We start from the raw sequence: 72089 nt of genomic DNA, 5'->3' as shown, positions 1-72089 counted from the left end.
CAAGAGAAGGGGAGAGGTTGGCATGAAGGAGCAGGAAGATTGAGTCAGGGAAAGAAGAGAGGAGAACAAGAAAACAGATACCATAATAGAGGGAGCCATTATAGGTTTAAAGAGAAATCGGGCACAAGGAAAATGTCCAGAGATCTACAATGATGACCCCCACCTAACATTCTAAGCAATAATGGAGAGGCTGCCTTAAATGCCCTTCCCTACAATGAGATTGATGACTACCTTATATGCCATCATAGAGCCTTCATCCAATAGCTGATGGAAGCAGAAGCAGAGATCCTCAGCTAAGCACTGAGCCAGACTCCTAGAATCCAGTTGCAGACAGGGAGGAGTGATGAGCAAAATGGTCAAGACCATGCTGGAGAAACCCACATAAACAGCTGACCTGAACAATGTGGAGCTCATGAACTCCATTCTGATATCTGGGAAACCAACATAGGACCAACCTAGAACCCCTGAATGTGTTGTTAGTTGGAAGGATCAGGGCCTCTAGCAGTGGATCATTATTAATCCTAGTATACGAATGGATTTTGAGAGCCCATCTCACATAGAGGGATACTCTCTCAGCCTAGACACATGGGGGAGGGCCTGGGCCCTGTTCCAAATGATGTGACAGACTTTGAAGACTGCTAATGAAAGGTTTCACCCTCCCTGGGGAGCAGAAGGGGATGTGATCAGGGTTGGTGTGTGTGGGGGGGGGGGACGACAAGGGAGGACACAACAGTGTGGAGTAGGATTGATATGTTTCAATGTTGCTTGTTTCAAACTTAGATAAAAATATATAAAATTTAAAAAATGGCTCAGTTCATAAAAGGAATGGGTTCATGAGTGAAGACATAAAGCTTATATTTCATCAAGTTGGCTGTTACCTATACAGAGAGAGAGAGAGAGAGAAAGAGAGAGAGAGAGAGAGAGAGAGAGAGAGAGAGAGAGAGCCAGAGAGAGAGAGAGAGAGAGAGAGAGAGAGAGAGAGAGGTCACCTACCTGCTCCTGAAACAGCTTGGCTTTTCAATGCCAGAGTACAGTTATCTCCCAGCAAAGTCCAAATGCCACAGATTACAAACCTCTGCCTGATGGAAAAATCACAGAACTCTGCTGTTCTCACAGGAGATGGTATAAACAACACTGAATTCCCTGAATAATCATTTGTTAGTATTTGTTAGTTTCTATTTATGAATTTTTGTCCATTTTTTTACTTCCTATAACATTCAAACATTATTTTGAAACCATGGAGATTGAAGCCAAGATAACTTTTAAAGAGATATCAGTTGGGTTGCAAGCCAAGGGGCTTAATCTAAGACCTTACACTAATATCACATGCAGTATTCCTAGTATGTATTACATAATTTCTGGTATATCATATGTACCTATTTATACTCAATGAATATTATATATTTGAACCTTGTGGGAAACTTGAATTTACATATGTGCTTCCAGTGGCTGGTTCAGTATTTATCTGTTGACTTTTCCAACATCTTTGTGTTCTCCAAACACAAAATACAAATTATATAAAGCCATTATGCTGATCTTGTTTTTTTTTTTCTCTGAACAATTATCATTTTCTTCGTAACTTCAATATTTCTGTAATGCAAAACTCTTTTATCTGCAACTAAATTTAAATAAGTATACTCCAGCAGGGTCATTTGTAATATGAACATTTAAACAAGTTGAAATGATAATAGCACATCTAATTGTATGCCAATAGTTTTATAAAAGATGTATTTTATATTTCTTTTATGTTGAAAACTCCTTTCAAGAAATTAGGATATGTAGATGAACAAACATAAACACTTCTCATACTTGAGGAATTTGTTGTTCCCTTGTCTTAGTTAATATGGTTTATTCCACTCATATCATTGCCAAATTATATCATTTTATTTTCACATATATTTCCTCAGATAGTGATTTTCTTAAAAACGAAGAAGGTATTTTTGTGTATAACACTGTTCTCTACTTAATGCATATTTACTGACCTTGTACATCATTTTCTAATTAATTAATCTAGTGACTCCTTTCCTTCTATTTTCCTCTCTCTACCACCCTAATATATTTTCTTAACAACATAAAATAATCAGCCCGAATTGTGAGTTTATCTTTCAAAGTTTCATTCTCCGTTTTTTCTCTTATGTCCTTTAACATCCATATTTTCTTTTGCTTATGATATCTTCTTCTTATTATTACAAAGAAACCTGTCTGTTTTCTAATGAGACAGAAAAGGAGTGGATCTGGTTGGGGGGGGGGGGAGGTGGGCGTGAAACTGGGTGAAAAATCGTAGTCGGGGTATGTCATGTGAGTAAAAAAATTTTCAATAAGGGAAATTCTCGAAGCAATAATAAAAGTAATATTTAAGACAAACAAACAAATGAAAATAACAATTGATCTTGATTGAGAAGTCCCTGGGCGCAACCCAAGAAAGACAACCCAGTCAAGTTTCTTAGTCTTGGGGATGAGATGGGTTCCTCTTAAATATAAAGCTTTCCCCCAACTACGAAAAAGAAAGACACTAGGTCAACTAGGTCAAAGAGAAAAAAGCAGTTGTATGCCTAATTTCCAGAGAGTGCTTAGTAAATCATTGTTTGATAAATAAATATTAGTTATTATGTTTACAAACATAAACATATAAATACGAATTATGAATTAATTGGTTTTTATTTAAATTTGAAACTAGCCTATTTTATATGTCAATCCCAGTTCTCATACCCTCCCATCCTCCCCTCCCCTGTTCCCCACACCAGCCCCTTTCCCATCCTTTCTGCTCTCCAGATAGGGTGAGGCCTTCCATGGGGGACATTCAAAGTCTGTCATATCATTTGGAGCAGGGCCTATGCCCTTCCCCATGTGTCTGGGCTGAGAGAGTATTCCTCTATGTGGAATGGGCTCCCAAAATTCATTCATATACTAGGGAAAAATACTGATCCATTACTAGAGGCCGCCCCCATGGACTGCCCAGTCCTCCTATCTAACACCCACATTCAGAGAGTCTGAGTCAGTTACATTTTTAAATTTCATTTTGTAAATCAAAATAAAACATAATGTATTGGAATTAAAGTGCAGTACTTTGTAATCAATGAGTAATGATTATGAAAACTCAGTACTTGGCTATGATTTGAAATATATATAAGATCATATTCTGAGGAGCAAAAATGATATTTGGTCCCTCTTTTACATCCTACTCTTAGCCTGATTTAACACCTATCATATGGGAAATTTAAAAAAAAATACTTTAGTACATAATTTCTTTGAAATTTGTTTATGTGGGCAAATTTATATCCTCATGGACAATAGCTCAATATCCCCTAATATTAAGATAGATAATAAAAATTGCAATTTCCTATCTACTGTTTCATATTTTGAGTAGCATCTCCTGTAACAGTGGAGTTTTGTGTTTCAGTTCTGGGCTACCAGCCACTTGGAAATTCATCAGGTAAATGGGAGATGCAGTGACATGAAAAGAATTAGTTGGACTTAATTTCTGAGGTTGCTCACAGCCAAGTTTCTCAATGGGTACTTCCTTCGCTTGTACTGGAAGTGTACTTGTTTGCCACAGTGGCATAACAAGAAATACTCTATTATTATTGTTGTTGTTGGTTTTTCAAGACAGGGTTTCTCTATATTGCTTTGGAGCCTGTCCTGGAACTTTCTCTGTAGACCAGCCTGGCCTTGAACTCACAGAGATTCCCCCTGCCTCTGCCTCCTGAGTGCTGGGATTAAAGGCATGAGTCAATATCATCCAGAAAATACTCTTAAATAATGATCTTAACAGGTCATTATTTGACAGGTATTTCAGGGAAAAAGTTAGAAGGATGATCAAGTTTCCAGGCTGTAGTGACATCATGCTCATACAAATAAAGCTTGCCTGAAGATCAGAGGGCAGAGCTAGCCACTAGTTAACCATAGAGGTCTGCGCAGACAGGAAGGTGGAGAGAGGAAATGAATAGGCAGAAGGGGACAGGAGTTCAGTCTCTTTTGTGGGAAGTTAAGTAGGTAAGATGTCTGTGGTTTTGCTTCTTAGTCTCTTCTGGTCTACAGGCAAGCTTTACTGTTAAAGCATAAACAGCATAAACAAGATATCAAGATATCAGTACACCACAGTACACCAGGCATTTTTTTTCTTGCTCCTTTTTTTCTACTAAGACTACTGAAGCCTACAAACTGCAAAAGTAGTGTAATTGAATTGGTTTAACTTCAGCTGGATCTTAGAACTTTTTAGACCTAAACTGTCTTAACCACTTATGGGCCCCATACAAATCCTACAGCATACACCTCAGGCCATATCCCATAATTGAATGATTAGCCAAGGGTGTAAGTGGATATAGTAACCCAACTAAAACCCTTTGGGGACAGAAATCCTTACATGAATTGTTGATACTGATAGTCTCTGAATGTGTATAAATTGAACACAGAAGGCCAAAGTGTGCTTGAGGTTTGAGCCATTAGCCACATCCCAGTAGTCTGGACACTGAATACTTTTCTAAGCATATATTTGTGGTTGTTATACTTAGTATAGAAGATTCTTTTAAGTACAGGACAACACTTTCAATCACTTGTTCTAGTACTGCTGGGGAGAAAGTTCGGACTCTTAAGAGGAAATGAGATTTGGAAGGTACTAGAGGAAGCAAGAAATGTGAAGAATTAATACTGTAGCCAAATAAGAGCAGTACCTGTTGATGAGAGTTCCATTGAGAAATAAAAAACAAATAAAAAAAACCCACATCTGTTCTAGGACTAACAATATATTGGACTATGGAGAAAAGCAGTCTGTCCACTATGGTTTCAGGATTCACTAACAAATTTCACCACTTGAGACACATGCTCTTATTTTGGCTGATTGAGAAATCGATCTCACTGTCTTGCTATTCAAAATGCCATCATTGCAGGAATGTAACTGTTATTTTATCCCTTGGCAGAGGAAGAAATTGAGGGGTCATATAAAAACACCCTTAGTGTCCCTGAGGACATTCTTGTCATTAGAAACAGTGGCCCAGTAAATTGTCAGATTTGAATGTAAAGTAACAGACACAGGATTTCTGAGATGAACTTTTCCACTGTCCATTGATTGTTTGCTTGCTTGTTTATTTTAAATGGGGTCTCACTATGGAATCCTTGGAGGCCTGGTACTCACTATGTAGACCAGATGACCTTCAACTCAAGAAGGTCTGAATGCGCTAGGCTCAGGAATGCTGGGATTAAAGGCAAGTATTACCAGAGACCTTGCATTCCTTTGGGTGGCTCATTCAGAAGTCTTCTATTCCGGCTTTATGTGCAATGCTCTCTCTGTACCAGAGTGATGTGGATGCATTTCTGTCAGCTACCTGAAGAAAATAGTAATGTAAGTAGAGAAGGTATTTATTTCACTGGTGTCTCAATAAAAATGAATGTATTTATTTTGATTTATCATGCTAGCCTGGGATCATGCGTGAGAGAAAAGTAGGCTTTCAAAAAATTCAACATGGAAATGTGTAATATTAAAAATGGGAAGGAAGCTACAAGCTTATGTTGAGAGGTATGTGTGAGGTCCCACCAAAATTCTTGAAACTGAATCTATGTCATAGTTTCTTTTCCTATTGCTGTAATAAAAAACCCGAGGAGGGGGGGAGTCATTTGGCTTGAAAGTGTTTACTTTAGCTCACAGTTCCAGGTTATAGTACAGGGAGGAATTTTGAGGAAACTAATCACATGGCATGCATAATCAAACTAGTGACACAGCTCTGGTCACATGTCTCATTCACAGACAAAATGGATCTTCTTATACCAACAACACAATCACGATACTCCCAGAACTTGATTGTAAGGCACTATTGCTGAAGACTTGTACTTCTGTCAAAACACATGGATGAAATTAAGTTGGTATGGGCCAGGAAGCTTCATCCCTACTGGCTAGCTTTCCTATAGTGGAAGGTAGTGTACATACATTAGGGAGCAAAAATTAAGCACCAGTCTGTCCCAGCTCTGCTCTCTAAGAACTGCAGTAGTATCTGACCTGGAAAAAAATATAAACATGCTAATAGTGGTATTAATATCATGAGAGTAACTAATCACATTTTGATTTGATTTTAGTCCTGTTCCACAAGATGAAATCTGCAACTGTTACTTATTGGTTTCAGAAACAATGTCACAGGTCCTGGAACAAAACAATTAGGTTTATTTTGATATAAGGACATAGTACTAAGCCTACTCCTTATTTCTTATCTTTATATCTATAAATTAGTTTATTTCTCAACCCTCATTAGAGGAACTGTTTGGAGTAGGTGATGGTTAAAACAGAGACTCAAATTGACCAAGGTGCTGGTAAATAAGGGACTGTGAGATGCTCAGTTAAAAATAGACCAGATATGTTGTATCCCCTCTTTCCAAAAAGAGATCATTCCAGAAGAAAGGACAGAAAGATCATAAGAGCTAGAAGTGGCAGATTAAGATATGGTAACAATATCTTCTGAACACAGCAGAGCAGCTGCACATAGGAACTCATAGTGGTTATAACAGCATGGACAAGATCTGAACAAGGCCAAACTAGACCAAATCACAGAATGGAGAGAAGAATTGGGCACACAATTCTACTACTAGTTGTGGAGCTATTGGCAATTCACTGCTAGGAGAGGGAAAGTCATTTTTCTCTCTAAAATTATGGCCCTATTAAGTCAACCACACTCCAGCAGAAGGCTATACATCCAAGAATATTTGGGTAGCACAAACTGGCATTGGTCCCCACCAAAGTTAGGTAGACGGTGAAATGAAGATGAATCTGGAAAAAGTTGGGGGAAGAGGTTGAATACAATCGAGACACATTGTAAAAAAATTCTTAAAGAACTAGTAAAGCACGCAACAACAAAAGGACAACGTCCATGGGCATGGAAAGAGGCCCATCTCTTGGGTCATTCTGTATGCTGTAAGCTTAACATCAAACACTAAGTGTCACCGTGTCTACCCAGGAAGACTAGCATGCTGATTTATATCTCTCGTCATCACCATCTAATATATATGACAACACTGCATGAATCCATGCTCTTGAGCCCCCCAAAATATTCATAAAATTACAGATAACATATCAATAACCAGCCATTCACAAAATAAAGGGTGTAGGGTAAAAATCACCTATGTAAACTTCATTTGTTAAAAATAGTTTTAGTTTCATATCACAAGAAATCCCAAAGTATAGCACATGCTATCTTGCCATAACCAGAGTAACTTGAGCAACATGAATTCATTTTTTCACAGTTCTAGAACTTGGGAGTCTAAGAACACAGGGAAATAGAAGGCCAGGTGATAGATTATCATGACTTGCAAAAGATGCCTTATAGCTACATAGTAAAGTATGATCTTCTAAAGAGACACTAATAGTGTAGTAAGAAAACCACTCTCAAAATCTCATCAAAACTTACCCCCAAAGATTCAGATTCAGACATATTGCATTGAGAATTGGGGCTTCACTGTATGATCTCAGAGGACAGTGCATTGCACAGATGTGTACATGTGTACACAAAGACATGCATATGTGCACATGCATATACATACACACAAATACACACACATACACATGAAAGGAAATTGTAAGATTATCTTACAGTGTCAGGGCTTGAAAGCAGAGCTAAGTATTCTGAAAATCTTGGCTTCCAGATACCATGTGGTTGAAATCCTACTGTTATGATTATTAAGGACTAGTGAAATGATTTTTAATCTAGTATTAATGGCCTCTGACACAGGGTTAGCAAATTATGGCTTATGACTAAATGTGACACATTGATTACCTTTATAACAAAAGTTGTATGAAAACACATTTATGGCTATTTATTTATTTATTTGTTGTATAATGTAGCTTCATAGTCAAAACTAACACAACCATATGAAGTTGAGTATTGTTCTTTCTAGGTCTGGTAAATAACTGTGTTGGAATTTTTGATGGGGATTCTATTCACTCTGTAGATTGCTTTTGGAAGGATGGCCACTTCTACTATATTAATCCTACGGATCCATGATCATCAAAAAGCTTTCCATCATGAAGCTTTTATCACACAGGTCATTCATTTGCTTGGTTAGAGTTACCCAAAGAAGTTTTATATTGTTGGTTGCTATTGTGATGGATGTTGTTTCCCTAATTTCATTTTCAGCCTGTTTGTCATTTGCATATAAGAAGTCTACTGAATCTTGTGAAGTGTCATGCGAACAGTGTGTGTGTAATGAAATTGTTATGAAGAGTTAAATATTGTATTAAGTTCCAAAAATATCTGTCATCCACTCAAAAAGTTACAGAGCGAGAAGCCTTGATGAGATGCTGATGTGAGGTGAATTTAGTTGCAAGAGTTGGTTGATTCAATTATAAAATGGAAGTCATCAGATAAATTAACCAAAGAGCTTGGTGTTCTGCAGATTAGTAATAGGAAAATGATGGCTACAGAAAACATTTAATTAGAATTCCATCTGTTAACATCATTAGAATTTGAATTTCCTAGAATTATACCTATAATACTTATCTGTAAATATTGATGGTTTAGATGATTAGCTAAACCAGCCAGGGAGCTCATTAACAGCTTTGACTCTGTATGTTCAATTATTGTTAGATCCCTTTACAAGTTTGAGTGAAACTATTAAAAGATACTGTCTTGTAAGGCTACTGGTTTTTTTTTTTTTTTCATCATAATTACAGTTATTTCTTATTATTTTCTGGATTTTTTTAAATTTTCTTTTGCAATGATATAAACTTTTTCACTATGTTTTACCCTTATGTCTATATAACTTTAGTCTTCTCTTAGCATAAGAGCCACACAGATGCACTTCTTTTCACAAAATAAACTCAAGTATTGAGGAAATAAGAGCTGCTGCTGCTGTTATCACTCTTAGAAAACAAACTATGTGTGATGGTCACTTGAAAGCAAAAATTAATTGAATTTGACCCATAAATGTACCTAATCTAAAATGCTGAGGCTCACAAGGGAAAAATAAAGATTAATTATCAGGCTTGCATTTATTTATATTACTACTATATCTATTTTAGGAAGATATGAGGAAAGATGTTAATGAGTCCATAACATTATACCTTGTCTGGCCAAGTATCTAAAGTTCTGTAGTTTTGGGCTCTCCTTTTATTCAACAATCTCTTAACACCTTGGATATACATGATTATGAAAGTATTTCTAGAAGTAGTTTCACAACTTTTAATTCACCCCATGAACTAGCAGTTGTGATATCTTTTAATGGAGTAAAACTATAAAGCCCAGAGAAATGAGAAGCATTATTTGATAAATCAAAACCTGCAATTCTGTATTCTTTTCCTAAGTTTATACTCTCATAAATAACTGTTTTGTATACAAAATAATAGAATGTTTATATATTAAATAGGTACATGTACCTACCCATTAAATAATTGAATGCTTGTGTATTAAATGGATATATATACCTAACAGTGCTAGAAAACATGCTATTGATTACTGACTGAGGCAATAAACAAAGAAAATACTAGTTCACTGAAAATAGAAGCAATTGCATTTATTTTTCTAACTAACATTAAATTGGTACCATTATTAAACAATATAACCACTATAAATTGTTTTGACCATTATTGTTGAATCAATTTAACAGGTGTATATTTAGAGTTCAAATTCAGACTCTTTTAAATTCTATTTGGTTTTTTCTGAATATGCTGCTTCATTTTTTACTCTTCCCTGTTATAAATACTACCCATGGTAATGATGTATAAGAGTTATTAAAGATTACAGAATCAAGCTGGTAAATAATAAAATCATCTTTCTGCAAATAAATATTTCCCTTTGAGTTTTTTCCTGTGATATAATTCCTCTTCTTATTTATTAAAAATATATAAAAATAACTCAAGAAGCTAGTTATCAACACACCAAATAATCCAATTAAAAAGTGGGGTATAGAACTAAATAGAGAATTCTCAAAAGATGAATCTAAAAGGCTGAAAGACACTTAATAAAATGTTCAACATACTTAGCCATTAGGGAAATGCAAATCAAAACAACTCTGAGATACTATCTTACTCCTGTCAGAATGGCTAAAATCAAAAACACCAGAGACAGTTTAAGTTGAAGAGGATGTAGAGAAAAGGGAACACTCCTCCACTGCTGGTGGGAGTGCAAACTTGTGCAGCCACTTTGGAAATCAGTATGGCAGTTCCTCAGGAAAATGGAAATCCAGCAATTCCACTTTTAGACATATACCCAAGAGACACACATTCATGCAGCAAAGACATTTGTTCAACCATGTTCATAGCAGCATTATTTGTAATAGCTAGAACCTGGATGCAACCTAGATGCCCCTCAACTGAAGAATGGATGGAGAAAATGTATATTTGCACAATGGAGTACTTCTCAATGGAAATAAACAATGGAATATTGAAATTCACAGGAAAATGGATAGAACTAGATGAAACCATCCTGAGTAAGGTAATCCAGCCACAAAAAGACAAACATGGTATGCACTCACTCATATAGCGATTTTAGACATAGAGCAAAGGATCAACAGCCTACAATCCACACAACCAGAAAAGCTAGGAAACAAGGAGGACACGAAGAGAGACATACATGGGCCCCTGGAGAAGGAGAAAGGGATAAGATCTCCTGAGCAAATTGGAAGCATGGGGAGAGAGAAGAGAGAGTTAGGAGAAAGAGAAGTGCAGTAGAGGAGGAGAGAGAACATGAGGGAACAGAAAGATTGAGTCAGGGAAAGAATAGAAGAGAGCAAGAAAAGAGATACCACAATAGATGGAGCCATTATAGATTTTAAGAGAAATCTGGCATTTGAGAAATGACCAGAAATCTGCAAGGATAACCTCAACACCAGATATTGCAGTTAAATAAGGATCAGGATAAACAAATAGGCCAAATAGATGTTTATTCAGGGAGAAATAACTTACAACCTAGACAGATGAACACCAGCAAGTTCCACCGGATGCTCTCCTGTCCAAGTCTGGCCAGCAAGAGAGCTTTCCCAGTTTTTCCTCAGACCTCCTTCCACAGGTCACTTCCACCCATCGCTCCACCCCCCAATGGGCGTGGTCAGTGCCACAGAAGGAGACAAAGTAACTATCTCACTACACTCAACTAACAATCTGAACAATACTGGAGAGGCTACCTTTAATACCCTTCCCGAATAATGACACTGATACCTAACATGCCATCCTAGAGCCTTCATTCAGTAGCTGATGGGACCAGAAGCAGACACCCACAACTAAACACTGAGCCAAACTCCTGGAATCCAGTTTCAGAAAGGGAGAAGTGATCAGGGGTCAAGATCAGGCTGGAGAAACCCACATAAACACCTGACCTGAACAAGGGGGAGCTCATGGACCCCAGACTGATAGCTGGGGAACCAGCAAATGACTGACACAGAACCCCTAAAGGCAGATGTTATTTAGGAGGACTGGGCAGTCTATGGGGTCGCTGGTAGTGGATCAGTATTTATCCCTAGTATACGAATGAACTTTGGGAGCCCATCCCACATAGAGGGATACTCTCTCAGCCTAGACACTGATATGACGGATGTTGAAGACTCCCCATGGAAGTCCTCACCCTCCCTTGGGAGCAGAAATAGGATGGAATGGGGATGGGGTGTCAGGGAGGAGGGGAGGGAGAGGGAACTGGATTGACATGTAAAACAAGCTTGTTTCTAATTTAAATTAAAAAAGGAATTTATATATATATATATATATATATATACATACATATATACATATACATATACATATACATATACATATATATATATATACATATATATATATATATATATCTCCTGGCTTTCAATGACACTGATAATTTCAGTTTAGTCTGAATATTAATCAGTATTGCAGAAAAATAAATTATGTTCTGTTTTGTATTGATATTTAGGTTTTGTAATCATTTCTCACTATAATTCAATAACCAAAAAGAATTCAGATAGTTGGTGTGCTGAGTAATTAAAAAAATGTATCACCTAATCAGACTATTTGACAGCATGATCAATATTGCCACTATGTTCAAGGAAGGGTTAATGTCTTGGTGTTTCTGGTTTTTAGCAGACCTGTAAGGTTACTGCATCTGCACCACAATAGGCCTTGGCATAATAAAATTGTTAGCACTTAACAAAATGTCATCAAATGCCCATGGCCCACTTCTAAAATAATATGAATAATTCACAGTGCTGTATATGGAATTAGATTTTGCTGCCCTGATTCCATTTAAATAAATGTGTTTATGATTCACCAATTTCATTTGCCTTTACTTATAAGTGATGACCTTTCACTTACAACCTGAAAAACAATCAATTCTTGACTATAGAATAAGATAAAGGAAATGAATTTAAATATGTGTAGTAAACATTTATGATGGTATGGGCATTAATGACTCAAATCCATCTTTGTTCAAATATAAGGATATAAAAGTCTACTTAGTCCTTAAATGTTTATTGAGAAGTAACTTTGAGTTCATACAAGTGTGTTTGTTGGAGCCAATAAAAATTAGACAAAAATATATGAACAAAAATGTGAATGCTAAAGGTATCTAAAACACCTTATTTTATGTCTCTTACTTAAAAGCACAATGTTTCCAATTCTTTCCCGCTGTTTCTTTGTGCATTCCACAGCTAGCAGCAAATGTTAATTAGCAGGAGTAGATTACACATATTATGTAAACTAGAACTTAACATAAGAGCACTGAGCTCACAAAAATTTCACTTGGGTCATAGCTGATGTGTCATGCACAACTATTTTATTTCCCTTATGCAGCCAACTGAATGACCTCCAATTCCTTCTCCACAGCAATTGATTCCAAGACTAACAATGAGGGCACGGTATATAATTTTTAAAACTTTTCTTGTTCGTCATAGACGCCAATTCAGTGTGTGGTGCACTTGTATGTCTGCTTCTGCCCTCACTATAAATGATCCCCTTTATGCCTACAGTCCTGCAGCTAGATGGTAGAATTTTATATATGAAAGAAATTCAGTACGTATGTGAAATAGATGGACAGCACCATTCTGCTGTGCAGCATCTTAGGATGGTTCGCAATTGCCTCCTGTATTTGACTTCTTAAAACACACAAAGCCCCATGCAGGGCCGCAGGCCAGTGCTGTGGGCCCCATCCTGCATTCATTTCACACTTGCGAAAACCCATTGACAGAGAACAAGTCAATTGTCTTGTGCTTTCACACTTTGTTTTGCTCATGCTGTTTTAATCTACCTTGAATATCTGCTTCATTTCTTTGCCTGGCCAACCTCTTCCCATATGAAGGCCCAGGACAACAGCCTACTTTTTTCTACCGGATTGCCTAAATATTTCTAAACCCCTTTATTGACGTTAGCACTCTGTTTTGAAAGATCTCATGGATTTAAAAGTTACAGCCTACTTGTTATGAGCACCATAGAATGAAGAAGGAACTGTAAAAAAATTTTTTTTTCTTCTCAAGTATATTATTTATTGACACAAAACCCATGAGTTATCTTCCTTCTGAACACTTCTAGGATGTCTCTATGTAAAAACTGCAGACTTCAAATTCAGGTGACCCTTCTGATTCCGTCTTGTGCAATATTTAACAGAAGTCCCTGACTTAGTGGGCCGTTCCGTCATACTTCAAGCCTTACCTCGCCTGGTGTCTCCAAAGGTTGCAGTGGAAATTAAAAAGGGCCAGTTTCACTACTGACAGACATGGTCAAGTATGCGACCAGTTTTCATTCACATTCCAATAGTGACATCTTCAGAATCACTATGGCTGTCACGGGTGTTGGTCAGCAGAGAGAAGTGATTCATAGCTCACACTGAAGGCAGACAGAACATTACAGCTGTGCCTCAGAAGCTGAACAATTTGTTTAACCTGTCCCCACTTTAATGCTGCCTTGAACTCATTGTGAGGATTAAGAAACCAATGTGAATAAGGCATTTGAAACTGCCCCTGGTATGCAGGGGAAATATGAATTGCCTACTATGATTCTTATATTTTACCTTAAACTAATGCCACTGTATTATATTAATCAGCATATCTCGTATGCAATTTTATGGAACAGTAACTCAAAATAACTGAATGGAAAACAGCTGCCTACCCTGGAAGGAAGGAGGATAAAGAAGAGGAAGGGCCTGCTGCCCATGCTACCACAGTACAGTGCTTACCACCCTCCATCTGCTTTCTTCCTTTTTGGTGTTTAGCCTCACCTTGTGTTGTGATCAGTGTTTTGTTTTCCAGAATCACTGGAGAAGACAGCTTCAATTGATGAAGTCTAGATCATGTTGCGAGGAACCTGCCTGGCTCCATTTTGAAAGCAGGAGCCATCATGCAGTATTGTTATTGTTAAAACTAAGTTTTCATTTACTGTTAGAGGTTGCACATTTAAGTCTGTTTTCTGGGTCATGACCTCTGCTATAGGATGACCTTGACTTCTAATTCAGAATATGCTGACCCTCCCTAATCACATGGGGATGACATCGTTTGTTTTTGGTTTTGTTCTGTTTTGTTTTTAAGACATGTCTGCCCTTTCTCCTTGCTTTATTCTCTGACTTCTGTAATCCTGGTTTGCAAATACTCATGATTTTACTCTTTGAAAGAGACCCAAGAAATAGACTTGGGGTTTGATTTCTTTAACCTGACTTAAGAGGTAGTTATTGCCTAGCTCTTGGGGAAAAATGAAGGGTGCTTCATATTTGGCTCAAAATTGTGGTAGTGTTCTAATTCTCACCTGGTGGGATATCAATTGTCCAATGGAAATGTCCCTGAGCCACTGGCTTGATTGTCAGTTGATGTAAGAATGCCTCACCCATTACAAGTGGCGCTACCTACCGACCAGGCAAAGGACCCTGGCATGACATGTGTAACACAAAAGAAAGCTGGATAAATGAAAGCAAGCACAGATTAATACTCTACACATCCCCTTCTCTAGACTGAGTATGATGCTTTAAGCTCCTGACTTCGCTTCCTTGAAATGGTGGGTTATTGTGAGAGCCAAAGTTAAATTTTAACTTTGCCTTAGAGATACATGGAACAAAAAATGTCTCTGTACAAGCCCCTTACCCAAGGATAAACAGTCCTGAAATTCTGGAGTCAATGTTTATGGGAGATAACAAGCAACATATTTTCACTCTCCTAAACAAGTTTATGACCCATCTGGACCCAGCATGCTTAATCATGTGGGGGCAGGATGTCCATAGGCAGGAAATACATCAGATGTATGTTTGGCCCTGCTTGGAACTGATGAGAAATGCTCAAACCACTACAAACCTTGATGCCAGGAAACCAGAGACCCAGCCAGAGTCCATCCACCTGGTCAGTAGTAATTAAAACTTGCTACAAGTTTTGCTTTAAACTGTAGTGGTCTCATTCTCAAACTGCTGGAATTAACATTAATCCTTGGAATACATTCCTCCACGCAATTGCTTCAGGGCACGATGTTCTATCACAGTGAGCGATGAAAGAGGACAACTTGGCTTCACTCGTTGCGCACAAACCTCCAAACATGAGAAAATATGCTATAGCATAATATCTCACAACCAAGGAAGGAGAAGCCAAGTTTTCCCCCTCACTCTCCATATGCTGACTCCTGAGACTATCACACCACACGTGCACAAGTCTTGGATTAACTGCCATTGCTGTAGTATAATTAATCCACTTGATCAGGTTGGATCAAAGTTCTGCGTTGTTATTTTCTTTCCACCAAGGATTAAATCATATGGGGAAGGGCAGACCGTGAGTAAGTTAAAGGCGACCGAATTCTGTCTAACAAAAAATATCTGCTCTCGAGAAGAGAGAACAGCTTGTGATGGAGAGTGAATGTGGTACGAAATCTTAGTCTTTCGTACCTTTGAAAAGCATGGCGATTCTCCACCCTGGCCAAAGAAGTGATTTCTCAGCAGCCCTTGGTGTGGGAATAAAATTCAGGGGCTTCTGGGAGGACATGGCGGTGGGCGTTGTACCGTGGGTATTGTACCTAGGAAAGGAGTAAGTAAAGCAACCGCAGCTGAGGTCATAGACAAGAAATGACCCAAGAAAGCATATTAAATTCTTTACCTTTGCTCACTTCTCACTTGTGCAAACCATTCTGAGCAAATCTGCACCGAAAATGTGCGGCTTTGCATCGATTCCTTATTTTTCATAAATCCCAACAATGTTATATTATTGCTCCTCCCTGGGTATGTGGGAAGAAAGAATTTATCTCCCAAAGTACAGGACACTCTGTCTAGAGAAAAGCAACCTCAATGTGGTTGACTTGGACCACACAAAGGACGTTTTCCCCTCGAGTTTTCATCAGTATAAAGAAAATAAAACCAAATAAAAATATCAAGGCACTGTAAGCTTTTTAAAAATAATAGTGCGGAGGGAAAAAAATTTAAAAATGTTAGTGGGTAAAGTGACATTTCATTTGTTAAGACAGACACATCTTAAGTGTTTACTGCCAGGGGAGCTTCTTTAGCTCTACTTTCAGTATAGACAGAGCAATTGAATATAATCTGATAAAAAAATATGACTAAGAAATATATCTTTAAAAACACAGTTACAATTCAAATGATTAGGGAAGTAATTTATTCTACTGCAGGCATATCACAGTTAACCAAAGGAAGTCTGATGTAACCTAGGTTGCAATTCCCTGTGAATATTTATTTGCTACAGTAATTATCTATGATGAGAGAAACAGAAATAATTCTCATTTTCCTATCTCAGACTCTGGTTGACAGCTCACCCAGCAGAAACGGTCAGGATGGTGTTAAAATTTCAGCTGTTACTGCAGACATTGTGGCTATGTTTCATTTTAGAGAATACCAGAATCAAAAGACAGTGAAGAAAGAATTGTCCTAATTCTATCAACCTGTTCCCAGGGATTTCACCAGAACGAAGTAATGTAAGTGCCAAAGATTGTTGCTGGTTGACTAGTGGTTTTGGCGGCTGATCCTGGGCAGTTGCAGCCATCTGTTCCCTAAAATTGTTTTTTTAGAAAGATATATAAAACAATTAGCAAGTCAGGATTCCATAGACTAAGCCAAGAAAATGCAATTCAGTTTAATTCGGTGCAAAGTGAGGTTTGTTTTAAATAAAAGAAGGAGTAAAACAGAGTTTCTAAGAAGCTGTCGGAGGTCAAAACAAAGATTGGTGATTCAGTGGTAGAAGGGTTTGAGAGAGAGAGGGGTGGTGTTCTTTGTAAAGGAGAACTGTGTGGGCGGAGAAAGGATTATGCTGCTAAAATAGAGAACATGGGAGGGCAATAAAAAGGACAAGGTTAAAAATAAAAACAAGACCGCTGTTTTTTGCAGTATTCACATTATGTTCCTCCAAACACACTACAATAAAAAAAAAAATCTTCATAAGCAGGTTCAGTAATGTCACTCATGAATCACACTTTATAATAAACAGAGAGGCAGAATCATTGCAAAGAAGTTCATCAAAATGCAGCCGGTTATAGGCAACTATGTCACTCAGACCGAGCTCCATCTGTGGAGTAGCAGGCAGGGGGTCTAACAGCAATTGCCTAACATACACCACTTTAGACTCAACACTGAATCCGATAGAAAAACCTTGTGAGTACAATAACAAACATTTTAAGACAATGTAAATAAGAAAAGTACAATATAGAAAATACCATTAAGCTAAAACTCAAATTCAAAAAGATAGAACTCTGCTATAATAAGAATTAAAGTGTTTGAACCCAATAAAATGTGGAACAGATAGTTTACTTGAAAAGCTTCTTATGTATTTTAATGTATACCAAAATACCACCACTATGGATTTCTTGGAAATTGGTAAACAACTGGTATTTAGAGATAGGTAGTCTTGTTATAATTTTGGTTTTGTTTTTAAAATGGGGTCCTTCACTATGTAGGCTAAGTTGATCTGGAACACCTGGAACACGGAATCCTCCTGCCTCAGCCTCCTAGTGTGTGCTGATATTACACTGAATTATTCCATATAATAGAACCAGTCCCTGCCCTGTATACAAGCACACACACACACACACACACACACACACACACACACACACGGGGGTGGGGGGAGGAGGGAGAACCTTCTTTACAGATGGTCAACTACAAACCTCTGTGGTTGCAATTGATCCAAGAAGCCTGCAGTCTGAAATACATAACTGAATAGAGCCTGTCAAACAGCATCAAGGGGAGCTAAAGAGGGAAGAGCTCCTTCCATCCATAAGAGTACACATTCTGGAAGGAGTAAGATGGTATCTCACAGTTGTTTTGATTTGTATTTCCCTGATAGCTAAGGATGTGGAGCATTTTCTTATGTGTCTTTCAGCCTTTGTGATTTCTTCCATTGAGAGTTCTCTCTTCAGTTCTGTACCCCATTGTTAATAGGGTTATGTGGTGTTTTGGTGACTAGTTTCTTGAGTTTTTTTGTATATTTTGGAGATCAGCCCTCTGTCAGATGTAGGATTGGTGAAAATCTTTTCCCAGTCTGTGGGCTGCCATTTGGTCTTGTCAACTGTGCCCTTTGCCTTACAGAAGCTTCTCACTTTGAGGAGGTCCCATTTATTAATTGTCAATCTCAGTGTCTGTGCTACTGGAGTTATGTTCAGGAAGTGGTCTCCTGTTTGTTCAAGGGCACCTCCCACTTTCTCTTCTAAGAGGTTCAGTGTGGCTGGATTTTGAGGTCTTTGATCTATTTGGACTTGAGTTTTGTGCTTGGCAATAGATGGCTAAAATTAGGAATACCAATGACAACTTATGCTGGAGAGGATGTGGAGAAAGGGGAACTCTCCAACACTGTTGGTGGGAGTGCAAACTTGTACAGCCATTTTGGAGATCAGTATGGCAGTTCCTCAGGAAAATAGGAATCAGTCTACCACAGGACCTGGCAATCCCACTCTAAGGCATATAAACAAATGATCCACATCCATGCAACAAAGGCATCTACTCACCTATGTTCTTAGCAACATTATTTGTAATAGCAACAACCTGGAAGCAACCTAGATGCCCCTCAACTGAAGAATGAATAAAGAAGATGTGGCACATTTACACAATGGAATGGCACTCTTCAGTAAAAAAAAAAAAAAAACAATGGAATCTTGAAATTCCCAGGCAAATGGATGGACCTTGAAGAAACCATCCTGAATGAGGTAACCCAGTCTCCAGTCACAAAAAGAGGAACATGGTATGTACTTACTTATATATGAATTTTAGACATGGAACAATGGATCACCAGCCTATAATTCACACCGCCAGAGAAACTAGGGTACAAGGAGGAACCTAAGAGATTCACACACGGCCCCTCACAGAAGTGGAGAGGAACAAGTTCCCCTGAGCATATTTGGAATGGGGGGTGGCAGGACAGTGAGTGAAGAGGGAGCTAGGAGTAGGCAGGAAATGAAAGCATGTGGGACTAGGAAGATTGATACAGGGAGAATACATGAGAGAGAAGAGAGAGAGGGAGAGAGAGAGAGATCATTAAAGAGGGAGCCATTATAGGGTTGAAGAGAAAACTGAACCTAAAGAAATGTCTAGAGACCTACAAGACTGACCCCAACTAACAATTTGAGCAATAGTGGAAAGGCTACCATAAATGTCCTTCCCTGATAATGGCATTGATGACTAACTTATCCATCATCATAGAGCCCTCATCTAGTAGCTTCTGGAAACAGAAGCAGACATCCAAAGCTAAACACTGAGCTGAATTGGAATCCAGATGCAGAGAGGGAGGACAAGACCAGGCTACAGAAACCCACAGAGACAGCTGACCTGAACAAGGAGTAGCTAATGGGCCCCCCAGATGGATAGCTGGGAGACCAGCATTGGACTGACTCAGACTCCCTGAATGTGTGTCTCAGTTAGGAGGCCTGGGCAGTCTAAGGGACCTCATACAGTAGAACCAGGATGTATCTCTGGTGCACAAAAGGAATTGGGGAGCACGTTCCCCAATGTATGGAGAGATACTCCCTTAACCTAGAGGCAGAGGGTAGGGCCTAATCCCTACTCTGAATGACTTAGATTTAGATGACCCCTCCTGGATGTGTAAAATAATAAAAAAAGAAAAGTATACACATGCTTCATGCAAGCCCCAGCTGCAGGCCTGAGATAGGAGAGAACCCATATCTGACTGATGTAAGGGAAAGTGTGATTCCAGGGTTATCTCCAGCAAGTCCGATCAATTTCTGTATAATCTAGCCTTTGATCACTTTAGCTATCCACACATGGTCATGGGGTCACCTCCTCAACAACAGATGAATGCAAGCACATCCACTGGTCTAAAATAAGGTATATGTTTAAGTGCATGCAAGTTTCAATTTGTGTAGATTTAAGTTGAAAAACATCAACACAGAACCACCACAGAACGAAGGAAAACAGCAATTCAATGAGAACGTCATTGCCCCCCCCCCGCAAAGAAAGAAATAAGAAAATGAAGAAAACTGTATTCCCTTATACTAGGTAGTTGATCTTTAAAATGTTGCAAGTCAAAACAAACAACAACAACAAAAAAAATCACATATAAAATTGTGTAAGAATGATCAATGATCATTGTGTGCCATGGACATGCTAACTGTGCCCTTAGGAAATAGTAAATTTTGGAATGCGTTTATCACTTCAGAAGACCTCTGTAAAAAGAAATAACCAGGAATTGTTGGTGGTGGAGGTCCTCAAAAAAATGCCTTCTCCCTTGGAGTCAGTATTAGAATTGCAAACGTGCAAAAAGAAATCAATGACAAGTTTTCAAAGATGAAATCAATAGTTTTTTGTTTTTTTTTTTTTTTTTCCTGTATGATGCTGTGAACATTGTTTCTCATGCCATTATGGAAACTGCTACTTTTATCTCAATCTGATCTTCAAGATCAAGTAACCTTGTTTGAGTTTGGATAGAAAATTCACTCATGAATTTACATGGCCATGTGAGCTGTATAGTGTTGATTGCAAAGATGTAAAACCAAATAACGCCATAAAATAGCCCTCCAGGCACACTGCATTTTTAAACTATTTGCATAAAGATGGACTGCACATTGTTCTGTGCATGCAGTTAAACTTTCAGATTCAAAGGAAAGAAAAAAAAAAAAAACCTCTTCTATTCCCCAGGGCTCATAAATTATAACCTATGTAATCATTTCACAAGTGACTTTCAGAGATGAGCAAAAAGAAAGCCTAACAGGCTTGTTGAAAAGCAGAATCTTGTTTGTTTCTGGATATAACATGCAACATTAAAACAGAAACCTGCCTCCTGAAATGTCATTTCCATGTATGACATATGTAAGCAAATGTTGACACACAGCATTTGGGAAGTGTGAGTCAAAGCCTTATCACTTAATAACTAACTCTTCATGCATATGATAAAAAATAGAAACATTTAGGCAATGAAATAATGAGGCATAAATTTCTTTACTGCTCCATTTGGTAAAAAAAATATTAACTTTCCTGTGATGTTGATATTTTTATTTCTCACCAATTTTCTTTCTTGAGTCCATGCCATGTGTGTGGTCACATACTTTTTACTTAGAAAGGTTTGTGTGCTCTAAGTATGAATCACTGATGAGTCGGTGCTTTAATTATGCTTAAGAAATTAGTTTAAAATGTAACACTAGTCAAAATCTAACATTGAAATAACGATATATCTAGATAATCCAGGTTTTTTTTTTTTTTTTTTTTTTTTTTTTTTTTGCCATTGGCCTTTCAAAAGATTGAGCAGAAAAATAATTCTAGCTTTCTCTCTTCTAAAATGCTATGCAATATGGGCCATATCAGTTCATACTCATGATGAATGAGCAGATTGGTTTTGGTTTGCTGTTTTAGTCACAAAGAAAATATATATGATGATTATATTTTTTCCTTTAGAATCTTGTTTGACAAATGACTAATTTAACTCATTGGCACGTGTGTGTGTGTGTGTGTGTGTGTGTGTGTGTGTACACATATATTTGTAGTAGAGGATTTGAGTTCTAGTAATAGTTCTCTATCTCTGTCACCAATGACACTAACAAGTCCCTTCAGAGGTTGGGTTGAGCGTGGACCATTCCATGATCACACAGATGACCCCAGACACCTACCTACAACTTGAGCCAGAATGCTTATAATTAAAGTATTTCAAAACAGTTTATATGATTGAAGTAGTTAATTAACTGGCAATGCATTTTTCTTCATAGCTACTAAATTCTCTTTAAAATTCTGTGAATTATTTTCTGTGGTGTATGAGAATGTCAGTCCTAACAATAATGGAAATCTAACATATACAGGACTTCAAAATGGCAAGGAACTGTCCTAAAAGCCATAAATGAGCAAATGTATGTATATATAATAGAAAGCCTTTACCAATACCTACACTGATATATCCTAGGGTGATATATCTGAAATGGTAATTATCATTAGTAATTAATATTTTTATATGAATGATATTTTTACAAGTATCTCATGCAAAAACTGACTAATTCAAAGTGATTGGGTTTCTAAATGCTCAAATTTACATTGAAATAACAATTTTAGCCACGGACAGCCCTGTCTCTGCTCCCTGGAACCTGTGCTTAGTCACAATTTCCCTGAACTCTCAGGAAGTCTTAACCTTCTCTTAGATAAATTTCTTTTAGAGATATGATTTGGGTCAGCATGGAAGTATCCTTGGTAGAACTCTTGAAAATTAAAATTTCTTCACTTATTTGGTATTGCTAATCAGGAAAGATTTCTTTAAATGGTAAACAAGGTTTAGAGAAATATGAGAATTCATTCTTACTAAAAGCATTTTAACTCATGCAGAGCAAGCAATCTCTCTCAAACCTTCATATTCTTTATCTAAAAATAAAACCTTCTACCCGGGGCCTAGGATATTTGCATAAACTGCTCTTGCTTTCTGGTCGTGTGGGAGAATGAACAATTGCTCTCTACCCACTGAACCTGAAGTACAAATCCATTCATCCATGTTTTCTGTCTCTGTCTACCTCCCTCCCTCCCTCCCTTCTCCTGCCTATTTCTCCGTCCCTTCTCCCTCCTACCTTTTCTCTCCCATTTTTGATTGAACAATACCTTTCACACAGCTAAAATGATAAATTTCAGCTGACAAAAGAAAATGATAGAAGGCCAGTGTTCATCATCCTGGCACTCGTCTCCCTCACAGCGGTATTCGGATTCATTCAGCATCCTGCTACCTTGCAAAGAGTCTGCTGCTTTCTTCGCTCCCAGCCATTAGTTTTGAGGCCTCCTTTTCTTCTGCTTCTTCCTATAAAAATGTTATCATGTGTTCCTGGAACACACACAGGCTTCTGCGTCTGCATAAAAATACTGATGTGTGCATTTTGAATACCTAGAGGGGCCTAGCCACGAAGCCTCTTTATCCTAGTAGTTCTGTCTGGGAAACCAAGGAAGATGGGTGGCTCTCCATCCACAGAATTATGGTCCCCAAGATATTAGTTACCCTGATATATTTTCATTCTTGGAACTATTACTTATTCTTATCTCCTGTGTTTACTTACAACGCCAAGGAATGTGAGCATGGAAGTAACTCTCTCGGGGTACCCTTTGTTTCTTAGCTCAATCTATCGCCATCTCTTTGTTTTCTACAGTAATGTAAATGTTGGGAGGTCACTTAGAACACACATAGACCAAATAGAATGCTCCTAGCCTAACGTACCAAAACTGCAACAATTTTTGAGAGGATGGATGTATTGATGCTCTATGATATGAATGAATGACAGCCCTGTAAACTACTTCACCATGGGGGCTCTGGCTTGCTGGTTACTGTTTAGGTTGCAGTATTAAGAGAGAACAGATCATCAGAAATAGGGCATTAGAGACTACAGAAAGTGTCTGAATTTCGTGTTATCTAAGGAGAGAGAAAAGTTTGCTGTTAATGATTTGTTTGAATAAAGCATTCACATGGGGGTTTACTCATGAGTCACACCATCATTTTCTGCAGGCATGTGCTTTGAAAGGCAAGCACACAAACATATACATACGCATGCCACTTATTATCTGATGGTTCTCTCATTCTGAGAAAAGACATAGAGAAAATCATAGGGAAAGAGAAGAAATGAAAGTCGTATGGGAATGAAAGACTCGGGTCTCTTCCTTCCCTTTCCTTAGCCGCAGACTACCACTTGACCTTCTTCTCTGAAGTAGTCTACAGTGCGTTCTCCAGCGCTCTCCCTTTTAGACTCCAACTTTCTTTCTCCAGCAATCTTGCCTCAAGATGGCCCCACTGAGGCTAATATGTCGGAGTGGAGGAGACTCGACATCCTTGCAAATGGGATGGATGAACTGGATTCATGAAACAAACGTTTTGAGGTCATATCATCCTGGGTCTAAAACTTAATTCACTGCTCTCAGAGTGAAATATTCATTGGGAAAACAAATTTGCTGTAACTGGAAAGACAGGCCCGTCAGGACGTGTTAATTCAACTGAGTTTAAAATAATGGTTGTACAGACAAGCATAGACTTGAATTCTAGATTGTTTGTATTTTATTTATTTATTGACTTTTATTTTTGCTTGTTTGTTTGTTGAGACAGGTTTTCTCTGTGTAGCCTGGACTAGGTTGGCCTGGAACTCAGATCCACCTGCCTCTGCCTTCTGAATGCTGGGTTTCAAGGCTTGCGCTATCTCCACCAGGTGATTCTGGGATATCTGAGTTTTAAAGAGAATTAGTACGAAGTAAATACTTTATACTACATGTTTTTCTAGCATCTTTTAGTATAATTAGTGGTAATATTTAGAATGGGAATCTCTGTTTAATTTTGACAAGACCAGTGTGAATGTATTTATTGATTTCTCTCTTGCAACCATGATTAAACCTTTCCCCTCAACTTTACTGTTTATAATATATATAATAATATTTTTGATTATTTTAATTGTATGATTAAATAATAAAAATTTCATATGCTATCAGGATAAGCAGAAGAAGCATTTTTGCTTGAGTATTCCGGCTCCTCTCAGGACCATTGTTAGGGACTACAATTAAATCTAAAAATAGAACCCATCTAGATCATTTGCATTACTGTAAATTAAGGAATAAATTAGGCAAGTGGAAGTACATATTTTGGGTTTAGACTGTCAACTCCTCATGTTGATGTCCAATAGGTCTTAGGTTCTATGAAATTCAAAAGCAATATTTAAACATCTATCATGTGATCACCCCCCTTAAAAATTGCCAATCTCAAAAGGAAAAAGCAATATCAGGTTAACTGCCCCCATCTGGGTGTGGTATCATTTGCTTGTAATCAAAACACTTGGGAGCCAGAAGTAGGAAGATCACGTCAGGTTCAACACCAGCCTGCTCTATATAGTGAGTTCCATGGCAGCTGGAGCTATATTGCATGACTAAGTCCTAAAGCAAAGGAAAAGTCAGTATTTGGTGCTAATTGTAATAGTTGAAATGGGAGTACAAAAACAAGTTCCAGAATTCTAGAATATTCAGGATGACTGACATTAGCCTTAAAATATTAATAAGAATACCATAGATGCAATTCATCCCAAAACTTTTCAAAGAGCATAGTTCATTGAATTAAGTATTAATACAGTATTAAGTGCTGTTGAAATTACCAGTTTGACCTAAGCATGCTCAACAAACAGAAGGGGATTAGCAAGGCTCTGCCAGTTCTATGTAGATGTGTGATCGATCTGTTGGCTTTGTTTCTGCTTTGAAATTAATAAGTGCCTGTGAAATCTATGTAAATAGCCAAACTTGAAAAATTATGGTTCAAAGAACATATTCATAGCTCGTGGCCTTGATCAAACTCTCAAGAAATTCTCTCCAGAGATCTGATAGATGGCAGATGTTCCACGAGAAGTAGATTAGATATGCCAAGGGGCTATTTGACTTTTCTCTAGCACACCATTTCTTCAATGTGATTATCAAAAAGAAAAGTTTTGAAGGAGCAGTAAGTTAATGGTATCAAACAAAATGCAGAAACAGGATATATATCTGGTAAGTAAAATCAAAACAATTTTACCCATACCACTGTGATAACAAAAATAATGAAAAAGAAGGATGACAAAATGGAGGGGGTTCACAATGTGTAATGTAGTGTATTGTTTAGCTTATCATTGTAGAAAATTCAGCGGGTAATAAACACGTGTGTGTGCTGTGCTTGTTCACCATAAGTGCTATCTGTGTGTTGGATTTGCATGTGTCAATATGATGTGTGTGTGTGTGTGTGTGTGTATGTGTGTGTGTGTGTGTGTGTGTGTGTGTGTGTGTGTGTGTGTGTTGCATATGTGTGAGATTTTTTGAGGTGCTAACTCTTTCGGTTGTGGGCAGATTCCAAAGCAAGAAGCAGGATATTGTCCTCGGTCGCTCTCTGCCTTATTGCCTTGAAGCAAGATCTCTTGCACATCGGAGTGGAATTGGAGAGAAATGGGGAAGAGCAGATAGAGGGGCAACTGTCATTAGGATGTACTGTATGAGACAACTCATTTTCAGGGAAAGAACAAGAAAAATGAAAACCAAAACAAGGTCAATCTCTGAACTACAGTCTGTTTTGCCTAGGTTGGCTATCCAGAAAGCTCTTGGGATCCACCTGTCTCCAAACACCATTGATGGGCTCCCCATTGCCACGCCAGTTTTTGCTTTGTATTGTTTTGGTTTTTTTCATGAGGATGATGTAGATTTTAACTCAGGTCCTTCTACTTGCACTCCATGTTCTCTCACCTATTAAGCCATCTACAGAACCCTAAAATATTCTCAACATACAATTCCACAATATCCTGTCAAGAAATGGGAAGAGTAAGGAAGTTAAGCAGTCTATCCATGGTCATACAGCTTTAAAAACAAGCAAAAGTAAACAAAGAACTCCCAGGAGAACCAAGTCTTCTAATCCCCTTGTGCTTTCCTAGCTGTTTTTTTGAAATTACTTCTTCCCATAACATTAACAAACATGAGGCACATAGATAGTATCAAGTGTTTATGTAAAACAGAAAAAGGCTCCAACCATAAATCTCTCCATTATCGGCTTCTAAAATGCAAATAAATTCTTAGCCAAGTCAATATGTACAGTTAGGAAGGCCAGTCTAGTGTCAGCAGTCTGCATATGACTCACTATCACACATTATGCATCTCAACAAATGGCATAGAGTTAAAAGCTTGAATCTGGTGACAGCATCCATGAATTGGAACTCAGCAAATCATGTAAACACACAATTTCCTCATCTGCAAGTAGGGATATAAATGCCACCATTTTCAAAGCATTTTGTTTTCAGGGATGTATTACATTTTTCAGGCTCTAAGAAAATATACTTGGACTGAGAAGACAACTTAGTTGGTAAACTGTTTGCACTGAAAGATTGAGGAGACAGACTCATCCTACTCTCTGTATTTTAAAAGCCAGCCCAGATAGTGAGCACTTACAATCCCAGCGATGGGGAGGCAGAAGAGGAGAAAAGTTAATATCTTGGGATCATTGGCTCCCAATCCTTGAAACGTTCAAGACAAAGAGACACACCTTAAAAAAAAACTTGAAGTACATGGCACCTGCAGAACAACAGAGGTCACACATGCACACGTACCAGACACATATGTGCAAACACACACACTGAAACGTACATAGACACACCCATACCTCCTTGTAATTAATATATGTGTGTGTGTGTGTCTAACTTAATAACTTTAACTAGGTTTGTGTTTTGCTTATAGATTAATGAGCAATGGGAAACAAATTAGAGACTCAGTGACATGGAAAGCTGTGGGGGAAAAAATTCATCCAGAAAATTTCACCAGCGAAATGCTGTTCAAACCATATTTTTTCTACATGACAACATAAGAAATGATCACAAATAGAAGCACTATGATTCAAGTGAGCAAACTGCATTTGCTTCAGATTGATCCCATCTATAGGACAACTTTGATAAACTCTGAATGACACTGAGTATCAAAGATTAAACATCATTACCCAAGACTGCCACACAAACACACACTCACACACACAAATTCACATACTTGCATACACACTCACATTCTCACATACACACTCACTTAAATGGCCATACATACACACATGCAGACACACACACACACACCACAAACACACACTCACACACACAAATTCACATACTTGCATACACACTCACATTCTCACATACACACTCACTTAAATGGCCATACATACACACATGCAGACACACACACACACCAAATGCATCATATATACACACATATGTACGTGCATGTTTGTCATATATACTAAGACAAATTAGGGTTTGTGCACTTAAAGCCGATACCATTGGGATTAATTTGAAGTGGTGAGAGAGTGGAGTTACAGAATGAAGTGAAGACTAAAAATGGTAATTTAATAAAATATAAAGAAATAAGTTGAATAAAGGACCATTATCTCAATCAACATCACTGTGACCCAAACTTATATTATTTCTATTTTCTGTGTTCCCTTCAGTGTGATTTTCAGTAATAACAGAAAATAAGCAGTAAGCTTGTGTCTGGTTCTTGGAATAATTACATTTTGCCATAATGTGCAACAGACCAATGGAGTGTCTAAAAATCCATCTCACACGGGCTGTCCAGAAGATACTTAAAACCCCGGTGATAGAGTATGTCCTGGCGAGGTTGAGATGGGTCTCTGGGCCTCAGTGTCTGAATGTAGCACACATTCCTGTCTCTGTTTCAGCTACCAACAGGTTGCAAAATCACAGACTCAGTGTGCCTGCCAGTGACACCCAATTCAGAAAAGTTTCAGTGAGGAGCCATTCCATCCCAATTCAATATTCTGTCTCAAGAAGCAAATCACTGGGGTGTTTCAGTAGGAGTATAGAAGAAGAAAACCAATCATCTCATTAGATAGAAGGAAGGGTATATAACACAAAGATAACTCTTCATTATTTCCTCAGGTAAGATATAAACCAAGTCCAAATGTGACAGAAATATGCTTCATTAACTGACCTGTAGGGCCATAACCTTTTATTCTTATCTGTTCATTTGAGTTACTATTAAATATATGGGGTCACAATGATTTCCTTTCCTCATTCCTGTAGCTCATATTTTCTAGTATTTTCTTGCTCTTAAAAATAATGACTTTGTCTAGCAGCTGTGAATGTCAAAGCCGTTTTCCTCCAGTTTTAAGTAGAGACACTGTGTTCTTTTTCTGTTTGTTTCAGCACTTCACAGGGAAATATAATCGTGTTAAAAAAATAAGAAAATCTATCAAAATTTCTACCCATAAAAAATGGTTAGAGACACTTAGAAAATAGAAGTGCTTACTTGAGAAAATTTTCAGAATTCCTGAGTTATGTACTCTGTACGCAGTAGAGTTGAGTGGCTCTTCCCGGGCACTGGGTCAAGCTAAATGTTCCGTTCCCTAGGTATAGTGGCGTGAATAGCATATAAATGTGTTCTGTTCTCTATTGATTTGTTACTCTTATCAAAAGAAGATTTATGTCTCGGTTTATAAACAGGCTTGAAAAAAATGACTGGATTTCAGATACGCAACTGAATATCATAGAAGCCAAATTGGTTTCTTTAAGTTCTCATTGATATCAGGTCATTTGCATGCCATTTTTAGATCTATTTAAGGATTTAAACAAATAAGCATGTCCACAATTCAGAGATTTTAAAATAAAAGAAACTTGAACCTAAAGACCTTGGTATAGGGGAAAAAAAAAAAAAAAAAAAAAAAGAACCAAGCCATTTGAACTGAATGTGTTCCCATTTCTAAAATGTGCTTCAGAAGGTTTGGTTTAAAAACTCCTGAAAAACAGTCCTTCTTTCCAATTCAGTTTTGGAAGAGTACCATGAGATAAGAATTTTCTAGTCAGGATATCCACCACAGCTTCTGCTATGGGTTCATGCTCACCTGGGAGATCAGTATTCTCAGTTGCTTTAATCAGTTTTCAAAGTTAACATTTCTTAGAGTATTATCAAGCCTCTCAAGGACCCAGCTTCAGTGGGCAAAGAGGACCCCCAGACTCTCAATCAAGACAGCAGAGTCAGAAGCAGCTGGTCCATTCACAAGGGTTAGACTGAAGGTCAGGTGTTGTCCACAGACTAGAATTGGATGGCCAGTGTGTTTGGGGGTCAATGAGAAAGAGACAAGGCCAAGGTTGTTGTCGATATTGTTCTATCATGATTGGAGAAACTGGAAGTTTTTAAAACTCCTGAGAGAGTTGGGAAGCGTTTCCTTCCAGTTGCAAAGTCAAAAGTACTCACCCAGTTTGAAAACCACTGGTCCAGAGGAACTCTGCAAACACATGCACTCGCATGCACATAAACATACTTGAAAACACTGTCTTCAGAGGAGAAAATGTAAACGCTGATAACAAAGCCATTGCTTTGTCACTATATCTCACAGATGTACTGATTCCATAATCCCAAAGAATCCACATGGCCACAGGCCAGGAGTTATCAGACTCTGAAGCCTTGACCTCCCAAGAAATGCACAGCAGGAATAGATGAGAAATGGCTAGTCGGAAAGCTGGAGACTGTAAAGGCCACTCCTTTCTTTGTTTTCTGCCTACTTTACAATTCACATTCATAGCCAAGTGGTTGATGTGGATCTGTGTGTTGGAACAATTCAACTCTATGTCATCTCCTGGCAGAATAGGAAATGTTTGGGCTGTAAATTACTGGCCATAGGACTGCAGAGATGACTCAGCTGTGAACACTTGCTGCCTTTTCAAAGGACCAGGGTTCAATTCTCAGTGCCTACAACAAAGGTTCCCAATCTCCTGTAATTCCAGTTCCAGGGAATCCCACACTCTCTTCCAACTTCCACAGAAAACAATAGCTACACACACACACACACACACACACACACACACACACACGTAGACACACAGACATGCATATATCAATAAAGATAAAAATGCATCTTTAAGAGGTACATTAGGCAATTCTTGGACCTTCCAATTCATATTGGTGCTAGAGTTAAGGAAATTAAATAAAGACTAATTGACCTTTCGGGATTTGTGTTACAATCAGTTCATGTTGTGTTACTCCAAATCTCTCTCAACTCCCCAGAGCCCCCCTTTCCTTCCTTTTTAAACTTTAATAAGGAAAAGCCAACCTAGAGGAACTGTGGATATTTAAGACATGCAGCTGGATAATTTGATGGACATTTTAAAGGATCATAGCAACCAAGCTTACTAATACACATATGCCTTCTTACATGGCTACCCTTTTTGTGATAGGAGCACTTGAGTTCCACTCTCTTCCATTTTCAATGGTATATTATTTAGTAGTTGCCTTAATGTGTGTAAGATCTCCAGAACTGATTGATCCCGCATAGCTAAATGTTTGTACCCTTTGAGAACATCTTCGGTAATGCCACACCCCATAGCCTTGGCAGCCACCATACACCTTTTAATTTCCACATGTATTTTATTTATAGTACAAAGACCTTGTGAAAGTCCACATGCCAGCACAATCATTATGTCTCTTGTGAAGCAATGTATAGCTTTTATCTTTTCCTTCCCCCAAACGCTATAGCCCTAGAACGTAGTACACAACAAACATTTAAAAATTACTCACTCAACACTTGACTTCCAAAGGCACATTGTGAATTTTTTTTTTTTTTCCTTGAAGGCATTTTATTCCTTTAAGCGATCTATAACACAATGGTGCCATCTCTTTCATATAAAGACTCATATGCCACCTGGAGGACAACATGGGCATCACAGGGTGGCCAATTGATTGTCCCATGACACAGGGTGATAATTACATGAGAATATACCAGCTCAACAGTTAGTGACTAGCCAGAGGAATACAAAGATGTCTGGATGTCAGATAATGCAAAATATTCGAGTATACTTAAACTAACTAACATTCATTATAATACTTGAGATTAACACACACACACACACACACACTCATGTCAGAAGTCTATTCTGTGCACTTAATGCATACACCAACCAAAAGAAATGGTTTTTGAAGTGAATGAATATTGGGAATCCTGTACAGGAGACTAACAAGCGTTGAACTGGAGATTTTTGAAAACACTTTCAAATCCTTTTTATTAAATAACAAAACTCCGAGGTAAGCTGTGCTTCAGTAACTCAGGTTGACTTTGAACTCTGTCAGCCTCCTGCCCCAGTTTCCCAGGACTGGGTCTCCAGGCAAGAACTATCATGCCAACATGGGCAGCTGAAGAGCCACACTTTAAAAATTATAAAAATGATTTGTGCCGTGCACCTGCCCACTTGAAATCACACTCTGTCACGCTGAAATCACCAACACAGCCATGTTATTTATTCGCGGTGTTTATTCAATCGTAAGGCAGTCAGCTTCTCCCAACTTTGTCAAACCAAGATGACATTCTGGAAAAATGTGTCACTAAGGAAAACCAATTGCCCCAGAGAGTGTGAAGCCTGTACTTCTTTCTTTCGGGTTAATGTGACCCATTAATACATTTCAGAGTTTCTGGTGCATTTAAAATCTGTTTATTAAATTCTTCTGAAAAAAGGGGGGGAAAGTCCTCAGACATGTCCTAATGGAACATTGTGAAAATTAAAGCAATAGAGCCCCCTCGTGGACACTTCTAATGTAGCAAGCAATACGACACCATTTAAATAGTGCTTTTGCTGAAATGGATGAGTTCAGTGGTGACTAAGACAACAATCGTTTAATTCTGTCTGAAACTGATAAGAACAACTTTACTGGTGTAGGGGGAATCTTAGTGTGTGCGTGTGTGTGTGTGTGTGTGTGTGTGTCCGTACTCAATAAAATAAAAAGGAGTAATTTTTAATTTATTAATAAAATCCTGTTTCCTCTCCTCCCAGCCCATCCCGCACCTTGCCTCTGCCCGCCCTCCATCCACTTCTCCTCCATTTCTGTTCAGAGAAAGGAAGGCCTTCCATGGACATCACCTCGACATGATTGAACAAGGCAACCCGTTATGAGGATTGGAGTCCTAAAAGCTAAAAAAAGAGTGAGAGCCAGCCCCTACTGCTAGAAGTCTCACAAGAGAACCAAGTTACACAGCTGTTACATCCATAAGGGGTCCTAGGTCAGTCCCATGCAGGCTCCCAGGTTGTCGCTCAGTCTCTGTGAGCGCCTGTGAGCCCGGGTTAGTTGATTCTGTGGGTTTTGGTTTGTGTCCCCTGTCCCCTCCAGTTCATACAGCCTTTCCTCCCTCTCTTCTGAGGGATTTCCCACTTCCATCTACTGTTTGGCTGTGTGGTCTCTGCATCTGCTTCTCATCAGTTAAAACAATTTTAAAGTTGAAATATATTTTGTTTGTATTCTTCCCTTTACCCAAGCCCTTGCATATCCTCCCCTGTCCTGACCCATTCACGGTAAAGGTAAAGTTCTTTCTTAAAAAACAAAAAAACAAAGCAAAACAAAAAAAAAAAAACATACAACCCTCACAGAACTGGGAAGGGACAAGTCCCCCAGAGCTCAGGTGAAGTGGGGGAGGACAGCGAATGGAGAGAGAAGTAGGAGAAAATGAGGGAGAGGAAAGGAAAACATGTGCGACCAGGAATATTGAGCCTGGTTAGGAATAGAAGATAGGAAAGAGAGAGAGAGAGAGAGAGAGATACAGAGAGAGAGAGAGAGAGAACATAAAAGAGAGAGCCAATATTGGTTTGAAGATAAAATTGAACACAAAGAAAGGCCGAGAGAACTACAAGACTGTTCCCAACTAACAATTTGAGCTTCCGTGGAAAGGCTATCATAAATGCCCTTCCCGGAGAGTGAGATCAACAACTAACTTCTCCATGGAGCCCTCAACTAATACCTGTTGAAAACAGGATCAAACACCCATACATAAACACTGAGTTGAACTAGAACCCAGAGGCAGATGGAGAGGAAAAGACCACGCTGCAGAAACACATAGAGACAGCTTACCTGAACAAGGAGGAGCTAAGGGCCACTAGACTGATAGCTGGGAAGCCAGCATGGGACTGACTCAGGCCCCCCTGAATATGGGTCTCAGCCAGAAGGTCTGAGCAGTCAAAGAGACCTCAGACAGTGGAGCCAGGATGTATCCCTGGTTCACAAAAGAACTTTGCGAACATATCCCCCATGGAGGGATAACTGCCTTAATCTAGAGACAGGAGAGAAGCCCTAGTCCCTACTTCACATGACCTGTCAGATCTACATGACCCCAACTGGATGGCACTCCCCTACATATGGAATTGGGGTGGGGGGATGGGAGGGGAGGGTGTTTAGAGTGCTTGTGAGAGGGCAGAGAGGGTAAAAAGGGAGGGAAGGAGGGAGGGAGGGAGAGGGAACTGGGATCGACATGTAAAATAATATATTAAACTAAAAAAAAAAAAAAAATGCTTTGACTCCAAAATTTAAGTTGAAGGACAAGTTACTGGGGAAATGGATTTCTATTTTTGTTTCCACAGAAAATGAAAAGATGTGGATTCCTTCCAGACTAATGTGGCTTGATCATGCCAGACCGCCTGAAACAGAGTACAAGCTGATCCTACATTCAAAACAGCTGAACAAAACAGCCCTACAGACTACAGCCAGGATAGCTGGATCTTCTTCGAATCCCCCAAGACAGCGCCCCTTACCAGCAGGAAGTAGTTTGGAAAGAACGACGCCCAAATTCCCAAATATTGTGTATAAATGTTTGTTTTCATTTAATTGGACTTTGTTATATAAAATTAAATAAAATTAAAAAAAACCATACATATCACTAATCCCCCCCACACACACACCAAAAAAACGAAACACCCAAAACAGAAAAAGAAATGTTAGTCAAATAAGAGAGCACAAAGAAATCTATGGAGTCCATTCAGCTATTCCTGAACATGGGGCCCATCCTGGAGTGGTCGTTATACACAGTGTTACTCCATTAGAGAAAACTAATTTTCCCTCTCCCAGCAGGTATAAATGTGTGTGTATATAGTATATGCATACATATGTGTGTGTACATAGTACATACATACACATGTGTGTATACATAGTGTGTGTGTGTGTGTGTGTGTGTTACCTTTATACTAGTGGCTAGGGTAAAGGTTTTGTTCATTTGAGTTTTAAGTATAACAAAAGAGAATAAGATAAAATAAAAACTCTCATGTTGGAGCTGGACAGGGCAAACAGACAGAAGGAAAGAGCCCATCAGGAGACAGAAAAATCAGAGATCACTCTTGTCACACATTTGGGAATCCCTATACATAGTAAGCCAGAAGTCACACTGTCACAGCAGAGGGCCTAAATAACAGACCACTTTCTGATTAGATTTAAAGCCCATTCCAAGGAAGAATCATGAGCCGGTAGCAGCAAATCTGGCCAAGAACCTACAGCTGGGAACTCACGGGTTCCAGGAGTGAACCTGCTATTTATTCACCTAAATGAACATAGTACCAAGCTGCTCTCAAGTGTCTCTATCCCCTTAGGTTAGCGCAGCTGCCAGACCTCATCTGAAAAGTTTCTTTGTGCCGTGGATGGTAGTTAACACAGAAAACTACAACATATCAAAGTGCAATAAATACATGTCTGGATCAAATGGGTTTCCGTAGCCTCCCCTCTTCCCAAGGCTCATCATGAGCCATCCCGGAATGGGGGGGGGGGGCAGAAACAGAAGAGATTGAAAGAATCACAGTGAAACAATGCCTTCTGGACTTCACAGAACCAATAAACTCACCAACATACAGAAGCTTTGCTGCCTGCACAAGACCTGCAAAATCCAATCCAGTCAAGATTCTGTCATCTAACGGGAAGGGGTCCATGAGCCTCCACCCCAAGCGATGCTTCTCAGGGAGGGAAAATCAGTTTTCCCTAATGGTTCGGCTCCCAGTGGTTCTTAGTTCTACACTGGATGGCCCCACACCTAGAATAAATGGAAAGTAGAAATTGTAGTTGATGGCTTATTAAATTAAATATATGATACTTTTTATTTCTATCTAGAAAACGCTTTAAAGAACCAATAAAATACACATTTATGTCAGTCTAGAGGAAGTGTTCTGGTCTGTAAAGTTGAGAATAAAGTAAAAGGTGTAACTGGAATTCTGAGTAGTGACATAAAAACAAATATATTCTCTGTAGGAGAGTTCCATTGTCTCTTATTTCAGCTGTAGCCTCAAAATCAATTTTTAGAAAGTTTAGTTTTGTTTATGTTCCCTTCTCTATGCAATACATTTGGATTTGAAATTAAAAAACATTATAAGCAAATAGTCTCAAATAACAGGTAAAGTCAGTCATTATTTTCTTATCTTTTTCATGCAGTTTAATAACCCCTCTGATGCTTCAATGGTTACCAGTTTGGGGTTGAAAGGATGCCTCAGTGGGAAAGAATGCTTGCCATTTTCCCTGAGGATCAGAGTTTTATTTCCAACTTCTATGTTGGATGGCTCATAACTGCCTGTAATTCCAGTTCTGGTGATCACATGATCACATGTGGGGCACCCACACTCAGGTGGCATGCACATGCAGAGACACATGCATACAGACATGAATACATGTGACTCCACTCAAATCCTAAAATAAATAAAATATAGCTGCCCATTTGTTAATTGATTGAATTTCTCCTGCTTTAAAAAATGCATTGATGTTAGTGACCACTGAGATAATTATTCCACTTGAATACAGCCCTCATACCTCTTTCTAGCCATCTATGATGTTCTCTAGGTAAGCTGGCTGAATTGTCTGGCTTTCAACAGAAGAAAAACATATGTTCAAAGCCACAACTAAGATGACACTCCTCCACAGTGTCACCAATACAGATTACTTCTTCTATTGGGGAAAGTGATTCTATGAGCAGACAATATAACACTGACAGATTAAATGAACTGCAAAGAAAATTAATCTAAATCCATGGTTTGGAAGCAATCTGAAGAACAGGGTGACAGAATTGCATAGCTGGGTGGTTGGGTATGTGACCCGTACTGGATAGAAAAAAAGTCACATGCTTCAGAATTTCTGGATGCAGACATGCAACACCTAACACCTCCGTGCACAATGATCTTTGACTTCAGCTACAGGTTCATTTGGCAAAATCTCAGCCTCCCAAATCAAAAGTTTTTGTAGGAATGTTGTACTAAAGAAAACATAATGGGTGCAGTTTGAGATGGAAAATGTGGAGAGTGTAGTATGAGAGATTAACAACAGTAATAAGTCAAAATACGGCCAGTGTTTCCAAGAATCCTTAGAAATCATAAGGACTATTGATTTTCTGTAAGACACATATCATCCTAATCATTACAGCACAGGACTATGTAATAGCTGGAGTCTACAATTATTGTAAACCCCTGTAATCTAGGTTACTGTGACAACCTTACCATTGTCGTGTCTGAAACTACAATCCTACTCGACAATTACTTTAACCTGCTTAAAACGCTCCTGCACCTCTTTCCTTTGTACAGTATCTAAGCTCTTTGTTTTTGTGATTGACTCGCAGTCCCTCAGCGTCTCTGTTGTGCAAATTCTCTCAAACCTCAGACTGATGGCCCACAGTGTTACTAGAATACCGTCAGCGTTATTTTCCTTTTCAATTATATTTTTATTATATTTTCCCCTCTTCCCACTGTCAGCTTTTGTTACCTGGGTTATGTAAGCCTTTTCATTACACACTGGTTTCCTTTCCAAATGACAGGACATGGAGAGTAATGAATGTATTATGTTACTGGGAAACAGTTCATTACTGCCACTACATTCCCCATGCCTCTAGCTGATAACAGAGTAAACCTAGTTCGCATATACCCTCTTTTCGTTTTAAAGTTAATCTAAATTTAAAAAGTCCCTTAAGGATCTGTGTGTGTGTGTGTGTGTGTGTGTGTGTGTGTGTGTGTGTGTGTTTCTGTCTGTCACTACCACGTCGTTTATGCCTGCTTGTGCAAGTAACAGCATAGGCGTTTCACCTTGCCAAGGAATCCCTGAGGTAGTTTCCAATTGCCTGACCATTTATTCTTCAGGATTCCAGGAATCAATCCTGTTCTGAAGTTCCATGTCCAGATGTCAAACTCTGGATGTTTACCTTAATTAACACACTACCTCCCATCAAAGTGTTTTCAAGACTAATTCTATGCTACCTCATAACCATGCTTTCCCCAAAACTAAAGTACCTAGAACATTCATAACATCTACATTTTAATCCATTTATCCGCCTCTAATCTGAGTTCTGCTAACCTTGCAAGCTTGCTAGGTTCCTCTTACTTGCAATATCTTTCTACAACCTTCTTACTTTAACAGGGCATTTACGATAGTTCTGAGTAGCCTTTTCTCAGTGGACCTTTGTATCTGCTAACAGCACACACTGAGTTATATATAGAACTCTGTGTTAACAAGATATTTAAGAAGACATTTAATAGGAATTGTTGCAATAACATGGATATGAATGATTATTACCTTCAAAAACTCCTGAATATTGCTAATTACTAATCATTAGTACAGGCTTTAAAAACTTTTCAGCACCCATATCTAAATAAGCGTAGTAGAAAAACTTTTAGATGGCATTACACTTTGTCAACCAAATGTAGGATGTGATGTTCTGTATACTTATTTAAGTATGTTATAAATTTGCCTCTATGGCTTTTAGAAGAAAAAAAAAATGAAAGTATACACAGAGACTGTGTCACTGAAGATGCCCTGCTCTTCTGCCTCTTAGATTTCCACCTAATCTTCTGCAATGTTCATGACAAGACCAGAAAAAAGGCAATATCGTTACAAGTGCTCACATTGAAGGGGAAAAATATCATAGGGTTTCACCCCGCACAAAGAACTACAGGAAACTAACAATGTCTGGAAGAGGTAGAATTAGCTCCTTCCAGAAATGATTTTACTAAATGGTTATCCAATACAAAGTTGTCTGCTCTGGAACCATATACCCACAAACAAAAAAACAGACTCAGTAGGTAATACTTACATATTTGTGCGCACACACACACACACACACACACACACACACACACACACACACGAGAGAGAGAGAGAGAGAGAGAGAGATGGGGGAGAGAGAGAGAGTAGTCAAAGAATTTGAGAGGAGAAGAAACAAATAAATAAATAAAAGTGGCAACAAAAATCCACTAGGATATCCACAAGTTCATAGCATTAAATCAAATCAGCTTCTGAGGAAAGGACAACTCTTCTCTAGTAGCTCTGAGTGAGAAGTCACTGTGGAACATCACAACAACAGGAGGTGAAGCACAGAGGTTCGTGACGATCCTTAAAGCATTTCCTCTGCCTAGATCAGTGTCTTTCACCAACATGCAAGCAGTTGAGGCTCTCCAAAAGACAGAGACAATGAGGCCTTTGTACGTTTATGAGTTAGCTTGATTTTTTTTTTTTTAAGTTTATTCTTGTGGTGGGAATTCGTTTCCCCAATAGACTTGGGATACCCCCCAGTCTTAGGGCTTGGCCTCTTGTCTGCGAATGTGACCTCCTCTTACAAAGAAACAGGAAGCAGTGGCTCTCTCTCTTGGCAGGTCGAAGCAGAAGCAGACCTTGCCATTGTCCACGTCTCCCCTGGGCAGAAGGGCAGGGCACAGCAGCTGGATCCATGGAGTCGACCACCATGTCCTGTATTCATGAGTCTGTATTTCCCACATAATGAAGACTTTTGTAAATTCTTGCATCATCTTCTCATATCTCACCCCATCATAAAACTCTTACTAGTTTGTCAATTCAGTATAAAGACGTTTCCTTATAGATTTGCTTCTTCAGTGCATACAAACGAGCTTTTGTGTAGTACACAGGAGAGAACAAGGAAGTTGCTTTCAAGTTTCAGAACAAAAACTGCTGTGAGTTATATAATGAGCCTACATCCTTAAATAGTGGTCAGCAGTTAAAACTGCAGACATTTCACTCAGTACCGAAAGTGGAAAACGTAATGTGAAACTCCACAGCTTCCCTTACACATGCCTATTCTAGCTGTTCTTTGAGTTGTACAGATTTGGGTCTGCTTATTTGGCGTGGGTTATTTTTTATTTATTTGGAAGAATTTATAATAAAGTTTATAAACTATAATTACATATAAATCTCAAAACTTAAACCTAAATGCTGATATTTAAAAACTGAATGAAATGGCTATTTTACTTCTCTTTTTCCCTAGTTCCTCGCATATATAATGAATAGTGTGAATATAATGTACAAATCTGCCAAGCCTATATACTATTAGTTGTATGTAGGTTTTTAGGGATGACCATTTGTTACTGAATAACCAGCCATTGTGCCCTCCCCAGGAGATAACTACTTCTGCTCTCTGTAGTTTTTTTTTTTTTGTGTAGGGTTGATAGCTAGTGGTTTCTCATTCAGTTTATGTTAAGGTAGTCATGATAGTGAGAATTTATCAGTGTAGTTTCTGACATTCCCAGGAGACACAATCTCACAGCAAACTCTCGTCCTCTGGCTTTCACAGTATGTCCATCCCTTCCCCAACGATGCCTGAACCTTAGGTGCTACAGTTGTAGGGTAGACAGGACCAGGCTCCACACTCTGCAATATGCATAACTGTGGTTTCTCCTTCTGCTGCAAAGTGGATTTTCCTGGTGGAAGATGAGGACTACATTTATCCATGGGTACAGGGTAAATAGTACAGCTATGTGACAGTGAAAACTGGAGACTGTGAATCTGAAAAAGACTAAAGGGGGCTATGTGAAAGGTTTCTGAGGGGGAAATGATGTAAAATTATATTGTAATCTCAAAAATTAAAAGAAATGTTTTTGTAAAGTCTCAAGGAGAAAACAATTTAAAAGTCTCTGACAGTCTCGTTGATTCTTCAGATTCACAAGTACCTCTTTGTCAGAGGGGACATTAATAACAAGGGTGTCCAAGGAGAAGAGACTCAGACCTGTCAACTGCCTGCAAGTCAGGGAGAGCTCCAGTATTCCAGCTCTTACGTGTTGTCACTTGCCTTTGAGTCCTTCATGCCGATATAGGGAACCCCTCACTCAGACTCCTGTAAGCCATGCCAGCAGACCCATTGGCTCGCCAAGTCAGAATTTTATGTTATTATAGTTAGGAATAATAAGGATACAGAGTGAGGAGAATGTGGCCAATGGTGGCACCACGCGGAAGGTCCCATGGCAGATGGGAGACAGACCTTGCTCTGTATTCGTATTATTCTTTACAATCAATACTATGTTCTGCTTGCAGTTGCTTAATTGGTTGACAGGTTGTTCGTGTGTCCCCATAAGTAATCACAAAACAGGTGTTTGCAGTTCAGAATGAGGGAACTTGTCAGATCCCTCTCTGCTGGTCCAGCTGGTATCTACCTTGGAAGCACATTAGTGTGCTCTCATCAGCACACTGATCCTGCCACTGATCCTGCTTGTACCAGTCTCTAGAAGGTCACAAGGCATGAAGGGAAATGCCTGAACCCTTTACCACAGAACAAAGGTACCGAATGCAGCCAAGTCTCTTGGAAGGTTATTCTTACTGAGCACTGTAAAGTCAAGAGCTTGTGTTGGTCACACTTTTGTGCTAGCCAAACATTACAAAAGGTGAGTAGCCAGGTCTACTTGTCTATGTATGTATATATTCATGTCTTGGAGAGAAAAGCACTACAGGGATATGGAGACAAGTGTTGTCTCTGGTAAGAGCATCCTCCTTGTGTACCATGCTGAGGGAAGGAGCTGTATGGGTCATGCCTGTTTTTTTTTTCCCCCAATGGTGACTGTATTTGGAATCAAGAATGGGTTGTAGTTTTTAGAATAATGATGGCCTGATTACATTTACATTTAAAGATTTACGTTTAATCCAGTGGGATGGCTTAACTTGTAAAGGTATTTGTCACCTGGGTTGAATCCCTGGAACCCACCTGGTAGAAGCAGAGACCTGATTTCTGCAAGTTGTCCTCCAACTTTTACACAGGCATCATTTGTGCACCACCCATGCATACTCATGTGCACACATGTACATCCAAAGTAAATACATAAATAACCAAATATAAATTAATCAATCAGTAAATAAATAACTAACTCACTTTTAACAGCTTTAAAGATATTCAATATGGTTTTTGTTTTGTTTTTTTGCTTTTAAATTTACAAGTCTGATAATGTAGTTAGGGTGGAAAACTAGCCAGGGTTCTGGGCAATGAGAAGTACAATAAGATGATAATTGGCTCAGTAGCATGACATGGTTTGCCTTTTAGAGAGATTCTGAGCACTGTGGATGAAAAAGAGCTTAAGAGACCATAGGGTGTACTGTTCATAAGAAACTTCAAATTGTTAGAGAACAGTCTGAAACCAACAACCAGAAGATAGTTAGTTGAGAGGAAATATACTTCTGAATGTATCCCTGTTTTATGTTTTTTATTGAATGGATAAACTGAGTCACACATACTTTAAAGAAGATGATTCATTCATGTGTTGGATCCTTCTGTTTCTAAGGGCTCAACACAGTATGTTGTAGTCCCTGGGTTTAGATGCATGTGTCTCTGTTGAACATTAGATGCTACACAGTGGGTAAGTGCTATATAATTAGATTTCTATACCGTTTATTAAATTACATTTCCATTTCTTTGAAATTGTTTAAATGTCAGCTACAGGAAACAAATTAAAACTCATGGGTAGCAAGAATACCTAATGGTATGCAACATTAACATATTGAAGCTGTGTGAATTGTGGTGTGTTAAATAAAAAAGTAAGGAAATTTTTAGAAAGTTCTAGTCCTTGATTATGTGAAGGCAACCACCATTTAAACCCATATTTGGTTTCATGCATATGTAAAACACATATTTATTCATGTTTAGAGAATCACTTCCGTTTAAAAATACTATTCTCTACTTATCAAACCCTAATAGCTAAAAATGTCACTATTTAATCTGTTGATGTGGGACTGTCCCAATTTTAATCAAAAACAGGATGGTATCAGCTACATGTACATTTATTTCTGCATTACACATTAATACTATTATGAAAAGTTTAAGATGGAGAATCAAAGTCATTGAAATAAATAGCAGCCATCCTTTCACTGAGGAAATTATAGTCAATGTCTTAGCAAGGGAAGAAAGAGAAGCTTGGAAGACAGATGAGATGAAATGGAAAGGCTCTTAAAAACAAAGTGGGGCTGAGAAGTAGCAAACTTTGAGATTCTCTGCACAGTACGATTAATCTGAGTCAGCACTGGGACTGGATCTTCAATCTTCTCCATTCTGATTGACAGGTTTTTTCTGGCGTATGCTGCCATCATTTGCTTACACAAAGTATTTGTTTGGAAACATATAACTCCCAAAGCAATAGTGTCTATAAAGTCTTGGATTTGTCTGAAAACATGTTCAGAGCGTCTTTCTATCACACATCATAGGCACACACTTCAAGAACAACAAGCAGTGAAAAATCTTCTTCTCCAAGATTTCCATCACCACCTTGAAAGTGGTTAGACTTGCCCTGACCTCAGAATTACAGTGCTGTGAGAAAGCGCGGGGGTGGGGGGATGGCTGTTTTCAGAGCCCCTTCGTCTCTTCTTGAACATAGTTGCTGTTGTCTGTGAACTGCCTTCTGTAGCATAAATGCTCTCACTCCCAAACTCTCTCATTCATCTCTTTGAACTATGCCTAAGAATCACTGGATGGGTCAGGTTGATAGAAAGAACCTATAAATCCATCCACATTCACCCACCTTTGCTTCTACCCAATGAGCCAGACTGATATAAATCAGCCATTGTCTATAGATCATCCCATTTGAGTGGTATGTTAGGAAATGTGTGATCATACATCAGAGAATGATGTTGAATTTGTTTGCATTTTTTTTTGTCATTCATCTCCACTTCAGAAGTACATTTATAACTCATCTGAGGAAAAGTGGCACAGTTGATGATAATCTTTAAAATCCATGTGTTAAGGTCTAAGAGATCCTGGTGTGTATGACATAATTTAACACATATTTTGCATTAAGTTAGTTTCTCTAAGTCAAATATGAATTAGAGTTCAGCCAGAAATGAGATCAATCTTTATGTTATAGCACATTTACATTTGACTTATGCCTAAGGGCTTTAAAGTCATCTCTACAAGACTATATACTGAATATGAAAAGCATGTATATCTACTATGTCTACCTATGGAATAATTAATTTTTCAATTAAAATTTGTATTAATATCTTTAATTTATGCCATCTTTTTAAATTTTTATTTATTTGTTTTTCTTATTTTACATATCGATCCTAGTTCCCTCTCCCTCCCTCTCTTCCTTCCTTCCATGTCCCCCAACCACCCTCCTGTAAGGAGTACGGTTTTTCTGCCCACCGCCACTCTTGTCCCGCTGCCCACGCCTGCCCCAATTAACACACAGAGACTCTGTATTAGATATAATTTTGTTGGCCCAGTATTAGTTTTTTTTTTATCGGCTAGCTCTGTCTTAAGTATTAACCCATTTCTACTGATCTATGTATTTCTCTTACCTGGGAGCCCGCCGGCATACTGCTTTCTCCAGTCTCTCCATCTTGACTCTTTCTTTCTACTTTCTATTTCCTCCTTGTCTCCTAGTCCCTCCTATCTTCCTTCCCTATTGGCCAACAGTGCTTTATTTATTAACCAGCAGGAGAAACATTTACAGAATGACATCTCCCATCACCCTCCCGTTCCATTCCCCCTGACGCTCCACAGGGAGGGTGATGCCTTCCAGTAGGGATCAACAAAATCTGTCAAGTCATTTGGAATAGAGACTAGGCCCTCCCTCATTGCCTCTAGGCTAAGTGAGTATCCCTCCATGGGGAACATGCTCCCAAAGTCCTTTCGTACACCAGGAATATTTATGCCATCTTAAAAGAGTTTATCAATAAAGCTGCTATGAACAAGGTTAAGCAAGTGTCCTTTTAGAATGATTGAGCATCCTCTGGGTATATGCCGAAGAGAGATATAGCTGGGTCTTGTGGTAGATTGACTCCAAGTTTTCTGATACAGTGCAATACTGATTCCCATAATGGCTGTAAAAGTTTGTAAGTTCCAGCAATTCCACTCTTAGGCATACACCCAAAGGATTGATACTCATACCACAGGGATATTTGTACAACTATGTTCATAGTAACATTATTTGTTACTGGAACCTGGAAACGACCTAGATACCCATAAATTGAAGAGTGGATAAGGAAAATGTGGTACATTTACACAATGGAGTACTATTCAGCTTTTTTAAAAAGAAAAAAATGATGGCCGCATGACATTTGTAGTTAAGTCTATGGAACTAGAAAAAATAATTCCGAGTGAGATAACCAGAATACAAAAACACAAACGTGATATGACCTCATTTTAATTTTTTCTTTTATAATAGCTAGAACCTGCAAAGAACATATATGTCCCTCAACTGAGGATTGGATTTAAAAAAAAAAAAATGGTAAGTTTACACAATGGAGTGTGAAAATTTCAGACAAACTATTGGAACTAAAAAAAAAAAAAAAAAAATCATCCTTGGTGAAGTAACCTAGACACAGAGACAAACATTATCGGTGCCTATCCAATTTGTGCCTATCCAAGTTGTAATCAGAGAGGCTTCATCCAGCAACTGATGAAAATAGATTCAGACACCGACAGACAAACATTAGGCAGAACTCAGGGAATCCTGCGGAAGAGGAGAAGGGATTGTAGGAGGCAGAGGGGTCAAAGACACCACAAGAGAACCCACTAGGGCATCAACTAACCTGGGCTCACAGGGGCTCACAGAGACTGAACTGGCAACGAGGGAGTGTGCATGGGACTGATGTATATCTGTGACAGGTGTGTAGTTTGCATCTCTTGTGGGACTCCTAGCAGTGGAAACAGGACGGCCTCTGACTCTTTCACTGGCGTTTAGAACCCTACTCCTCATACTGGGTCGCCTTGCCCAGTCTGAATACTTGCGGAAGTGACTATTCTTACTGCAACTCGATAAGCTTTGTTTTGTTGGCATCCATGGGAGGCCTGCCCTTTCCTTAACAGAAAAAGGAGGAGGGGTGCATTGGTGGAGGGATGCCATATGGGGAGGGGAGAGTGGCAAGAGGAGAGGGAGAAAGAACTGCCGCTGTGACGTAAAATAATCAAATCATCAAATCAAATTAGCATATCCTATGCCCAGAAAGACATGAGTGTGCATCCCACAGCTGGACTTTGAAAAGGCTCGTGGTTTGAATTCTGAAAGTAAGTAAATGTGCTCTTTTTAAATTACTGTTCAAATAAGGTAGCCTTTACATTGTCTGTTTTTTTTTTAATTAAGCATTGTAAGTTCATATCTGTATTTTACTTTTGTTTATATAAAATATGTAAACCATATTTTGTATACTGCTTAGCCAGTAAACTACCCTGGGAAAAAAAAATTCATCCTAAATAATGAAAGTGAAGTTTATCTGTGAGAAGCAAGTCTGAAAAATTGCTTATTTGGGGATATACTGTCAGTGTAGTTTCCATTTACCTCAGTGGACACACAACTATTATCTCTGTAGAATAATGGACTATGTAAATAAATATCGCATATATTGTATGTATATACAAATGTATGTTTCTACACTACCGTATTATCACAAAATATGTGGTCCTGAAGTGAGACTAATTAATACATTATATGAGGAATGAGCCATGAATAATTTCAGTTTCAAAATTCTTCTCCACTCTGAAGAGAACATTTTAAAATGTTCCTTAGGGAAGATGTGTGCCTATCGGGGTTAAATAAGGATCAGGATAAACAAATAGGCCGAATAGATGTTTATTCAGAGAGAAATAACTTACAACCTAGACAGATGAACACCAGGAAATTCAAACCGATGCTCTCCTGTCCCAGTCACACCAGCAAGAGCTTTTCCTAGCTCTCTCTCCTACCTCCTTCCACAGGTCACTTCCGCCCATGGCTCCACCCCCAATGGGCGTGGTCAGTGCCACAGAAGGACTATCTCACTACATGTGCCCATTATTCATTCCTTGGAAATGGATCCCAGTTAGCTTTTCCAGTTGTACACTTTAAACACACACCATTACAAGCTCACACTTTATCACTTCTACAGTGTAATTCTCAACAAAAGGTCAACCTCTGTCTCCAGAGTGTCTCAGTCTTTAGGGTCTTAACTTCTTGAGGCTGAAGAGTAATAGTCGGGTGTCAATGGCAATGTGAGGTTTTCATCATTAATTTTTTTCTCTCGTTTTCCCCAAGAAGTGTCTCCACCTCACTGGTGGGCTCTTTCTTCATCTTCTTGCTTTAGCCAGAGTTGCTTTCCGTGCGTTAACCAAAAACCCTCAGTCAATCCCCATAGAAGTCACCTCGTTACCAGCCTGAAAATATCAGCCCAATTCTCTCTGTCTAGATTTATAAGTAACAAAGGGTATTTGAATAGTAAAGGGGACGCACGCATCTTGTGCAACATGGCTACTTTAAGTATAATACACAAGACTTAAATAGTATTTCCTAAAGTAATAAATTGCAGAATATTGATCCTTATAACTTCTCGGGTGCAAAGGCTTGGAAAGATAGAATAGGAGCAAAGGAGGTATATTTAACAATTTGGAGAACATACATTCATACATTCAGAGTACACACTTGCACGTCGAAAACCCTGTCTTTCATTAAGAACTACATTTAAACTTGTATATCCAATATGTCTTCAATGAATGTGCACCAGAATTTATTTTTGTTTTTAATGACTAACTCCAATTATGTTTACTCAAAATTGGACTATTAGAATTCCCCTTTCAATGTTAGCCTGTATGTTGGTGTCATTGTTGTTCAGGTAGCCAAGTTGATGTGACTTCACAGGTATAGCTTCTCTGAGATTTCTGGGAGACATGCTCTCACAGCAAATGCCTTGACCCTCTGTCTGTTACAATCTTTCTGTCCCCTCTTCAGCTATGATCTCTGAGCCTTAGGTTCAGGAGCTGTATTATAGATCTACCCCCTTGGAGACAAGCACAACACACTCACTTGCTCTCTGCCTTTTGTGGTTTTCTGTAATGCACTCCCCAATTCGTTGAAAAGGAACATTTCTTTGATAGGTGGTGATAATTATATCTTACCTTTGAGTATAGGAATAATATTTAGAACTCATTTATGTGGTTTAGTAAAGCGGAGATTATAGGTTCTGCTCAAAGATGCATGACTTTACTAGTCCGGTGTAATTGTCTAGGTTTCCAGCCCCAGGCATTATTTTTTGTTGAAAGGACCTCAAGACCTACACTAGATGAAGAACTGTAGGCAAGTGAGGAACACTGAGAGCAGGAAAAATAGTCTTTCCTAGGAAACAGTCCTCTCCATCAGCTGTCCAATGCAAAATGGTCAGGGCTGGAATCATTTGCCAAAAATAATATTAGTTTACTTAGAAATATATATTATAGGAATTACAAAATTAAATTATATATACAACAAAGAACCAGAGGCCATGAATTTTAAAGAGAAAAAACAAAGCTGTAGATGGGTAGTGATGGAAGTCTGAAAGAGAAAAGAGAATATTATGTAACTATATTTTAATTTCAACCTAAAAATAACTAGCTAGGCATTGGTGGCGCATGCTTTTAATCCCAGCACTCAGGAGGCAGAGGCAGGTGGATCTCTGTGAGTTCGAGGCCAGCCTGGTCTACAGAGAGAGTTCTAGGACAGGCTCCAAAGCAATACAGAGAAATCTTGTCTCGAAAAACCAAATAATAATAATAATAATAATAATAATTAGGACTTCTCAGGAAACTCTGAAGTATGCTTCCCAATAGGTAAGAAACAATCCATGTAAACAAGAATCAAGAATTATATGTTATGTGCATGCTATAATATAAATGAAACATGTAATTTCAACTATTGAAAAATTAGACTTTATTGCAAAAATATGGCAGTATTTTTAAATTTACAATGCTGGGAAACTAATTGCTCCAATGAAAATCTAAAGAGTGTTGATGAAAATTAAATTTAGATACCTATTTACATATTATGTATACTCTTTAGTAATTGTTGAGATTCATAAAAGTTGATGCAAGGAAAAAGTAAAAGGATGTATTTTTTTAAATTTTATATATGTACATACATTAATTCATATATACATACATACATAATACATATATCACCATGGAAACCTTTTAGGAGTACTTAGTCATTCTAGACAACACAACATCACAAACCTAAATATTTATTTATTAATACAGAAGGGATGAAGTAAATAGAAAATCAGTTCATTTCTGATTCATGTGCATGAATGTATCAGCGTTCACAGACACAGATAGTTGCATGATACGAGTGTTCACACTCAAGAAAACACACAGATGCCTGCAAGAATGTGCACACACACACACAAATGCACACATATGCCTATGGGATAAACATTACTCACTCTCTTTCACAGCACCTGAACTTCATGAGGGCTTTTGTCATAGAATGGACAGAAGTTTCTATTGGAGTCAAAACTAACTTCCAGATCATGGAAGAGTCAGGAGAGAAGGCAATGGCTCTGCCATGTACAAGAGCGGCAGGGTGTCGCGGGACGGCATAAAATCCGAGTTTAATCTTCCATGCTTCCAATGAGATAGCGGGGTAAATGGAAAAGAGTGTCGGGGATGTTGAGAAAGGGCCTTTGGCTCCCAGGACTCAGGATGGGTGTTAGGGACAAAGGGCTGTTATATTGTACTACCCAAAACTTGGAAGTAAATGGAAGCATCTGCTTGAGCTCACACAGTAGTAGGTGCAGCTCAAAAACACCCATGATTTACAGGCCGCAGATATCAGTAAAATATCTCATCATGTTTGTATCTAAATTTCCCATTTCTTTTATTTTGTCAAAAGACAATTAGAAATGAAATATGCAGAGGGTACACAAACTGGTCTTCCTTGTCATCAGATTGGTGACTACCCTGTCATCATAGAACCTTCATCTCGTAACTGGAAGCAGAAGCAGAGATCCACATCCAAGAACCAGGCAGAGATACAAGAGTACAGTAGAAGAGAGTGAGGATATATTATACGAACAAGGGTGGGGGGGGCTCAAAATCATGACAGGGATGCCCACAGAGACAGTTTACCCACACTTGTGGAACTCAAGGACTCTAGACCAATAACTGGAGAGACTGCATGGGATTGGCCCGGGCCCTCTGCATGTGTGAAAAAGTTTTATGGCCTGGTCTGTTTGTGGAACCCTGGCAGTGGGACCAGGATCTATCCCTAGTGCATGAGCTGACTTTTTGAAGCCCATTCTGTATGGTGTGATGCCTTGCTCAGACTTGATGGAGGGTGGTGGGGCTTGGTCCTGCCTCAACTGAATATGCCAGGATTTGTTGACTCCTCATGGAAGGCCTTAATCTTTCTGAGCTGTGGATGAGGGTGGCTTGGGAGGAGGGGAGAAAAAGGAGGGGGATTGTGGTTAGTATGTAAAGTGAATATTTTTAAAAAATTAAATAAAAGAAGCCTTCCATCCCCCCCCCAAAAAAAGAAATGAAATCACATGTATCTTTCCTGGATTTATTACCAGCTTTTGTAAAAAGTAATTCTCTCACTGTAAGGACTCAAGCATTATGCTGGCCTGCCCCTGTCACTGTACTCAGGCAGTACTCTGGTCAGCCCAGGGTTCCATGACTGCCTAGTAGGTTCGCAGGTGTAAAGATCCCTTTAAAAGAAAGACCCCACCCACCCGCTTAAGCTCTTTCTGCTCTCCTCTCTTTCCTGCTCTGCTCTCTTCCCTTTCTCTTTCTGGCTTTTTCCCTGGGGCAGGCAGGACTTTTCCTGTCTCCCCCTTCTCTTCTGCCCTGTGTCTCTGTGTCTCTGTGTCTCTTTACCTCTTTTCTCTGCCCCACCCACCTCTTTCTAATAAAATTTCTCACTCAAGCTCTGTCTGCCTGGCATGTTTGTTCCATCTGCCTTGCTCACCCTCACCCACCCGCAGTTTAACCACTGAGCCTCTTGTACTTTTTCTTATAAAATTCTATCTCATGCCTTGGCACTCTGTGAAAAACTTTCTTTGGGTTCTACATCCAAGGTTTTCTGTTTTAATACAATGACATGATGTTGGATTATTTAACAGCAGCACTTGCTTGCCCGTTTCATATATTAGAACTGCTTACAAATAATATAAAGATATGAGAAGCAGCGGACAATGTAGAAACCTCGGATTTTAGGGTAGTACAATAAGTAATTCGAATTTATTATCTCTGTGGTTGTCGTGTCTCTGAAGGGAGGGATGACGCATTTGTTAACAGGCGAACTATATTTTAAATAGTACTTAAATAAAAAATAAATCACCATTCAAGAGACTCCTTCAGACCTGCACTTAAAATGATTTATACGGAAGCAAAAGTGCTTTCATCTTTCTCTATTCATCTTGGGTCTTTGCTTCTGAGGGCTGGTTACACTTCTGGCTGTATTTTGGAGGCTACTTGAATCCAGCTCTTCCATTTGTGAACTTGAACTTGAACTCTGTGTCTTCAGAAGAATGGTCCATTACCGCACTGTTAGGTGTGCTAGCCTATTTTTATAGAAACTATTTTATATTTATGATTTCAAATGAGAATCAATTATAAGTCCAATACAAATCAAAAAAAATGATTTCTGTATTTAAGAGGGTTTTAAAGGCCAGGCTACAGACAGAAGACTACAGTCTTAGATCAGTAATTTTCTGCATTTTGGGAACTAGTGTTAAAATTTTGTGGCATAATTTAGGAAGTCCAGTAGGAAAAAGAATCCTGTTATGAGACCAACTGCATTGCTCCCACTTCCACAATAAGTCATGCTAGTTCAGTAAAATAGCTCTGTTGGAAAAAAATGGATCTTTCTATTACCCTGGCCCTGCTGCACATTCTCGTGGCCATAATATACCTTGTTTGGTTTTCAAGAAAGAAGAACTCACTTGATGTCTTGGTTATCAATAAATAGAACCTTGAGCTTGATGAATCAAATAGATCTTCTGACTCAAAATAATAAGTGACTATCAAGATATAATTCCTATGAAGGGAAATGTTGTAAAATGATATTCCACTTGGATTTGGGTATAATTTATATCATTGAAAGTAAAAATGCTCAAAAGCCTTATGAATGTATTTTTTTCCTGAGCTTTTTCTTTAGAATTCCACATTTAACTTAGTCCATAAAATACCAAATATTATTTTAACTCTCAGTTCACACTAGGAAAGGAGACACAGACCATATTATCGTGTCTCCTTTTTCATCATGATGCCTTTAGTAGCTACCACTAAGAATCTGGCCCATAAAGGATAAATGACAAGAAGTTCAGTTTGTCTTTCTATGTATGTCTTCACTGAACAAAATTTATAACCTGAAGAAACTAAAAGAAAGAAAATTAAGAATGACTGCAAAAACTGAAGGGTTATAAAAAAGAGAGGATATTTTTATGCATAAATCCTAGGGTTTCCGTGGCAGCCTAAATGAATTATATTAAGACTAATTTAGAGTATGTGGCACACAGAAGGATCTAAATAACAGTAGATAAGATGAGCAGTGCTATGTAAATGTTTTGATAAAGATATTCTAAGTAGACTGTGAAGTATTAAGATTCCTGCTGTGATGACTTTTGTATACCAGACCTTGTTTTCTAATGGGATGTGGATCTCTGCATCTGCTTCCATAATTTACTGGATGAAGACTCTCTGATGACAATTGTGGTAGTCACCACTCAGATCACAGGAAATGGCCAGTTTAGGCTACCTATTCACTGTTGCTAGGAGTGTTAGCTGGGGTCATCCTTATAGATTCATGGGAGTTTCCCTTGTACTAAGTTTCTACCTGACCCCAAAATGCCAACATATCAAGTCTTCTTCTCCAGTACTCCTTCATCTGCTCCCCAAGCTAGTCCCTCATGTTCCCATATTTACCTGCCCTACCCAAGAGATATCTTTTATTTCCCCTTCCAAGAGAAATCCATGCATCTACCTTTGGGCCTTCCTTGTTACCTAGCCTGTCTGGAGCTGTAGATCATAGCATAGTTATCCTTTACTTTACAGCTCATTATGAGTGAGTATATGTCATGTTGGTCTTTATGGATCTGGATTACCTCACTCAAATAATTCAGGATGCTTTTTTTTTTTTAGTTATATCCAATTGTCTCCAAATTTCCTATTGTCATTGTTTTTTTTTTTTTAACAGCTGAGTAGTATAAATGTAAATGTACCACATTTTCTTTACCCATTCTTTGATTGAGCGGCATCTAGGTTGTTTCCTGGTTCTGGCTCCTACAAATATCACTGCTGTAAACATAATTGAGCAAGTGTCCTTGTGTTATGATTGCCCATCATTTGGGTATATGCCCAAGAGGGATATAGCTTGGTCTTGAAGCAAATTGATTGCCAATTTCTTGAGAAACTGCTGCATTGATTTCCAAGGTAACTGTAGAAGTTTGCACTCCCATCAACAGTGGAGGAGTGTTCCCCTTGCTCTACATCTTCTCCAGCATAAGCTGTCATTTGTGATTTTGACCTTAGCCACTGTGATTGATGTAAGATAGAATCTCAGAAACTTTTTGATTTGCATGTCTCTGACAGCTAAAGATGTTGAACATTTCCTGAATTATTTTTTGGGCATTTGAGATTCTTCTGTTGAGAATTCTCTGTATATATCTGTACCCTATTTATTAAAATTGGATAATTTGGTTTTTGATTTCTAGCTTTTGTGTGTATGTGTGTGTGTGCATGTGTGTGTGTGTGTGTGTGTGTATGTGTGTGTGTGTGTGTGTGTGTGTGTGTGTGTGTGTGTGTGTTCTTTTTATGTTTTGGAGTTCAGCCTTCTGTCAGATGTGGGGTTGGTAAGGATTTTTTCACATTCTGTGGGCTGCCATTTTGTCTTGTTGATTGTGTACTTTGCCTTACAGAAGTTTCTTTGATGATGGCTGAGAAAGGCGGTAACCTATGAATTTAGCAGAATGTCATAAGTAGCCATTTTAGTGCTATCTTTTTCCAAGAACAGCACTGTTTGCTTTTGTCCTAGGTTCATGGGCTATCTAGTCTCCAGTTCTTGATCATACAAACAGCTTCAGGTATGGGTTTGATCTCATGGATTGGACCTGAAATTAAGTCAGATATTCATGGTTACTCCTGTATGCTTTGTGCAGCCACTGAATATCTTCTGGGAAGATTGCAGATAAAAAGGGTTTGTAGCATGTGATGGTGTTTACATTTCTCCTTTAGTAGTGTGTAGAGTACCTTCTACTATCAAGAACTCTATCCCATAAGGTTGAAAGCTCTAGTTAGGCACCAGCTTGACTTCTCCATACTCAGTAAGTTGTACAGGTGCTGCCTTCAGCAACAGGACCTTACCATCAGCTTATGGAGAGCAACCTATTTCCTTAAGAACAGTCTTAGGTCGTTTCGAGGTGGGCTCCTTTTGCCAACAGCTCAATTTGATGTAACCCATTCTTGGCACTAGAAGCTTCCTTTGGTAATAAGATAAATCTTTCTGGGCTTCTATCTCTGCTGTCATTTATCTCACCTGTAGAGTGGTATGTATTTTAGGAAGATTTTACTGTATTAGTATAACACTACCCTTCAAATGGCCCTTGATTTTATCTGTCTCTCCACATATTCCCTTCATAAACTCTGTTCCCTCCTCCTCCTTGCTTGATTCTTCCATTCTAGTTATACTACCCCCTCACCCATCCATAATCATCTGTCCTATTTTCTATGAGGACCTATATTGCCTATATTCCCTTAGTTTATACTATAGCTTGCTTATCATTAACTTAAGGCCTAATATTGACCCATAATCAAAAACATACCATATCTCTCTTTCCAGATCTGGCTTACTTACTCAGGATGATTTTTTTTTAGCTCAATCCATTTATTTAAAATTTTCAATATTTCATTATTGACTGAGCAATATTCCATTGTATAAATATTTCGTATTTTATTTATCCATTTACCAATGAGGGACAGCTGGGTTGTTTCTAATTTCATACATGTGTAGTTCTGCTGTGTATACATATGTAGTCCTGTGTCCTCCACACCCTCCAGTGCTTAGAATCACTCTGCCTCCTCTTCTGTAGTTTTTTCTGAGCTCTTCAGGGATGGATTTGATGGAGATGTCATATTTAGGACTGAATGTTTCAAGGTCTCTCACTCTCTATACATCATGCATCTCTGTGTTTTATCCCATATACTACTGAAGGAGGGAATCTTCTATGATGATGTGATAATGTGCACAGTACCTGCATGGGTCTGGGCCTGATGGGTTCCAGTGCTGGGAATATAGGTAGAAGTGAGGCCCCGTCCCTGAAGCAGAAGCCATCTACAATTAATAGCTATGTTCAAAGGAAAGTTAGTTTTCTCCATATGAAGCATGCTGAAAGTCTGGTCCCATGTCCAGCTGTAGATGGCCAACAAAAATGACCTCCGTGGCATTTCTTTTCTTTCTTTCTTTTTTCTGTTTTGTAGGTTCCTTGTCTCATAATGCTTTGTCAGGGTATGTTTTTTAAACCTTACAGGTTCGTTGATTATGTGTTATGGTTTCTGGCCCTGTGTTTTGAGACTTCTCTGTGTGAAAACTTGTCTATCTCTGCATCTACCTATTTCTTGTGCCATTGAAGTGGGCTCTTTTTAACTGTTTGCATTTGTTTGCATGATATTCCAGTGTTGTTCTTCTTTTTTTAATCTTATTTTATTTTATTTCTAACAAGGGAAAGAAAGAGTTTGGATGGGAGGGAAGGTGAAAGATCTCGGAGAAGTTGAGGGAGAGGAAACCATAATTAGAATATAGTGTATTAAAAATCCATTTAAAAAAAAGAAATAGAATAGTAAATGTGTGAAAATGAGTTATTCTCAATCCCGAAGCCATTCAACCTCCGAACTTCAGCTTGAAAGTTACTATATCTACACTATCTGTGCAAATACAAGCCAGATATTTTAATTATGTGAGGACATATACCTTGCATATAGCCTAATGAAAATTTCCACAGAAGAATTATCACTGTATCCAAATGCACATCATATGGCCCAGACACGAAGAACCAGTCATGTGTACTCTGACATGCGGTCTGAGTAGAGAGTAATCTGCCCGATGAGCTGAAGTCCACTGTGGTAGGAGGCGCACAGACAGCAGATGGGACAGAAGCAAACACTTGGCCCCCGACTGCCCAACACAGTGTGCTACAGGTGCCTCTACGGAAGTGCTCTGAAACTCAGCTGGACCAATGATAATATGTCACAACTTTCTGTTCCACTTACAGAAGCAACGTCGAGGAAGAATTAACCGACTCTTTGAAGGGAAGACAGATAAGATCAAAACAGAAAGACAGTCAGCACATGAGGGACTCTTTACTGATTAGGTGATGTGAATGACATTTGGACCTGAGTCAAGGAAGGAGAGGAAGAGAAGTGTGGTAGGCAAAGGACCCGCGCTGTGTCAAAGGACAAGCTGTGCTAATCTGAGAACCAAGCTGGTCAAGTTTTGTTAGAGTAGGAAAGCGGTGTTGAGTGTGTGCATCCTGATAGAGCCTTTTACATCTCTCTACAGCCTCATTTAGACCCTGAGAAAGGCAGACACTTTGAAGGGGATTTGAGTAGACAGGAATCTGGGACCTCTGGGACCTAAGACAGTAATAGATATTACAGTGATGTCCAAGTCACACGAGAAGATCTGGATAGACCAATGTCCTCTTGAAACTTAAACACATTCATCTCTTTACAAACTCAATGTTCTATGAGGAGGAGGGCCTAGGCCCTGCCCAGGATGATGCGACAGACTTTGATGATTCCCCCATGGAAGGCCTCACTCGCCTTGGGCAGTGGCGACATGGTAAGATAGGAGGGAGAGGGAGCTGGGATTGATATGTGACATAAAATTGTTTCTAATTTAAATTTTTTAAAAAAGGAGAAAAAGAACTCAATTTTCCTCATTGAACTTCTCACTAGCTTGTATATGTAATATCTGTGTCATTAATATTTAATGCTATGGCTGCTCAGTTAGAAAGCTTAGAGCAAAAGGCATCTTACAAGGTAGCAAGTAAGTTGGCTCCCTTTTCCGGTAGCAGACATCAATTGCCAAGGACTCCTCAGCTTTGGGAGCCCCTCCTCCACCCCTGTTGGGATCTTTGCTGACTTGATGTGGTGTAGGTGCTCCACCTGCAATGGAGCCTCTGTGGGCTTGTGTGCACATCCCAGGTGAGAACAGGAAACATAGCTGCTCAGTTGCTCTATACTTCACAGCCCCGGAGAAGCTGCCTGTGTTACAGTGCATGACACTATACTCTTTCACAACACAGCTCAAAAGGGGACTCCATGGGTTTAAAAGAGTTCATAGTGATGCAAGAGAAAAGTAATAAAGAGGAGTTGCAGAGAAGGAGTGGTGATGGATTTGATCAAAACACACTGCATGAAAGTAGGGAATTTTCAAACAAGTTAAAAGGTAGAAAATGAACTTAACTGCAGAAGAACTTTACAAAAGAAAATACCAAATAACATATAAATTAGAACTAAGTAATGTTTGTTAGTATTCCCTTGTTCACTGTGCTTATATGACACACTACAACAGAATCTTCACGGACAGGTCATGACTAGTACTCCTAATGAGGAAACAGGTTGTCTTTGTCACTGTCTGCATTTAAACTGGCTTCATCAAGGTCCACTAACGAGTTCAGTCAATGACAAGTACAATTTCTAAAAGTGAGTGTTACTTAGTTGCATTACTAGTCAAACCCTTTCTATGTTCAGCTCACACAGTTGCAGGATGATGTACCCAGATAAGCTTTGGACCACCAGCTGTTGGTTATTGTTTGTTTTGTGTGCCTGGCATGCTCGCCTGCAAATGAGGTAAAAATTTTTTGAGAGTGTTGTATTAGCACTCATCATCTGACTGGTTGGCTCCTGACGCCACAGTTATTTTCTGTCTCATGGGCTCTGTTGTTTATATTTGCAAGCATTGTACGCTCCTCATCCGGAAGCATTACCTCCATATGGTGCCTCATGTAAGATTTCTGGTTAGTAGCTTCACACAGTTCTCTTGAAATGACTGCATCGTAGAAAATAAAAACCTTTGTCACATTTATGAGTTGCTCCTTCACTGGTGTTACTGATAAGCAGATCAACTACATCTACTTTTTAAAAGGTCACAGGCATAGGAAATCTGGCCCCTCCCCTCATCTGCCATTTTGTGATGTGAGAGGCTGAGAGATGTCCCCATCCACTCCCCCCACCATCCCTCACCACCTGTGGAAGGTAAGAGAGCTGACCCTGCCCCTCACCAGTTGCAACACTCCCGCACCTCACCTGGGCAACACAGTGGATCTGGCCCTCGAGGTAAAGGTGTGGGAAAACCATCCCTGAGGGGTGAAAACTGAAGGGGCCCTGCCCCTTGCTCATTGCTGTAAGGTATGAACTCACCAGAACAATGCTGGGGAGCTCACCACGGTGGTGGTGACAAGGAAGAGATGGTGGGCTGGCCAACCTGCAGATACCCAGGCCCAGAACCAGGGTTATGAGTTAGCCCACCCCAACGCACACCCTATCTATGATGTGCTGGAGCTTGTGAAGGGGCTGGTCATGCAGACCAGAAGATGCAGGAGCTCCATGACAGCGGGAAACAACAGGATACCCAAGTAGAGTCCCAGTGAGGGTTCAGCATGGATAGTGTAGCAGAAACCAGAGGTCTCGAACCAGACCAATGACTCTCTGCAATGAACACTTGCAAATAAAGATATGTGGACTCTCTGTGTCACACTACAGCTTCCATGATGAGATTCACTTTTTCTTTTTAAATTGTATTTTATTGTACGGGAGAGTGGCTTATAAGGGTGCAGGGATGATACAACTGGATGGAGAACTGAAAGGGATGGAGATGAATGATCCAAAACACAGAGAATAAATAAATAGAAAGTTAAAAGGTGATGGGCAATGTCCTTCTGTATAGATGTTCTTTCTTATTGGTTGATGAATAAAACACTGATTGGCCAGTAACCAGGCAGGAAGTGTAGGTGGGACTACAAGGCAAGGGGAATTCTGGGGTGATGACAGCCAGGGGGACGCCATGTAGCTACTGGGAAGATAGGATGCTGGCATTCTCTGGTAAGATAAAGCCATGTAGAAATACACAGATTAATAGTTATGGGTTAATATTTAAGAGAGGGTTAGTCAATAAGAAGCCAAGAGTTTCTAATTAATATAGGTCTCTATGTGTTTATTTGGGGCTGAAGGGCAGCAGGACCAGGCAGAACAGAAACACCATTTATAAATGTTTGTTTTCATTTAAACAGGGTTGATTATATATGGTTAATGAGCATAGTCAATTTCTTTCTAAAGAAAAAAGGGAATATAGTATAGAATAGGTATGGCTACGAGACAAGGAGAATTTTGGGGGGAAGAGGGCAGTGAGAGGCTGCCAGGGGGATGTCATGCAGCTGAAGGAGGAACCAGATTACAGGTAAGCCACAACCAGGTGGCATTACATAATTTAACAGAAATTGGTTAATGATTAAGAGAGAGCTAGCCAATGAGAAGCCTGAGCCATTGGCCAAACAATGTATAACTAATATAAGACTTTGTTTATTTGGTGATAAACGGAAACAGGGGGAGAAGAACCAGGAAGAACAGAAACCCCAACTACAGAAAACGGGTGGCAAGATGGTAACATTGGTATTTTTAGCACTTTATTAAATTCCAAAAAATAGCATGGAGAGTTATAAAGCCTGTAGATATTAACCATGAGTTTATTGGGAGGAACCAGACTCATTTCTGATATCCTGTCCTTTTTCTGCCTTCAGTCCATCATGAGTTCTCCAGAAAACATATGTATAAGCATTTGATTCTCTTGGCTGACTAGTAAAAGTGGGAATAAGACTCTCCTTATGTCCTATCCTAGGCCCTTTAAATCCAGTGGGTTAAGTGGGAACTGGAGTTTTAAATTTCAGAACTTTTTCAAGCTTAAGCATATATGCTTAAGCTAGGAGAGAAAGCCCTCTTAGGAACTGATTTGATTAAAAAGAAAAAAAAAGTACTCTCTTCTTTTTACTCTTGTTAATGTTCTCCATTATGATATGATGTGAACAAAGAAAAGGAGGAAAAGGGGGAGGGGTAAGACAGGGAATAGAAAAATAATGTATTTAAAAATATTATGTACATAATATAATTTTAGGCCATTATCCAGGTTAATCATTTCTCATGTAATAATTTACAATAAACTCCCTTATCACTAACTTTTAATTGTCATTGACAAATATGCATCATTATTTCTTCTTTCATTTTTCTCTAGGTCTTCCACCTTTCAAATATTCCATCTCAAGGTATGAGTTTCAAAATATTTGCAGGAATCACAGTTAAGAGAAACGGCTAAACTGACCAGTTATTGAATTGTCGTCGTTACTAGGACATCCCCGCCATGAACTATGGCTCCAGAACTATGAGACAAAGTGAAGCTTGGGAATTTCACATCATGCACCCCAATTCCACTCAATCCCCGTCCCTCCGTACCCACCCTTCACCCTTGTAGTGCCTCCGCCCTACAAAATAAGAAATGGAAAAGACAAAGTGCAGGTACGAATATTAATTAAAAGCAAACGAACAAAAGCCTACTTTGTTCCTCCACCTTCCCCGCTTCTCCGTTGCCTCTTTGTTCCTATTAGTGGCTGTGAGAGCTGCCGCATATGGTGCAGAACTCACACCCTTTTGTCCATGTAGCTTTTCTTGCAGATCTTCATTACCAAGTCAAGTCAAGGCATCTGCCTTTGGTGCACCATCAATACTAGACCCTCACAGAAGCATCTGTAGGCTATCCTGTCGTTGCTCCTAGTCGTGGAGATCCTATGGCGGTAGCTCTTCTCGCAGTGCTGGACTCTTCGCTGTCTCCCCCTGGTCATAAATGGAGTAGATGTTGGGAAGGCCCACTCAAAGCCTGCTGGCAGTTGAGTTGGTCAGTCCATGCCGCAGGAACCACCCAGTTACTGTTGCCAGGATATTTTCCCACCACAAAGGAAACATAAATAATTTTAATATTCAAGCTTTTAAAAAATGATATGTAAAGCAACCTTATGCTTCCAAATACTTTCAGGGTCTTCGCTTAGTGTGGTCCTCACCATGCCAAAATTGACAGAGCAGGCACTGTTCTCTTAAGTGTAATGTTTTCATGGCGTCTGTTCTTGATCACAACACTCCATTATGGAACTGGGTCCCAAGTGACAGACTTCTGATGTCAACTCTAGACTGTGTAGCCACTTGCACAGTTGTGATGCCTTCTTGACAGACATTGGTAATGAAATTATTTTAATTCTTTGCCAAGAAATACACATAACTTCTGTTTCTTTTATTAAATTGGTTCTCAAAATATACAAATATATATGTTTTGTAATGTTATCATGTCTCAATGAAATGGTGTCACAACTTAATTTTCAAGTACATGTCTGCTTTAATCTTCATCCATACACTTGAATATGTCTGGTATAGTACATTAAATATTTACTTCTTTGGGATTCAGATATGTACATATAACTACATGTGTAGGGATGATCTTAAGGAGAATCTCACTAGGCTGTACAGGCTCACTTGGAACCCACTTTTTTATATCTCCGCCTCACAATAGACACTTGAGTTCCCTGTAACGAACAATAGAACAATTTTAAGTTATAAGCCTTGCTTTCTTGCATGCCTATCTTCTTGGGAATGAGATCTTCATCTTAACAAATATTTTCTGTGTCAGGCTGTCTTCAAAAGCCCACAATGAACCTCTGAAGCAGCAAGGAGCTCCTATGTCCACACAGCAAATCACTGGACTCACTTATTTTATCTGTTCTCATCTTTATGTACAAGTGGCTGCTAATTTTCTTTGTCTCATTATGTTTTCTCGTCGTCAGTATTCCCTATTAAGATCTATCCACCCAGTGGATTTTGAAGTCTATCAATAATTACCTAAGTCCTTATCGCTCGCTACCTGATGACAGCCCAAAGAGCTAACCTTGTTAAGCCAGCTAATGTAATTTCATGGGGTTCATATGTTCTTCTCTGAAACTTGAGGGTGAAGTTCATGAGCAGTCATGGACAATGTTTCAAACAACCCCTGCCTGCCCCTCATGTCTGACACTAATATGCTACATACATATCCTGCCTGCACCTGACATATGCTCACATTACACACAGCTCCTGCCTTCACCCAACGTCTGCTCATGCTACCTTATTTTTGCAGTCTGCCATTCTTAGTTTAGGAAATTAAATTATGGAGAGGATTCACACAGCATGGCACTGGACAGGGCCCCCCCCCATACTGAATGGGTTGGTTTCTCCATCTGCACTGAGCTCTCAAAGATGAATGAGGTATACAAACAATCCATCTCTCGTGATTACAGTGTGGAATTGTTTCCCATGGAAATGGCTGGTAGGACCGCTTATTCAATCTGTCTGTCATATATTTTTACTTTTATGACTGGGATTGTTCATCTTCAAGTCTGTCCACTGTACTTTCATATGATTCCTTTAATTTATGAATAGTGTTTAAATTGTGATGATGATCCCTTCAGTATATATATGCCATAAAGATGGGACCATTATACTATTATCAAATTAATAATATCTACATTAAAGGAAGCAGCAAATATTACCTTTAACTTTTTATCCTAATAAAATGCTTATGGTGGGTACTAAAGGCATCAAAAGGATTTTCATTCCACTATAATAGTTTGCAAATATATCTGAACTACTTTTGCTGTGTTTATTTCAAAACCATCAATTAGCTTGTCACCATCCACTTTAGGGGAACAGAACACACTAAACACAGAGTTGTGTTCCTTCTGACAATGGTTTAATTTTGTATCTGAAGACAGGAAAATCTGCAAAGTAATAAACATATTGATTTACCATTACTTATTTCTATTGACTTTATGTTGGTAGCTTCCCCCTTCTTTCAAAATAGTTAGGACTTTAAATATAGGTATGTTCCAATACACAGGAAATTTCAATGGCCTTTCTAGTCTGAGATCTACAGTGCTATTATTTAAATTCTATGTTCCAGCACTTAGATGATTCTCTTCTGCTAGTCTTAGAAAAGAGAGATTACAAATAAGAGCAAGTAAGCACCAGGGACCCAGGAACCACAGGACACTCAGTAGGTCATTTGCCCCAAGTCTGTCTTGTTCTTAGATAAGAGCATTCTTAGACATTTCAGTTTCATTGTGTTTTGAGGATAAGACACAATAACTTCCTGAGCCATATCTTATGCATCTGCATTCAAAATGCTTGCAATTATCAGGTTTTTGCTGTTTTGAAATGGTTTATCAGGATGATTGCTTTCTAAGTGCCCTGAGTTCACACTTGAGGTAAGTAGCTCACAGTAGTTATAATACTAGGTCAATAATTCTGAACCAGTATAATTTCAGTTATGCATAAAAATTCACATTATCATTATAAATGATTTCAGACTTTTGTGCATGAGTTCCTGAATTGGGACTTAACAGAGTCACAGAGGCATACCTTTCAAAGGTCTTCATTCTCCTGTCCCAATTCCTGTTCAAGACTTAACATTTAGTCACCAAGTGTCTTCATATACCTTTTTTGAAACATTAAGCAATAAGTGATATTGAATAGTTTTTCCTTTAAAAAACATCAGAATTTCCACTTGCAGTTTTTCTTTCTACAAAATCTAGAGAAATGGCGTTCAAAGTATAATCTCAGAAAAAAAAGCATGACATCTTCTTTATTTTGCTTTTGGTCTTTATACAAAGACCTTTCAAACTGGCATTATTTTCAGTCTGACACCTATAAAATAATAAAAAAAAAAAAAAGGCCATTGGCAAAAATCGAGTGATATATTATACTTTGGTCTTTGCATAATGTGGGCATCAATTACACAAAGTCAAAATATAGAGCTTGCAACATTTTACTTTGCACCTTTATAATCCTTTTATTTATAAAATATTTAGTATATCCCCATTTGTGAGGTTACAAAGCAACAAAATATATATTAGAGAATTAAAAAAAAGAAAGCCTATCTACAGTGCGTTCTGGTGACATAATGCTTGAAAAATAGCTCCAAGGGGGAATCAAAAAAATATTTATTAGTTCAAAATAATGTCAGATTTTCTAAGATGTCTAAGACTGTATAAGTTCTCATTAACACATGGAAGATGACTGGCAAACCTATTATTTTTGATCTGTAAACTGAAGGTCACATATAAAAATCAAAAAATGCAAATGCAAAATTAAAAATGTTCCTCATCACAAACTTTAAAAAAACAATTAGTTCTACAAAACACAGTACTGTGTGTTACAGAGACAACTGCTGGTTAAAATGGGTATGGTTAGCAAAGTGTGAGATATCAAACTGGAGAATAAATCACCAACTCTTTTATCTCATTCAAATTACAAATGAAATGTCAAGATGATATTAAATAAAAGAAGATTTTACATGTTCTCTTGGTGTTCCGGGAACACTAATTATGAAGCTTTTTGAAAGTCTTAAATTTACCCAACACTCCATGAAACCCCAAGAAAGTAATGCGCTAAATAAATGTTATAATAGCAACAAATCATGCATTTTCCAAACCCCTCATACTACTTTATCTATGCTTCCACCATTATTTCATCACTGAGGAAAACTGAAAGATGAGAGACTAATACTGACACAGTATTCAAAAAAAATCTCTAAGCCTACAGCAATGATGAATCAAATTCCTTCTGTATTGTGACAACTATGCTCATCATCTAAGTTGATTCACATTTTCACAATCCAGCTTGCCAACTTCATGGCCCTATGTTTTATATCATGAGCACAGAACAACCAGCTGTGAGATTTTATGACATAAACACAGAATTACCAGCTGTGAGGGTCAAATTCTTGAGGATGAGAACAGAAGATTTCTACAATGGGAGTATAGTCTACTTCTGACGAGCAAGGTTAAAACAAGCCAACAAACAACAATGATCCAAATCTCATAGGTTATTAATATTCAGCCAGATACACAGTATTATTCTCAAGCACTGGTGTTGTATTCTATATGATCTGTGTCAGAAAATGATGGCATATTTCCTTCTCAAGAAGGTTGTTTCCCTTCTGTTCCTCACACTGTGTGAGCTTTTCCTTTCTCCAGCTACTGGAATCATCACTGATTCTCATTCTATACCTTATTAGGTAATGGTGTTCACCCCAAATTTCTATTACCAATAAAGTTCAGGGTGGTTACTGTTTCCAAAATAACTCTATTATAAAATTTACCCTTGAATTGTAGGGTTTTTATTTCTACTCCTGAATCGTGCCAAGCTAATAATTAAAGAGATTTTCTAAAGTTATATTGACTTTGCTGTGGTTTCGTGATCCACAGCCCCTCACATTTTTAATGGGTCAGTTTACTATCTATACCTCAACTCCCTTGATGACATCAGTTCAGCTGTGTAGTCCAAACCATGTATTGGAAATATGCAATTTGTTTCCACAAAATGTGTCGAGTTGTATACAGGAAAATATACTGACATAACCTACTGACGTTCTACTTACTGTCTTTATGCACAGAGCCAAACTGCTATTAGCATTTAAAACCTACCTTGTGTAATATTTGTCTGTAATTCTATTTAATTCTAATAATTAAGTCATTTCTGCAGTTTTGAATGGATGATGTGGCATGGATGGTAGAGAGGGAGAGTACAGTGTAGATGTGATTAAAGTATGTCATATACATCTATATAATATTCAAAGAATTAAAAATGACTATCAGTTCTCAAGAATCAAGTTGAGAAAACACCAAATTTACCACAGTAAAACAAGCATAGGACAAAACAACACCACCACAAAAAGGGGGGGGTTAGTAAGCTTTTCCCTTACAACAATCACAGAAGGCAAACGTGCTTTGGAAATCATTGTCTTTTGTGAAGAGTCATATAATAACATCAACTACCACTTGATGGGTCAATTTCATGGCCATTTGCTGGCTAAAGATCCCTCAATTAACCAATTGCATTTTTTATAGCTTTTAGTTACTTTAGTACTTGAAAGAAAGTTCTACAAAGACTAGTTAATTCACCAGCGTGTGCTTAACAGGGTGTAGGTTCCTGGTTTATGTTCCATCCATCCAGGTGGTCTCATCCCTCCATTTAACTAATTCCCTATGGTCATTCTAGTCTAGCCTTACAACACCAGATTGGAAATCAGACAGTGCATGACTGAGAGTGGACCAAATACACTATAGTTAGCATTTAATTCTTCCCAGTGACTTGCAGGCAATGAACTTTGAATAGTAACGGATTTGAGTGGAGATGGTGAATCGAACCCCTCCTCTTCTTCAAATTTTCTTATAATAGACAGCAAATTAACTCCTTTGGTGGAGTCAGGCAGCTTTTGCTTCCCAGTCACGGTAGCCTGTGTATACAAATGATATTCAAGCATGGTAATAAATAGACCTTTGTGAAAATATTATAGTTTATGGATTTGTAGTATCTGAATATGGTCATGTGCTCTTGTAGAAAAAGAAGATGTAAAATACAAATTTCTCTTCTCTCCTTTACCAACCCTTTTCTGAACTTAAGGACAGATAATAGAAAAAGAAACAAATATGAGAAATAAGTGCAGAATAGAACCCTAAGAAACCATTGAAGGGAAAAAGAATACCCAGACAAATATATTGTTTTTAAGAAAAGCCTGCCTCAGATTTATTTAGGAACAACATGCTGTCTTCCTAAAACAGCAAGAGTTATAACATGGTTAAAGATTCATATATGGGAGAATTTGGGGTGTAGCAATGGGATTAAGTGGGTTAATCATTGGTAGATACCTTCTTTAACAGTTTGATTTTCATTTCAATGGCTTCTTCTATAGCATTAATATAAATTTTAATATATATGTTCATGTTGATGGCATCAATGAAATGGTAAAGTCTGAATTATTTAATATAGGGGGCTGTGTGATGAGCATAGGTGATTTTGGTTTTCAGGCTATCTGAATAAAGCTACATTTTATCACTCAATTACTGCTGTTCTATACTCAAGACGCCATTAGTGCTTCTCTCTCGCTTGCTTTCTGTTTCTCTTGTACGTACATACAAAGAGAAATCGTGGAGAATAAGAAGAAATATCCATAAGGATTTTTCACTTGAAAGAGATTATAGCATATTTTCTTTGTGCATGTAACATGAACCAATGGAAGTTCTGAAAGGCCCCAAATGCACACTGTAAATTACAGAAGTGTTAGGATGTCAGGGTCTTGTATCAACGATTATGATTAAAGTTGGTAGAGATATTTTTCTTTCCAAAGAATCAAACCTGAAAATTAAGAAACATCAGAACTGATAATGAGTAAACCATGAATGTCAAATTTGCAGACTTTTGCTTTATTTTCTGTATCACACACACAACACAGCAAGTTAGGGTATCCTACCAAGTTTCTAACTACTCCTATTATGGAATTTGGGCTTCAATTCAGTTGTTCTAAAATCATAACTAACATAGAGGTCAGAAAATGTTTATCTTGCCCAGAGATTAGATTACAAAGAAGCTATTTGATTTATAACACACAATTTCAAAAATGCATATCTAGCTTTCTATCAAGCATCTAATTCTACCAGAAAAACTGGCGTCCTTCTGTTCCTTCTGCTTGCTGTTGTCTGAACACCCTGTCCTGTGGTAAAGGGGAAATGAAGACCATAAAGTATGAAGAGACATGCACGTTGGTCAATGTTGCTAGACCATTTCACAAATCTATTTCTCAATGAAAAGGAAAATTTAAAAACCCTTCCATATCTGCTTTATTGCACCTCCATGATATACTGTTTCTATTGTTATAGCTACTCCTACATCTTTTTAAAATAATTTTTATTTAAATTAGAAACAGTCTTATTTTACATATTAATCCTAATTCCCTCACCCTTACCTCCTCCCATGCCTCCACTAACCCCCATCCAACCCATCCTCATTTAACTCCCCAGAGAGGATAAGGCCTCCCATGGGGGATCATCAAAGTCTGTCACATCATTTGGGGAAGGGCCTAGGGCCTCTCCCTTTGTATCTAGAGTAACCCTCCATGGGGAATGGACACCCAAAATCCATTTGTGCACTAGGGATAAATACTGGGTCCACTGCCAGAGACCTCATAGACTGCCCAGGCTTCCCAACTGATATCCACTTTCAGGAGATCTGATTTGGTCCAATATTGGTTCCACAGCTGTCAGACTGGGGTCAGTGAGCTCCCACTTGCTCAAGTCAGCTGCTTCTGTGTGTTTCCCCAACATGGTCTTGACCCCTTTGCTCATCACTCCTTCCTCTCCTCAACTGGATTCCAGGAGTTCAGCTCAGTGTTTAGCTGTGGATCTCTGTTTCTGTTTCCATCACCTATTGGATGAAGGCTCTTTTATACAAGTTTTTACTACCTTTCTGATCTCTGGAACTCTTGTGTGAGAATTTTTGATTAGAACATTCCATTTCTGGGCATCAAAACTCCACAGCAGGTAGAGAAAACAGAATTTGAGCCTGTGTGCACTGTCCTACAGAGTGTTTGACCTAAAAGTATTGTCAGTGTATATGTCCATCTGAGATTTCTGATAGGGACCCCACAAGACAGTATTGTCATAGAAGAATTCTCTTCCCCATCATATATAATCATGGAAACATGATGATAAGAGTTAATTGATATGTAACTAGATGTAGTTTTCTTTGAGTTCCAATTGGGATGAAATGGAGCCTAGACACATCTCACCCCATGAGGGAGGATGAAGCTAATGCCTGGAGGTAACGGTAATAGAATATAGGTAAGCAGTCATGCTCAAGGAGTGACTCATGAGACAAACAATGAGGATGGAGCAGGTGAAAGGTTTGCGGTCAGACAATCAATAAACTTCAGTAGTCTATACAAAGCCATAAGTAAAATGGATGCCAATATGCATCAAGAGACATCATGGGTTTTAATCTGGAGAGAATTGTTCCAGAGGGGAGCCACCAAAAGGCAGACAAGGAGGCTAAGAGCAGCTATGTTGAGAAGCAGATGTTGGTTTACTGGAGGATGCAGATTTAGCAGTATAGATTTAAAGTTGGCCATGTGACAGGTGGGCATTGGCACGTGTCTGACCCATTTCAGTTGCACAGCATCATGAAAAGTGACTTGTCTGTGCCCAAAGCAAGAAAATATATGCCAGAGCTGATTTACGCAGCAGCAGAGACAAGTCCAAAGGTAACAGAACTTTGTTACTTAAAATGATGTTAGTGTCAAAAAATTAATATGAAAAACTTTAAGAAAAATCAAAGTTCTCCTTCTGTTTTATGTACCGAAAAGCACATACCTTAGTGTGTGCAAGACAAAACCATTTAGAAAAGAACTAGTTTCTTTTTCTTCATAGAATGAAATTTCTAACTTTGATATCTATTCAGTTAGTGATCTTTTTCCTGATCTGGGATCCAATTCAAATATGTGAGTTAACACAGCACAATACAAAAAGAAAAACCTGCACCACAGGTAAAGACAAAAGCCTGCCATTTCCTGTTTATAACTTTCAACGTCACAATAAGTCGCTCATTCCATTTTCCTGAGATGCATGATTGTGATTTCTAGCCCAGTGGCTAGAGAAGAAGCAAACAATAGGCTCCAGCATCCATAGACATCTGACTTTGTCAAGGGTACTAGAACTAAAAATAAACACTGCAATGCTCTGTCTTGAAAACACAACAGGGGCTGGAAAAGATGACTCAGTGGTTAAAACATAGAGTGTTCTTGCAGAGGACCAGAGTTGGGTTCCTAGCATCCACTTTGGCCCTTTCTCTGCCAATATAACTCCAGTTCCAGGGTTACATGAAGTCTCCAGCCTTATCTGACTCTTGTATTCAAATACACTTACCCACACACAGATACACTAACATACCTGCAATTAACTAAAAGTAACATGTAAAATACTTCAATAAAAACTCAGTGTAGAGTATTTTCTTTTCAGTTTTAAGGAAAGGCAACTGTTTTCGTTTTTCTTGTGTTTTAAATTATATTGTTAAGTTGCTTATTTTGGTTGTATAGGACCATTCACTGATATAATATCTTCATATTATATCACAGGTATCAAAGAATCTACTAAGTTTTATGGAGTAGGCTTAAAGTTGTGAGATGTTACAGAATAGGAATTCTTAATTGTGATAGAGATTAACAGAATGTCTTATTGCTGAGTGTAATGTTTTTTTTGTCCAGTTGTTGCAAATACTTGCAAATATCTTGCATATGCAGAGTTTCTTTCCTTTGTTGACGCTAACAAGAAAAATCTCTTTATAAAGTTCATTTTCACTTACAATTGTAGATTAGTCTTGCAAATGTTTTTCCTCATTAGGTGGGAGTCATTAATCATACACAATGAATGCAGCATCACTTTTTGTTCCCCAGAATTACAGGCTTTGTGAGGAACACTTATTATCATAAATCTTCTTAAAAAGAGTGTCTAATAGCATCCAATCACTTGTAACATCAGTGAGTAAAATTTAAAGGGTATTCTCTTCCACAGGCTTTTATCACTGAAGCTATCATCATCGATTTCCACAAGGGCAATTTAAAGCACAAGCAAGTAAATATAAATACCCTTATCTGTAGTCATGCAAAACACATTTTTATTCTCTTTCTCCTGAATGAGGCTCTACCTTGCCCCGTGCCTGTCTGTGTTTGCCCTCCCAATGAATGGATGTTGAGTGTGTACCTCAATAATTAATTTCTTTTGTCTGGGTGCAATAAATTTTCATATTTTTTTTCTGGCCAGAAAATTCTGACACATTAAATCTAAGAAAGATAAAGATGACTTGTCTTTAAAACTAAGATCCTTTCAACTTTGTATGGAATTTTATTAACAGGTTTTAATGCATTTAGCTTTCCTCATGAATGTATTCCTTGGCAATTCCATGTTATGTGTATAATGCATTCTGATTCCTCCCAATCAGCAACATCTGCATTCTCTCTGTCAACTCTCTCTTCTTCCAACAAGCCCCTTCCTCATGCTTATGCTTTTATTTGGTTTTATGACCTACTGAGTTCTATGCATTGGAGTATGGGTCAGGAACAAACCAGTGTGACCCAACTCCTCCCTGAGGAACTCTTGGTTATTGACAAATACCAGAGAAGAAGGAAACCTGATCTTCAACTGTGGATCTACTTTGGACAATTTAAACCTTAAGCTGAAATAAAGGTTTTGATAAAGTTCATGGCAGGGTTCAGGAAAGGTGTTATCACTCTGCAAACCTCTGTACTTCTATTTGCTTACTCTCAAGTGTGCCTGACACCAGGCTCAGTCCTATGAGGCTTTCCAGAAAATTATGGCACCTACAGGAAATATCCACACGATGTCCCAGTTCATTGCAGTCATGAGATTGAACTGTTCACGGGGGCTTCTGAAAGTTATTTTTTTTATAAATTAGTTAACTTGCAACAACAAAAGTGATTATAATTAATAGAAAATATGATTTTCAGGAACCACTGGGAAAGAATAAGCCATATCAGAGAAGATATCTTTATCTTTTGTTGTTTTGTTTCCACTTAGAACTGGTTGCAAAATCATCAAAAAGAGAGCAAAGTGTCAAGTTCTAAAGTATCTTAAGACTGAAACTGAATGGCTCAATTAATTTTGAGGTCTCTTTTCCCAGAAAACTTCAGAATTTCCCAAGTGTTTCATAATTGCAACAATAATAACAATCCTATTTGTGGTAGTTTGAGCTTTCATCTTATTTATCTTTTCAAGCCCTGACTACAGTGTGTAGGGTAGCTATTTCATCTGCTCTCTGTACATGAGAAAAGAAGCTGCAGAGTCCTGTCCTGTGAGCCTCAGGAAGCCCTGCTGATGTGTGGCACAGGCTGGAATCAGAAACCAGATTTGTCACTCTGTAGCCCAGTCTTTGGATACGCCTACTTCTTTCTTGCTTTCGTTCATTTCTGTCAGCTTTAAAATTGTCAAGGTGGTTTGAGTTTCCTCCCACAAGCTATTGTGAAAGGCTGAGCACTCAGACACTCCGTGTATATACAACACTTCAGAAGGATGCACACAAAACCAATTCACACTGAGATGGCAAAGGAAAATTTTCCTTAGAATTCATAAAAGCGATTTCTAAATTTATAAAAGAAAATGATTTTGAAGGAAATATTTTTCAATCTTTATATCTTAGAAAATGCACACAAATGAAAATCATTTGTATGTGTTAATTTATATATTCAATTTTATATTCAACACAATGCTTCATTTTTCATATACTGAGCCTAAAGATTTTTATAAGATTCAGAAAATATACTTAGCATGGCTTGTGCTATTTATTAGTATCTGTAATCAAAATAGTGTAATTTAATCTAAAAAACGTTTAAAACATTATAAATACCAAAACCATTACGTATGTGTATCTGTAGCCCATTGTAGCTACATTCAAACAGAATTAGCAATACAGCACTTTGGATAATGATAATTATTAAGCAAGGTCTATGCCAGGTATATGTCATTCAGAGAATAAATGCTTCTGCATCTCCTACTGTGTGTATTCTCTGGGACAAGATCCGTGAGGAATTGTTGAGCTGTCAAGATTTCTTATGAGCCCAATGGAAGAAGAGTTGC

This window comes from Phodopus roborovskii, unplaced genomic scaffold (genome assembly GCF_943737965.1).
Source record: "Phodopus roborovskii unplaced genomic scaffold, PHOROB, whole genome shotgun sequence".
NCBI lineage: Eukaryota > Metazoa > Chordata > Mammalia > Rodentia > Cricetidae > Phodopus > Phodopus roborovskii.
The sequence above is the reverse complement of the archived record's forward strand: the minus strand, read 5'-3'. Positions refer to the sequence as shown.